The sequence below is a fragment of the Nicotiana tomentosiformis genome, chromosome 10, assembly GCF_000390325.3.
Source record: "Nicotiana tomentosiformis chromosome 10, ASM39032v3, whole genome shotgun sequence".
Lineage (NCBI taxonomy): Eukaryota > Viridiplantae > Streptophyta > Magnoliopsida > Solanales > Solanaceae > Nicotiana > Nicotiana tomentosiformis.
The window spans coordinates 46,670,547-46,742,635 of NC_090821.1; the positions used below are offsets into that span (position 1 = coordinate 46,670,547).

The following is a 72,089-nucleotide window of genomic DNA, read 5'->3' on the forward strand; positions in this document are numbered from 1 at the left end:
ATATCTCATCGGCATGGCAAAATAGGGCCAATATTCCGCAAGGTGACCCCAATGTCATTCACCTACACAAGGAGCTTCATGATCATGGGCAAGTTATCACGGAGTTAACAACCACAATGAACCAATTGGCCAAAGCTCAGCTGCAACAAATTCAAGAGCCGAAACAAGTGAATTCGATGGAGGGTGTAAATATAATGATGACCAAGAGATGACAAAAAGGTTAACAAGGGCAAAGTCATCCGGAACAATTCATGCAAGATGATAGTGGGTATAACCAAGGTGATTTGTATAATGAGCTAGAAGAAGAAGTGCAATACGTCAACAATTACCAAGGTCAAAGAAACAATGCTCAAAATCAATAACAATGGAGATCACAAGGAAATCAAGGAAATTGGAACAACCAAGGCCACCATGGAAATTGGAGTGGTGGCAACAACAATCAAAGTAATTGGAATAATCAATGAAACCAAGGCAATTGGGGTAGAAACAATCAAAGTAATTGGGGAGGTAATCAAGGAGGGTGGAACAACAACAACAACTGGGGGTCGGGTTTTCAAAGGCCCCTAATGTTCCAACAACCGAGCAATCCACCCCTATCCTTCTCAAGGCCCGAGATCGAGCTCTTCTAACAATGAGATGGGACGGATTGAAAGTATGTTCAAACAAATGATGGAGAAAAATGCTGACTCCGATACTCAATTAGCCTCCCACAACACTTCAATCCGCAATTTGTGGGTTCAACTTGGCTAAATCTCACAAGCATTGAACACTCATCCTAAGGGGTCACTACCAAGTGATATGGTGGTGAACCCAAAAGGGGGGAATAATACAGGACATGCTATGGGCGTGACTACAAGAAGTGGAATAGGTGGAGATGCAACCACCTCAAATCAAAGAAGAATTGTGGATGATGATGTTGTAGTTCAAGAAGATGAAATTCCAAGCAATGTGGTTCAAGCTAATGACGAAGTATGAATTTATATTGATGAAAATGTGGAGGTGACGTAAGAAGAGGTGAACCCGTCTAGGGAGCACATGATTGACATACCGGAACCGGTAGTGCCAAAGTCTAAGGCACCAATGCCAAGGCCTCCTCCTCCATACCCTCAAAGGCTTGAAAAGCAAAATAGTGAGAACCAATTCAAAATTTTATTGACAAGATGAAGAGTTTGTCTATAAATGTACCATTGGTTGAGGTGTTGAAACAAATGCCGAGTTATGCAAAGTTCATGAAGGACTTGGTCACCAAGAAGAGGTAGATGAATTGTGAAACTATCAAGATAACACATCAAGTGAGTGCTATTGTGCACTCGATGGCTCCGAAATTGGAAGATCCGGGTGCTTTCACAATCCCTTGCACTATTGGGAGCGCCGACTTTGCCATAGTTTTGTGTGATTTGGGGGAAAGTATCAACTTGATGCCCTACTCTATGTTTAAAACTTTGGGAATTGGGCAACCAAGACCCACATCTATGAGGTTTCAAATGGTGGATCAGACTTTGAAGAGGCCATTGGGAATTATTGATGATATGTTAGTCCGTGTTGATAAGTTCATCCTTCCAGCAGCGAACTTTGTGATCCTTGATTGTAAGGTTGACTACGAGGTGCCTATTATCTTGGGTAGACCTTTCCTTGCTACGGGGAAGGCTCTTGTTGATGTGGAAGCCGGTGAGCTCACGTTCCGGGTGGGTGACGAAAAAGTGGTTTTCCATGTGTGCAAATCGATGAGGCAACCAAATAGCAATGAAGTTTGTTCAGTCGTGGATAAAGTGGCCGAAGTAATTATTGATGATTCTAGTGCTATGATGAATGTTGAGAATACCTTGGAAGTTGTGTTGCTCAATCATGATGATGATGGGAAGGAAGGCTTTGTGGAATGTGTCAATACTTTGCAAGGAATGGGGTCATATACTTATGAACCCCGAAAATTTTCCTTAGATCTTGAGAACCGGAAGACTCCTCCAACAAAGCCCTTAATCGAGGAGCCTCCCACTTTGGAGTTAAAGTCATTGCCTTCACACCTCAGGTATGAGTTTCTTGGCCCTTATTCCACTTTACCTGTTATTCTTTCCTCTTGCTTGACTAACGTGCAAGTAGATTCTACTTTAGCGGTGCTCCAAAAGAGGAAGAAAGCTATAGGTTGGACATTGATGGATATTAGAGGTATAAGCCCCGCCTTTTACATGCACAAGATTATTTTGGAGGAGGATGCAAAACCCTCCGTTGAGCATCAAAGAAGATTGAATAAAGCAATGCAAAAGGTAGTGAAGAAGGGATCATAAAGTGGTTGGATGCTGGGGTTGTTTACCCCATTACTGATAGCTCATGGACTTCTCTGATGCAATGTGTCCCAAAAAAAGGGGGCATGACTATGATAACTAATGACAAGAATGAATTGATCCCCACAAGAACTGTCACCGGGTGGAGAGTGTGCATGGACTATAGGAAGCTCAACAAAGTCACTCGAAAATATCATTTTCCGCTTCCATTTCTTGATCAAATGTTGGATAGGTTGGCCGGACATGCTTTTTATTGCTTCCTGGATGGATACTCCGGCTGCAATCAGATTCTTATTGATCTTGAAGACCAAGAGAAGAATACTTTCACTTGTCCATATGGTACCTTTTGCATTCTCGAGGATCCCATTTAGGTTATGTAATGCACCGATGACTTTTCAGCGGTGTATGATGGCTATTTTCACCGATATGGTGGAAGATATTCTTGAGGTCTTCATGGACGATTTCTTCGTCATTGGGAAATTCTTTTGATGATTGCTTGAACAACTTGGACAAGGTATTGGCAAGATGTGAAGAAACTAACTTGGTTTTGAATTGGGAGAAATGTCACTTCATGGTCGAGAAAGGCATTGTCCTCGGTCACAAGATTTCAAAGTATGGTATTGAGGTTGATAAGGCCAAAGTTGAAGTGATCTCCAAACTCCCTCCCCCTACATCCGTGAAGGGTGTGAGGAGCTTTTTGGGTCATGCGGGGTTCTATCACCGATTCATCAAGGATTTTTCTAAGGTGGTGAACCCATTGTGTAAACTTTTGGAGAAGGATGCCAAGTTCCATTTCAATGAAGTTTGCATGAAGGCATTCGAGTTGCTTAAGTTCAACTTGACTACTACTCCTATTATTACCGCACCAGATTGGAGCTTGCCTTTTGAGCACATGTACGACGCAAGTGATGTGGCAGTTGGAGCGGTGTTGGGCAACCTATCAACAAAATCTTCCATCCGGTCTAATATGCAAGAAAGACCATGAATGATGCCCAAGTCAACTATTATGCGGCCGCACTCACTTTTGTTCGGTCCGCACTGCCTCTTCTATTTTTTCACAACTGACCTGCAACTATCATGCATATATCCATGTCCTATGTACCTGAACTCTAACTGATTCTTATTGTTATGAATTTCAGACGATGGTTAGATCACGTGGTGGAGGAGATACATCAAAAGGAAGGACAGAACCCTCCCGAGGCCGAGGACGAAGCAAGAGTATCCTACCACTAGCTATCCAGAGAGTGTTAAGTAAGAAGACTACGGCCAACAGAGTCCCTGAATCATCAGACACCGGTGAGTATCTCCCATCTAGGGAAGTTTCTGAGGGAAACTCTGACCAAGCCCCACCTAACATCTAATCTCAACAAGTCCCGGGTAGATTCCACTTTGTTGATGAATCATCTTCCGCTGCTAGTTCTTCTAAAGGTTCGGAAGAGGGTAGCCATGATTCTGAGCCCTCTTCCTCACATGCCCCAGCTACACCAATCAATGTTGATGATGATGATGACGTACCAGATGATGGTAGAAGGGGAGACACTCAAGTGGGTGGTCTTGAGAGGACAAAGAAAATGGAGATGTGGGAAGACAGATTTGTCAGCTTGACTGCCTTCAACAGATTTAGAGAGTGGTGGCCCCAGAGATCGCTCACTCTTCAGTGACAATTCTTGATGAAGGATTTAGACAAGTACAACCCAAATGTCCTCAGACAGTTACAGGAGAGAAAATGATGGAAATGGTTCACCCAAAGTGCTCTCAATGCAAATGAGCACTTGGTTAAAGCATTTTATGCCAATGTGGCTCAGAGTAAGAAGGGTACCAAGGTGACAAAAGTGCGAAATCTGAAAATCCGATTCGACTCATGTGCTTTGAACTCTTATGTGGTATTTGAAGAAGTGGAGGGACCCCAATACTTGGAAAATCTAGCTATGGGTGATGAAGCTCGCCCGTGGCTAGCTGAGATTTTGGCTATTCGAGGATGAACACCTCTGTGGCTCACGGCAGGGGTTCCCATAGTCTGGGCCACTCTAAACTTTGAAGCTAAAGGGTGGCAGACTTTTGTGTGTAGCCGCATTGACCCGTGCTTTAATAAGAACAACCTCAAACTTCCTCGAGCAGTCTTGGTGGCTTCGATTATGGCTGGGTACCCGATCAATGTGAGTGCTATAATGTCAACCAATATCACTTTGGGTGTCTAGAAGGATGAGAGATCCTACCCTTACCCGAACTTCCTCACAGAGTACTTCAATGATCAAAAGATGGAGCTGAGGCAATATGATACTAAGGTAAAGGCCAAGAAGCCTTTCTCATGGTACCACCTACAGGGTTCTAACAACCTGAAGTTCAAGGGTAAGGCAACTACCTCCGCTGGCCAGTCTGAGGAGCCAACGGTAGTAATTACTGATTCAACTGCTGAGCCTTCCACAGATGCTATGCCTTCCACAGCAGCTGGACCTTCCATCGGGACAACAGACATGCCACCACCTTCTTCTTCCAGACCATCAGCTCCATTATTAGTGCCAACTTCATCTATTTATCCATTGACTGTGCTGCGAGTCTCCCAGACATTGGCGAGTCTCAACAACTGGATGCAGACAGCTACTTCAAAGCTGTCTGACATATCCAGTGCTGTTGCAGCACAATCATCTGCCCAGGCTGCACCACAGGTACCTCCGTTAGTGGAGGAAATATTGAAGAAGATTCTAGACAACCAGAAGACCATTATGAAGATTCTGGTGGCACATGGGGATGTCATTGAGGAGTTGGGCAAGCAGGTAAAGAAAATGTGGAAGTCTCAAGCTTTGAAGAAATCGGAGGATAAGTTGACAACAGTAGTTACCAAGCTTGCATCTGCCGGAGATCTACCACTGGACCTACTTATGGAGGGAGCACCTTCAGCACTAGCAGTACCAGAGGCATCACATATAGCAGCCGGCCAGTCTGAGGAGTCGGTTACGACTGCCCACACCGCTAAAGAGATGATCCAGATGCTCAACAACCCTGTTGTCCCTCAGCTGAGTGATGATAAGATATAGCTAGAGGAGACCGAGGGTGCCGAGAAAAAGAAAATGACTCAAAGAGTCAAAAAGGTATGAGCCGAAAAGAGAAAATAGAGTGCTTAATATGAAACCATTCTATTTCAACAAGTCCTACCTTGGTCCGAAAGCCTTCATTACATCCCGCAAAAGCCCTACATAATTTCAGGTTGAGTGAGCTTATTAATGGTGATTTACATGAGGAGAAAGCTTACGGTACTTAGATCCGGACTTGTGACATTCTTTTGAGAGAGATGAGCACACTTTTCGCAATCCTTGATTCGAGTGTTACATTCTAAAGTGATATTTGCTAATGAATAGTAGAGGAGGAGGAGTTTGGAATCCAAAATAACCTACGTGAAAGAGCGAGCATCCTTGATGAATAGAGTCAACTCTTGATGCTCTAGTGTCGCATTAGAACTATGGTACTCAAAAAGTCAAATCATTGCGTTGTTGATAATTCATATGTGTTATGAGTAATTGTTGGTCCCAATTGATGTGTGATTGATTCACCTTAGGCCAGCTGAAATATCCCCTTTTCTAGTGGAGGTGGAAATTGCCTTAATTGCTTGAGGACAAACAAGAGCTTAAGTTTAGGGGAGTTGATAAGTAGGGATTTCGAATGCTTATTTGCTCTCTTTTACTTGCGTTTTAGCTCAAAAATGCTTAAAGGTATTCCCGAAAACTAATAAAATATGCTTTTGTACAGGAACATTGGGAAACGAGCCAAAGGAGTCAAAATAAAGTCATAAAGGAGTCAAAAGTACACAAGGACCAAAACAAGGCAAAAGGCCCACAGTACGGACCGCACAATACTGTGTGCGGCCTCAAAACAAAGGAAGTGCCGTGTCAATTCTTCTTCAGAGTATGCGTACCGCACAAATATTATGTGGCCGTAGAAGAGGAGATTCAGAGAGCTGGTTTTGGGCAAGCTAAAGGAGAGCAGACCGCACCATAATTGTGTGGCCGCACTTAATATTATACGGTCCGCAAAAGACAAAGATCAGAGAGAAGGGATTTCAAGTTCAAGAAGAAATGCTGACCGCACCATTTTTGTGCGGCCGCATAATCAAGAGTGCGACCGCACTCATTTTTATGCGGTCCACATAAGTATCACACAGCCAGAGCCTAAGATCACGGAGTGTGGACCGCACTATAATTGTGTGGCAGCAGAAGCAAGAGTGCAGCCGCACTCACAAATGCGCGGTCCGCTGTAGTTGAAGGAGTGTGGCCGCAATCCAGAATTGTGCGGCCTCAGAACTGGAACCTGTCAAGCCAAGTCTCGTTGTGCGGACCACACAAATAATTATGCGGCCGCACAACCTCCGCAGGGGTATTTTTGTTAGATATTTTCAGCTTAGTATAAATAGATCTTTTTGTCATTTTTAGGTCAAGTTTTGTTTTGGGAGAGCACCTGAGCCGTTTTCCTTTACTGTTTTGGGTAATATTGTACTAGATTAGCTTCTAAGCATTATATTTTCTTTTCCTAATCAATTATTATGCATTCTATCTTAATTTCTTCTTGTATTTCTTCATTTTTCATGAGTAACTAAATTTCTAGCTTGGGTTGTTGCCCAATCCTAGTGTGGGTACTTAATGGGTGTTTGATTTAGGACTTGTTTGTGATTGGGTTAGTGATATTTAGCCTAGTTCTTGCTTGAATCAAGAATTAATGGTTGCAAACAATGATTCATGCCTAATTGACTTAGTCTCTATTTGAGAAAGAGAGACTAAGTCTAGGAAAACTTGGTTAACAAGAAATTGGGGTGAACTCAAGAAATTGATAGCTCCAATTAAAGGGTTGAATATAGAGATACTAAGACCCGACTTGAGCAGTTATCACTTGTTTTGTGCAATACCCATTTGGACTTGAGAAAGCCAAATTGGGCAAAATCACTCAAACTACCGAGAAGTATAGAGTGGGTAATTGCATGTGATTGCTATATTACAACCGATCAATTAGGCTTTTCCTAGAGTTTTCTACCCACTAGGTAACCACCTAGGTGGAAGTCACGACCCTAGATCTTTTATCATTTGAAAAATAACCAAAACCCAAAATATCGTCTTCTAGTTTTATAATTGCAATCAATAGTTTAAAGTAGAAGTAAAAACAAAAAACAGGAATGTGAAAATGTAATCTAAGGCATATTGTACAATTACACTAAATATATACCTAATCCCAATTCTAACTCCCTAAGGATTCGACCCCGACTTGCGTTGGGTTTTATTATTGCTTCGGCCGCCTCACTACCTATATTTGTGATGTGAGTTTGGGCGACATCGGTGATGGAATCTAGTCTCTAAGACTAGGTAAGCCTAACAAGCATGTGGAATAATTTAAATAATAATCTAAAAGCTCAAAACACCAGCAACTGTACAAAGTAAAAACTGCAACTCAAAGTATATACAACTCCCAAAACCTGATAGATATAAGTCGCAAGCTCTATATACAATGTTGCAAATATCCTAAACATCATTCTCCATCAAAACATAACGAAACAAGGAAAAGATGGGATAGAAGGGGACTTCGAGGCCTGCAAACCCGGGCAGGTGTACCTTGAAGTCTCCAAGCAGCATTACAACACTCTAATATCGAGGCTGATAGGATGTACCTGGATATGGACAAAAACATGTGCAGAAGCGAGTATGAGTATACCACAACGGTACCCAGTAAGTGCCAAGCCTAACCTCGGTAGAGTAGTGACAAGGTCAGGGCCCTACTGGGAACAATAAGAAACAAGGCAGAAGATATGATGATATAATAAAATGACAGGCAAGTGTAACAATAAGAATTTACGAAAGATAACAACACAGAATCAAAGAAGACAAATACAACACATAAGGAGCAAGAATCTTACAAGTTAAGGAACAACAACAACAAACAATACAACAAATAGAGGAAATCAACAGGGGCACTCCCGAGGTACCTCCTCGTAGTACCAAAGGTTAATATCTCACAATCTTTCCTTATACCACCCATGCATACATTGTTCATACTAACAACCCTTTCTTTTGAGTGATGTGTTGATTCCCACACGTATAGATAGACTCGATGACGTCCCTCCCAGTAAGGTGTTGTTCCAGTTGACTGGTTGTATCTCTCTATTCTTTCAAAGTAGCGGTTCAAAAATCAATAGGTACTGAAGCAAATATTCTAAACATTTTGGGTACAGTGGGGCCCTGTCCCGACCAAGTTGTGTATATGTTTAACTCCTTTGCATTCTCTTAGGGGCTTGCAGACTAGAGTCGGTTGTATGTAAAAAGGTGGAAGTATGACTTTGTTATAGTCGTAAATATGTATGGAAAGTAAATGCTTCTTTTTCTAATTAGTTTTATACATTATAGTTATGGTATTGTTACTTGGAGGCCTCAATGGCCCGATTTATTGAATAAAAAATGTAAGAACAAACATCGGTTCGCACAGGCCTTCGTGCATCATGTGACAAACTTGGTATCATAGCAGGCCTTGTCCTAGAAAGTCTGCAATCCGTATATAGTAGAGTCTTGTTTATGGGTATGTGGCGCACCATACTTATAATCAAGAGGCTACACTATATTTAGGATGAATAATCTTCTTTCTGATCTAGATCGCACGGTAGAGCCGAGTCGTATGTATTTGCTTATATTCCCCATCTTGTTCATATTTATAGTAATGCCTACCACAAGACTTCAAGCACTTGCTCAAGGATTAAACGAAAAAGGAGGAGAAGGTACCAGCCAGGTGCCGCCTACCCCGATGGGTCAACATGGACTACATGATGAGGTTGGGACATAGGTTTCGGGGACACCATCACCATCTCTGGGACAACATATAGAAGTTAATGTACCTCATGTTTCTCCCCCCAGTTGAGCCTGGATAGGATCTAGATATGCGAAGTGCAGTGCAATTATTAACTCGGTTGGTGGCCTCTCAGGCCCAACGTCAGACCCCTACCACTTAAAATAGAGCAGTCAGTACAAGAGTTCAAGACTTCATAAATTTGGACCCCCGGTATTCACAGGAGCAGATCCAAATGAAGATCCTTAGAAATTTTTAGATAAAATGCAATGGACTTTACGAGTAATGCATGTCACTGGTACAGAGTCCGTAGATCTTGCCTCTTATAGGTTGAAGGATAGAGGTGTTGAGTGGTATAAGACTTGGTACTAGTCTAGGGGACCTCTTGCCTTAGTAGCTGGATTGAGGGAATTTTCTAAAGCATTCTTGTAACAGTATATGCCCGTTGAACTCTGCCAAGCTAGACAAGATAGATTCTTATGGTTGGAGCAAGGTAATATGAGTGTACGGGTGTACAACATGCAATTTAACTCCTTGGCTATGTATGCTCCATCGGTGGTGGCCGAGATGAGTGACCGGGTATATCGATTTGTTTTCGGTTTGGGGCCGCATCTGATAAATAAATGGACCATAGCATCCCTGAATACAATTATGGATGTTGCTCACATTCAGGCTTATGCACAGAACTTGGAGGATCGCAAGAAGCTGTAGCAAGCTGCTCGAGAACACGACCAGGGTCAATCTAAAAGAGCCCGGTCCACGGGAGATAAGGGAGAGCCTCAAGGAGAGTCTAGATACCTATTTCCTTGGCAGTCACCAAGTTCATTGGCCAGTGTGCCATCCCAGACCCAAGGCTGACATCGAGAACAGACCATTTATTCCAGTCGGGGCCAGAATTTCTGATGGCAAAGTTCTCAGAACAATGGGGACCCTAGCAGGGCGAGACCCCCGATAATATATTGTGCCTGATGTGGTAGGAATAATTTTGGGCAATGCCGCCAAGGTTCAAATATGTGTTATTCTTATGGGCAGCCCGGTTACATCATATGCTTTTGCCAAGAGAGAAATGTGGGTGGCGTGATACTGCCAATGGGATCAGCAACAGCTTTCTCATTGATGACATGCCCTCGTGAACTAAGTAAACAACCGCTGATGGGAGAGGTAGAGGTGGAATGTCTGGCCTGGGTGGGCTACATCAGAATTGTATCTATGCATTGTCGAGTCGCCAGAATTTGGAGTCTTCACCAGACGTGGATACAAGTATATTACTCGTATTCTCCCTTAATATGTATGCTCTGATAGATGACGAGCGCAAAGCACACCATGAAATTTATACTCGCTAGCCAAAGATAGTATAGTTTAAATATCGTCTCCACAGGGATTCAATTTAAACAATGTTCAAGTAATTTCTAGCTTAGCGCTATTAGGGATTATTAAAACTTTAGTTGGGATGATTAATAACTAAAATTAGCTATGAAAACTAAAACATTTAGCAATTGATCACAGAAAGACAAGAGTTGAGCAACACCGAATAATCAATGGGAGAAATAAGGGTCGTGACAGGATAGGTGCAAGATAGCTATTCGGGATCTAACTCTAGTTCAATTCACTCTCATGTTCTAATGATTATCATGAATTCACTCGATAATTAGTTCAAACATGTACCTAAGACTCCTTTCTCGATCAAGTTTTAACTCTACAAGGATAACTAATATAAAGCACTGTGAAAATATGCAAGAACACATTAATAGATTAGTCTTTAGAAAAATATCTCTCGAATATTCTGCTAATTTGATTTAATCAACAATTCAACATGCTCTTTCGATTACCTAAAAGAATAACTGAATTAAACGAAACAAAATAAGGCGAAGATAATCACCAAATATTTCTCTTTCAATAAAATAAACTAGTGAATAAAGTTGCAATCAATTCAAAGCTCCATAAACGAATTCATGCAAAGACCTAGAGTTAAAATCCACAAATATCAATCAAAACACCATATCCATCAAACTCTAAGGTAAACTACTCCATAATCATGGAGAAAGTCATCACAAATAAAGCTGAAGAATAAGAAAACATGAATTCAATTCAAACTCGAGTGTTGAGTTGAGGAAAAAATGATGAATCCGTGTGCTTTGAGTCTCCAATATTCTTCCAATCTTCTGTAGGTAAAACGCCCTCTCAAAATTGTGTTTTTGATGTATTTATACTATGTAAGAACGTGTCCGGATGGAACTACCCTTTCCAAGCCGAAACAGGAAAGTACTATGGCAAAAATACACATGCGTGACGCAGGGCGCAGTGTCCTATGCGCCGCGCTAGTGGAGAACTTCAGAGGGATGATTTTTACACTCTGCAGAAAAATTGCATTACCACCTTGCGCCCCGCGGTGCGATACTGCATTTTTCTCACAGTAATCCTTTTTTCTCATTTTTTGACATCCAGACTTGGTCCTCGACCCCCGAACGTGATCCTGGCTTAATTTCTTGGGCTTTTACTCAAACTTCAAAGCTCCAACTTGTTCATTTTAACTCCAAATTATCTTAATAGCTCAGAATCATTTCCTGCAAGGCATAAAACACGTAATAAGAGCAAATCACCATTATTTAAGCTCAACCATAAGTAAAATGCAGTAATTAGAGTGCAAACTATGACTAAAACACGAGTTTCTAGCCTACCAGCAACACCCCATACTTAAACCATTGCTCATCCTCGAGCAGTCAAACTACACTTCATATAAAGATAACCTTTTTATCATACAACTTCCCTAACGCATCACGCTAGCCTCAAAACTTGACTCATAAGCACCACACATTTTCTTCAAAAACCTGCTCACTTACTCTAACACAGAGGCCAAAGACATTACCTTTCATTCACAAGTCATGTGCCCTCACATAAATAATAAAGGGTAGTTTCACCCACAATAAAATTCAAAAACAACTAGGAACTCAAGATAGAAAGAATTCACTCAGTCTCAGAATTAAGATTCATGTGCCACAGAAGATGTACCATAGGCTTTCCCGTAGTGTAATACTGTACTAATCAAGCTCATTCGGTCTAGGATCAAGTAGGACTTAATTTGGTTGTACTGTAGGCTGCGGGACGACTATGATACATTTTGGATAATAGTTACTACGCCTCCCAGAGCACTTTAATACATACAATTTCACCAATTCAAACCCCTCACTTATGTCGAACCAAATCCCAACCTTCACATCACATCAAGGAATAATTTTATTTTTCTATAATATATACAAACGCCAACTTTTTTTTCTTTCTAAGTTCTGATTTTTTCCTTTTTTTCAATTCCCTACAAGTGGCTCTCACAATTCTTTCAAATAGTGCACCTTTCTCCCTGTGTTTTCAGTTCCACTTAAAACCCAACCATACCTCCACTTAGCTTTTAACAAGCTCATAACAATTTAAGTGCCCAAGAGAGGTGCAAGGTTCAAACAGATAGTCAATTCAAACAAAAGAGTCAGGCTTGTAGTGTGGTTGCCAACGAAATAGGATTACAACGGGGCTAACTAAGATACACAATAATTAGGTGGGTAAAAGCATATATCTGGCTCAATAAAGAAATGCCTATATCACTTCTTAGACTGAATAAGACTTCTATTTCTCTTTGCAAATACACAAGGCAAGTTCTAGCCATCAACTGACATGCACAGAATATCAACAAAATCCTCACACACATATTGGCACATAACTCACTTAGGACCGGATCTATCCCGACTCTCTAGTCAAAGTGGTTAAGCGACATCAAAATCAAACAATTTCAGGCACTTATCCAAGAGTCAAGAATTGAGCCTAGGCATCACGACTAATGCACTCACTACTCTTAAGGCACAACAAAGTTAAGAACAATTATTTCCATTTAACACCACAACACAAGACTTCCGTATTCCTAACAAAAGAAAAATTAACTGCACACGGTTCAATCAAAATCATTGGAAAATAAAACAAAGATGAAAGACATTTTTTATTCTTCGACATTGACCCCTCAAGAAGACAGTCGAGGAAATCCATCCTCGGGAAAAGTCAATTTATTTTTTCAAATAGAAAAACAAACACACATATACATATTTACATCCCCACCCCACATTTTAAGTTATGGAATGTCCCCATGACAGACAAATAAAAAGCAAGAGGTAAAAAAAACTTCCCTAAATCATCTAGTCTGGGTCTAAATCGAAGTCGTGATCCACTTTGTATGCTCGACCCAGTGCACACATCCATGATGAAAGTTTCTTTCTGCCTTCTTTGGGTATACCCCACACTTGTTATGCTTACTCTGTCCAACTTGCTCTTTTAGGACATCTACCTTGGAATCAGAGTATGCCATCAACTTATCTCTCGATGCCCCCATTGCTTCCTCCATCTTGAAAACCAATCTTTCTTCCCCCACTCTGAGCATGAGCTGCCTTTCCTGAATGTCCAAAAGAGATTTGCCAGTAGCCAAGAAGGATCTCCCTAAAATCGGAGGGACCTCCCAATTCTCTTCCATATTCACCACAATGAAGTCCACAGAGAACACAAATTTATCTACCTGAACTAGCACATCTTCCACTATTCCTTCAGGTATGATTGTGGTTTGGTCCGCAGCTGTATAGACATATGTATAGATCTAATTTTTCCAATATCTCTCTCCAATTTCTTGAAAATAGAGAGAGGCATAAGATTAATAGAAGCACCTGACTCACACAAATATTTTTCAAACTTAGTACTTCCTAAAGAGCAAGGTATAGTATAACTCCTTGGATCTCTATACTTTTGAGGGAGCTTATTTCGTAAAATGGCACTACAATGCTCTGAGAGCTTGACAACCGATGTATCTTCCAATTTTCGATTGTTAGGCAATATCTCCTTCAGGAACTTAGCATATGCTGGAATTTGAGAGAGTACCTCTGTGAATGGTAAATTAACATGCACCTGCTTGAGCACTTCTAGAAAATGCCCAAATTATTTATTTTGCTTCTCTCTTCTTTTCTTCTGGGGTAAAGGTAGAGCAGACATGTATTTGCTCTCATCAGTCTCCTCATTCATTAAATTCCCATCCTTCTTCTTCTTCTGAGCTCTAGTCTCCCCCTTCTTCTTCAGACCATCATCTACCATCTCTTAGCATCTTCAGATAGCTCATGAAACATTGCAACAATCTCCTCAAGAGTCTTCTTCATTAAAGGACATCCAACTGTGGTACTCATAGTTCATCGTGATGAAGGTGTAAGTCCATCCAAAAACTCCTGGAGTTACATCCACAATTCGATTCTATTATGTTGACAATTTCAAACTATCTCCTTGAGTCTTTCCCAAGCTTCGAAGATCGTTTGAGTGTACTTCTAGTAGAAGTTGTGGATTTCCCTTCTGAATTTCACTTATTTTGCAGCTGAGAAGTACTTGTCAAGGAACGTTTTAGTCATATCTTCCCATGTCCTGATCGACCCAGTTAGTAAGCTTTAAAGTCAGGGCTTTGTGTCATCCTTTAGTGAAAAGGGGAATGCCCTTAAGTATACTACATCTTTTGACACTCCATTTTACTCGAATGTGTTCATGATTTCCTCAAAGTCCATCAGGTGAGTGTTAGGATATTCATTTGCCTTCCTATCTAAAGACACAGTTGTTCTAGATGGTTTGAAGCAAGCCTTGCTTCAACTCAAAATTATTCGCTGCAACGGGTGGAGGTCTGACACTTCACAGTCCCTCATTGTAGACTGGTCTGGCATAATCACCTAATGCTTTCCCAGGCCTGGGAGAAATATTTTCAAGTTGATCTTCAACCAGGGGTCGATTTAGATTGAATCTTTTACCCCTATCATCTTCGATAGTCTCATGAACAACTCTAAGGGTTGCTTCAGCTGCTATGCATGCAACTTGTTCTCTCTGTTGTGTCGCCTCTCTTGCAGCTAAGTCTACCCCATCATTATCATTTTTAGCCATGTGTTGTTGGGTTGAAGGTTTCCCCAAGAATTTTTCGGTGAGTTCTTTCTCTTTCCTCAACTGTCGCAGACACTTTTCCACCTCTGGATTGTATGTAATCAATTCTTTTGAAGAACATCGAGTCATACACCAGAGAAGTTAACCTATTTCCTGCATACAGAAGAGAAAAATCGTGAAAAAAAAAATGAAATTGGTTCCTGAATTAGTACCAAAAACCAATTTGAACACTATTGATTTCCAATCCCCGGCAATGGCGCCAATATTTGACGAGCGCAAAACACAATACGAAATTGATGCTCGCTAGACAAAGATAGTATAGTTTAATTATCATTTCTATAGGGATTGGATTTAAACAATGTTCGAGTAATTTCTAACTTAATGCTATTCAGGATGATTAACACTTTGGTTGGGATGATTAATAACTAAAATTAACTATGAAAACTAAAACAATTAACAATTGATCATAGAAAGACAGGAGTTGAGCAGCACCAAAATATCAATGGGAGAAATAAGGGTCGTGACAAGATAGGTTCATGATAGCTATTGGGGATCTAACTCTAGTTCAATTCATTCTCATGTTCTAATGATTCTCACGAATTCACTCGATGATTAGTTCAAATGTGTCTCCAAGACTTCTCTCTTGATTAAGTTTTAACTCTACGAGGTGAACTAATATAAAGCACTGTAAAAATATGTAAGAACGGATTAATGGATTAGTCTTTAGGAAAATGTCTCTCGAATATTCTCCTAACTTGATTTAATCAACAATTCAACAAGCTCTTTCGATTACTTAAAAGAATCATTGAATTAAACAAAATAATATAATATAAAGATAATAACCAAATATTCCTCTTTAGATTAAATAAACGGGTGAATAAAGTTACAATCAATTCAAAGCTCCATAAACTAATTCATGCAAAGAACTAGAGTTAAAATCCATAATATCAACAAACACCATATTCGTCAAACCCTAAAGTAAACCACTCCATAATCATGGAGAAAGTCATTATAAATAAAGCAGAAGAATAAGAAAATATAAGTTCAATCCAAACTCGTGTGTTGAGTTGAGGAAAGAATGATGAATCCTTGTGCTTTGAGTCTCCAATGTTCTTCCAATCTTCCGTAGGTAAAAAGCCCTCTCAAAAGTGTGTTAAATGTATTTATACTATGTAAGGATGGGTCCGGATGGATATACCCTTTCCAAGCCGAAACGGGAAAGTACTCTAACAAAAATACACATGTGCAATGTAGGGCGCGGTTCCCCATGCGCCGCGCCGGTGGAAAACTTCAGAGCGTTGTTTTTTACACTTTGCAGAAAAATTGCACTATCACCTTGCTCCCCGCGGCGTGGTAGTGCACTTTTCTCAGAGTAATCATTTTTTATTATTTTTTGATATCTAGACTTGGTCCTCCACCCCTGAACGTGATCTCGGCTTAATTTCTGGGCTTTTACTCAGACTTCAAAGCTCCAACTTGTTCAATTTAGCTCCAAATGATCTTAATAGCTCGGAATCATTACCTGCAAGGCATAAAACACGTAATAAGCGCAAATAACCATTATTTAAAATCAACCACAAGTAAAATATATTAATTAGAGTGCAAACTATGACTATAATATAGGTTTCTAGCCTACCATCAATAGATCCCGATTCCACATTGTCGTACATTTCCCCATTCGTTGCTAGTAAATATGGTAAGAAATTTGAATTGTTATGTCAACCATTCGAAGTGTCCACACCCGTGGCCAAACCTCTGGTAGTTAGGTGGGTGTATCAAGGTTGTGATGTGATGATTCTTGATTGCCATACTTTGGATTATTTGAATGAGTTAGAAATGATAGAATTTGAAGTTATTATGGGCAAGAATTTGCTAGCCTCTTGTTATGTTACGGTGGATTGCAAAAAGAAGGTTGTTTGTTTCAACTTTCTAGGAGAGCCCGTTCTTGAATGGAAGGGTGATGTTACAGCGCCAAAGTTGAAGTGTATTTCTTACATTAAGGCCCGAACGATGATCTGAAAGGATGTTTCTATCATCTTCTGTTGGGGCAAGATGTGGAAGCAAAGCCTCCTACCCTTCAGTCGGTACTGGTCGTTAGCGAATTTCTCGATGTGTTCTCTGATGAGCTTCCGGGCATCCCACCTGAGAGGGAGATTGAATTTAATATCGATGTGACACCTGACATGTAACCGATATATATTCCTCCATAGAGGATGGCTCCTACAGAGTTGAAGGAATTAAAGGACCAGTTGAAGGATCTTCTTGATAAGGGCTTTATACGACCCAATACTTCCCCGTGGAGAGCCCTAGTATTGTTTGTTCGCAAGAATGATGGATCATTAAGGATGTGTATTGATTATAGACAGTTGAATAAAGTAACCATTAAGAACAAATATCCGCTTCCAAGGATTGATGATTTGGTCGATCAATTACAAGGTACTAAGTATTTTTCGAAGATCGACCTCAGATATGGGTATCACCAGCTGAGGATCAAGGAAGAGGATATTCCAAAGACAGACTTTAAGACTAGATATGGCCATTATGAGTTCCTTGTTATGTCCTTTGGCCTAACGAATGCACCAGCGACCTTCATGGTTCTGATGAATCGAGTATTCAGGCCATTCTTGGATATCTTTGTGATCGTGTTCATTGACGATATTTTGGTGTACTATTGATCGGAAGAAGAGCATGCAACGCACTTGGAGAAAGTCTTACACACGCTCCAGGATTACAAGTTATACACTAAGTTTTTCAAATGCGAGTTCTGGTTGGACTCATTGGCCTTCCTTGGGCACATAGTATCCAGTGGAAGTATCAAAGTTGATGGTCAAAAGGTTGAGGCAGTCACGAATTGGCCAAGGCCCACAACTCCTACTGAGGTACACGGCTTCTTGGGATCGGTCGGTTAATATCAAAGGTTTGTGGAGAATTTCTCATCCATAGATGCCCCATTGACGAAGTTGACGCATAAGGCAGCGAAATTCCGGTGGACTGATGTTTATGAGAAGAGTTTCCAAGAGATAAAGGACAGGTTAACCACGGTACCAGTGTTGACTCTTCCTGAAGAACCCGAGGGGTACGTAATATATTGTGATGCCTCTAGAGTGGGCTTAGGAAGCGTACTAATGCATCATAGGAATGTGATTGCCTATGCTTCAAGGCAGCTGAGAAAACATGAGCAAAATTATCCGACCCATGATCTGGCGCTAGCCACTGTCATTTTTCCACTAAAGATATGGCATCATTATTTGTATGAAGTTCATGTTGACATATTCACCAATCACAAGAGCTTGCAGTACATATTTAAGAAAAAAGAGTTGAATTTGAGGCAACGGAGGTGGCTCGAATTCATAAAGGACTATGATATGGATATTTTATACCACCCCGGGAAGGCAAACATGGTGGCTGATGCGTTCGGAGGAGCAGAAGTTAGAGATGACTAAAGACTTGTACTGGTTAGCAAACCTAAATGTGTGATTGCTTGACACTAGCGACAGTGGAGCTACAGTTTGGACTACTGTCGAGTCCTCAATAGTAGTTGAAGTAAGGCATTATAATCCGGCCTTGGTGAATATAAGAGGAAGCATCCCCTTTAAAAAGAAGCGAGTGTTCGAGCTATCCGAGGACGGGGTCCTTAGATGCAAGGACCGGTTATGTGTACCTGATGTCGAGGGACTCCGAGAGCAGATCATGGCAGAGATTCATTGGTCCCGATATTTCGTTCATCTGGGGTCAACCAAGATGTACCACGACCTTCGACAACTATACTGGTGGAATGGCATGAAGAAGGACATAGCTGGATACGTCGCTCAATGTCCAAATTGCCAACAAGTTAAAGTTCAACATTAGAAATCGAGAGGGTTGTTGCAAAACATGGAAATTCCGACCTGAAAATGGGAAGTGATCAACATGGATTTCGTTACCGTATTACCTCGATCACGTCGAGGGTTTGTTTCCATATGGTTTATCATGTATCGACTCACCAAGTCAGCTCATTTTCTACCAGTAAAAACTATTTTCTCGACTGAAGACTATGCTAAGTTGTATATTAAGGAAATAGTTCGACTCCATGGGATTCTGGTCTCCATCATATCACACTGAGGTGCTCAGTTTACGGCTAACTTTTGAAGCTCATTCCAAAAAGGATTGGGAATGAGGATCAACATAGCACGACCTTTCATCCCAAACAAATGGTCAGGCCGAGCGCACTATCCAAATGCTCGAAGACATATTACGAGCTTGTGTTTTGGACTTCAAGGGAAATTGGAAAGATCATCTATCACTCATCAAGTTTGCTTACAACAATAGCTACCATGCCAGTATTCAAATGGAACTATATATGGCCATATATGGACGAAAGTACAGATCTCCTATCGGCTGGTTCGAAGTGGGTGAAACAAAGTTATTGGAGCCGGAGTTAGTGCAACAGGCTGTAAAAAAGGTGCAGCTAATTTGAAGCCGATTGTTGGCCTCCTAAAGTACGGAGAAATCCTACTCGGATAACCTGCGTCGAGAATTGGAGTTCGTTGTAGGAGACTGGTTGTTCTTAAAGATGTCACCTATGAAAGGCGTGATGAGATTTGGTAAAAGAGGCAAACTCAATCCCCGGTATATAGGGCCGTACCGGATTATTCAGAAAGTCGGTCACGTAGCTTATAAGCTCGAGTTGCTCCCGGAACAGGAAGCAATGCATATGGTATTCCACGTGTCTATGCTCCGAAAGTGCTTGAGCAATCTGTCCTGTATCGCCCATGTTGAAGATATTCAAGTCACAGAAGGTCTATCCTACGAAGAAGTCCTGGTGTCTATCCTAGATCGACAAATCTGTAAGTTACGAACTAAAGAAGTGGCTTCAGTTAAAGTACTTTGAAGGAACAAAAATAAGGAAGAAGTGACGTGGAAAGCTGAAGAAGATATGAAATCTAGGTACCCCCTTTTATTCCATACTACGGGAGACAACAATGATGAGACCATCACGATGGGCCACGATTCAACATTCGAGAACGAATGTTATGAAGAGTAGGATGATATTACACCCCAAACCTAAATAAATCTTAGTAAGTGTGACTATTTGCACGGCCAATCAGATGGCGACGTGTTGCCGGGCAGAGGAGGTAATTACATGCGACCCGATTTCACCAACTGTCTCACCGGGCACGACAGCCAAAGCGGGGTGACCCATTTTGTATGTGGAACCGTTGGGGTTCCCTATGCTTGGTACCTGTATATAAGGGCATTAAATCTCAATCTCTTTCACTTTTGAGAAAGACTACTCACCACAATTCACCAAACGCTCTCACACCTCATTTGAAGTTCTAAAATAGTATGAGGAGACGGTTCTTTTAGGATTTAGCTTGAAGAAACATTGAAATCGCTGCTGTAACATCTACCATCTGTTGGTATTGATTCTGAAGATTTGATTCAGGCAAAGTTACCCACCATAAAAGTGTAATTAGATCTTCAACAAGGTATGTAGGGCGACTTTCTTTTCTTAGCATGAGTTAGCATAAGTTCCTCATTCTTTCTAAATGATTCATGTGTTGTAAGGTTTGGTAGTTCTGAACATCTCTCGATAATGTTATCCCATTCTTGTACATTCATGCTGGTAGCATTTATTTCAAAGTCTATGACGTTCCCAGTTGGTGTCCTAGGGTTTGAGAGTATGATTCGTTCTGAACTCAAATTTGTTATCCCTTGAAACTGCTACTGCATTGCACTTGAAGTACTTCTCTAAAAAAAAATAAAAAAAAATAAAAATATATATATATATATATATAAAAATTATTTTTTTACTTTACCGAGCCGCGCTATAGTCGGCCGGGTACAACACCTATTGCGCAACCACTAATCAGTTGGGTACGAGGTGAAATGGTACAGAGCCCTTACGTGATCGGGTACGAGCGAGCCCTGGTGTGGCCGGGTACGACAGAGCTCTGGTGTGGCCGGGTATGACCAAGATCTCTATGAGGCCGGGTACGAGATAATGTAAGTAAGACACTACCGAGCCCTCGCGAGGCCAGTTACGATTGAGACCTCCTGAGGCCGAGTACGATGTGATGAGATAAAGAAACTTACTGAGCCCTCTGCGATGCTGTGTACGAGCTAGATGATGTTATATTGAATTCAGTTTACAATCTCCATGAGTGGCCTAACCCTTTATAAAGCTTGTATATTTTTAAGTCCATGGCTCAACGGTACTCAGGTTGAAGGCATGCTCTCATATCTCTTATGTTATATCCCTGATTTACATGTTTATTCTTTACATACTTAGTACATTTTTCGTACTGACTCCCTTTAATTTTGGGCGTTGTGTTCATGCCCACAGGTACAGATAGACCCGCTGACGTCTCTCCCTAGTAGGGTATTGTTCCGGCTGACTGGTTGTAGCTCTCCACTCCTTCAGAGTAGCGGTTCAGAAGTCAATAGGTAAGAACAGACGTCGGTTCGCACGGGCCTTTGGGCATCGTGTGCCGGTCGCACCTCCCAAGGTTGGGGTGTGACACTTTCTAATTCGTTACTTATAATCTCGTCGAACTACTCTTAGAGGATCATGAGTTCTTTATCTATCACAATTATCTCTCTATTAGAGGTGATAATTTACTAGAAATATTCTCTCGAATTAATCTAGCTTGCACTTCGAACACTCATTACGACCATGTCAAAGCTTTGTTATTACAAAACTTGCTTTTAAATCCAAGTAATTGATCTCCTCAAATAATTAGGAGTGACGTTGTTCAACAACAGCATAATCTAATGTTCTTTCTCAAGAAACACTAGATAAATAGGTACAGTTAATCACGGGCCCTTTAACTAACTACAATCAAAATATAGTTGAACAAATAGAGATTAACGCCTCAATTATAATCAAACACAATCAAGAATTCATCCAACAATCAGTTCCATCAAACTCTAGAGTAAAAATTTAGCTCCTCATAGTAGTATGTAAAAATTATAACCAAGAAGCTAAGAGAAATAAGTTGAAGAATGAAAACTCGTTGGCGTATCCGTTCGTCATCGCTCTTTGCAAGTTCTTACCTTCAAACATATTGTCACTCCCAAAAAACATCATTCTAGAATGTATTTATATGATTTAGGGTTTGCATGAGTTGCCTTTGACCAATTCAACCTCAGACAGGAGAACTGAAAGCTCATTCGCAATCGTCGCGTCATGAGAGGAGGCAGACGAGCTGCCTCAGGTCTTTCCCAACAGTCCTCGTGATGGGAGCTCGCATTCATTGCCTTCACTGCCTCTACCGGAGGCTGAGAATTCTTTTAGCCCATGCCTGCTTGTGATGCGAGCAGGGCATATGACCTGGCCCTTTAGCTTCTTTGTGTTTTTCACTCAACTTTTGCTCCAGATCGATCTCTTTCAGTCTTCTTTCGTTACAAATAAAAAGCATGTAACAAGCTCAAAACACATCAAAAGCCATACGAACTACAAGATATGAGGTGATTTCACACTATATGTGTACACTTCTAGCTGAATATCGCTGACATCTTCGTCAATTTTGCAATTTACATGGAAGACGAAATAACTTAAAGCATTAGTACCATTATTTGGTTAGTCACAGAGAGGCTATAACTCAGAAAAGGGAGTGATGGCACTAATTCCACTAAAAACCCTCTATCCACCAAGGATTGTGGTAAGATGGATGAGATCTATCCATCCTTAACCAGAGGTTTCGGGTTCCTATGTGACACGAATCAGAATTAGGTCGGGACCTCTATATGGTTAATAAACACGGTGAGAAACCGAGAAATAGAACTACATTCCGATTCCAAAAGTTGTGCTAGATGGATCTTTTTTAAATTATTGTTTATATTTTGACCCCATTAATTTCTTATTTTTTTAATTGTGGAAAAGTAGCCCCGTGTCTGAATTTTAAAACACGCTCGCCAGTATTGTGAAGCACCCGCCAAAGTATTGAAGCACCAAAATTTTTGACGATCACCAGAATTTTTAGCGCCAGAATTTTAAAGCACCAGAATTGTGACGATCACCAGAATTTTCAGCCATAATGTTGAAATTTTTTGACGATCAATCAGGATTTGTGGCAAAATCTTGACGATCGCCATAACTTTCGCTTACTTTAAATTATGCAATAAGAAAAATCCCGGCGAGCAAACTTAAAATTCTGGAGGGGCTTTTTTCCCAAACTTCTGTTATAGGGTCAAAAAATTAATAATTGCACCAAAATATCCTATTTCTGTCATTCTCCCTTCGGACTCTACCCTCAAAATACTTAAAGGAATAAACAACCTATGGAAAGAATGATTCTTCTATTTTTCTTTTTCTTTTTGCACAATAGGTCACATTCTTTTAGTTAGCCTTGTTTTTGCGTGTACAATTCTGGTACACATCTTGTCCTAAAATACTTGAGGAAAAAAAAAAGCAACTTAAAGTATCTAGATCTACGGCCCTAAATAAAAAATTGACAGCAATAGTCCCAGTATGACCAAAGTTTGGGGTCTTTTCTTTATTTTGTTAATTTCTTGATCATCCTGTTAGAACACTCATGAAATTTTTTCTATTTAGAACCATAAACAAAATGGCTGCTGCCTAAATTTATGATACCTTTATCACAATAATTTTTGAGAGTTAGCTTATTAATTGTTTTATTACTCCAATTATTTTAAAATTAAGCTTACACATCTAGAAAGTATACAAATTACTTAACCACCATTATTCAAATGAAAACAAGTAAACATAATTTAAAAGTCTTGGTCAACAGAGATTTGCGCTAGCTTTTCAAAACAGAATTGTGATTTGCATTCCGAGTTGTTTAACGAAAAATTTGTAAATATGATAAATCACATGCAATATTTTTTTCATATATTCAAATTTATTACATGAAAAAAAATCTGCAATGCTACTTTCAGGGATCGTCATTTTAAAAAAGTTAGGGGGTTAAAAAAGTGAAAATGATGTTGGTTCAAGAATTTTCTTATTATCAATGATTCCTTAGCCATGAATATCAATGAATGGACCATCTAAGTGTCAATGAAAAGGATAGAAAATGTTTCCTCAATGGCATTTCTTCTTGAGTATTTGGAAACCTTAATGCTGATATATAAAGGAACACTTCAAGGGAAAAGAAAAAAGAAAAAAGAAAAAAAAAGAGTCAATAATAATGATGCTTTTACATTTGGCATCTTTATTTAGGACCACTCCAGATTATTTTCATAGGATAATACCTTTTCACACAATTCTCTTACTTTTTCTTATTTGTTTTATTTAAAGTGTTGATAGCCACTTAAACCCCACATTTCTTTTTAGAATATGAGATAGTAGTTCTAGCAGCAAACAATAGTGTCCCCTTTAATTTGGCGCACACCTCAACTATTCCATTAGATATCCGATATCCAATCAAGAATAAGACAGCCTTCTAATAATTGTATGTAATTAAACTGGTGCCCTAACCACGGGCTGAACTGGGGCGACCGAGTGTACTGGTATGACCTCTGGGACCTGGTCAACCTGGACCCGCTACTTTAGGGTACGGGTGGCGGGAGTCTGTGATCCTCCCCCGACCTGAGATGTGGCAGGAGCAAGTGGGATCAACCCTACCTGAGCTAAAGTGCCGAACATGCTCAGAAACAGGGCGAGAGTCTCCACGAGTGCTTGTGCAGTAACAGGCATCTCAGGTGTCTGCTCTACAACTGGAGCTACTGGTGGCTCCTCTATAGCAGCTCGTGTATGTGGACTTCCTCGGCCTCTACCTCGGCCCCGGCCTCTCACAGCTCTAGCAGGGGGCATGGGTGTCTGGTCATCTAATCCAGTTGTGCGTGTCCTCACCATTTGTGAGAGAATAGAAAGATAGAAGTTTAGATTCCCGAAGTCAACAATTTCTCACGATAAGGAATCAAAGAAGTGAAGTTTTTCCTAACAGTTCCATAGCCTCCCGAAGATAAGTACATACGTCTCCGTACCAATCCGCGAGACTATACTAAACATGCTTGTGACTCATAACACCTATGAACCTAGAGCTATGATACCAACTTGTCACGGTCCCAATTTTTCTCTGTAGGATGTTGTGACGGCACCCAGTCTCTAAGACTAGGTAAGCCTAACAATATCCAGAAACATTAAATAAAAGCTTAGAATTTCAAAACTCCAACAATTTCATAAATAAAATCTATAAACTCAATACATTCACCTCCCAAAACCTGGTGAGATATAAGTCACAAGCTCTAAGTACAGTGCTGAACAATCCTATACATCACTGCCTATAAAAGTGAAATAAAATAAGGAAGACCATGATAGAAGGGGACTGCGGGCAGGTGTCCCTTGAAGTCTGCAAAAAATAGGCTCAGCGCGCTAGTACCGGGACTAATTAGATGTACCTAGATCTGCACGAAACATGTGCAGAAGCGTAGTATGAGTACACCATAATGGTACCCAGTAAGTGCCAAGCCTAACCTCGATAGAGTAGTGATGAGGTCAGGTCAAGGCCCTACTGGAGATAATAAGAAAACAAGACAAGAGACATAACAATATAATGATAATGACAAAGGAAGTGAAATAATAAAGAATCTATGAAAAATTAACACCATTGAATCAAGGCAATTAATACAACACGAAAGGAAAACAAGGATTTTACATGTTAAGGAAACAACAACATAACCAAATACAGCAAATAGAGAAAGATCAACGGGGGGACCTACCGAGGTACCGCCTCGTAGTCTCAAATCATAAAAGTAACTCACAATCTTTCCTTATATCACCGCGGGAGCCTTTACATTTAGTTTTGAAAATTATTTTCTCGAAATAGCACCCCACGTTTTAGCCCACCTTATCACACCGCATAACTTCTAATTGTTTCCCTACTAGCCACGCGTATCAAGGCCACCTTATCTCACCATATGCATTTTAACACCCAGACCTTATACCACCGCATGCGTATCAATAGTAACAATGATACGGTAGAAAACTCATGCAAAGATTAACAACGGCACTACAAAAACCTCGTGCAAACAACCAAACAATCTTCTAAACAATAACACAAATGCCAAAACATAACAACTCAATAAAATAATATTTCACAACTTACACTTTTCCTCAATAGAAACCACGGCCTTTGCAACTCAACACCAAACTCAACATCAAGATATTTCAAGGATACCAAATTTCAAGTAAAGAATCCCATTAAATAATCAATACAAAATTTAGAAAGCAAGTAATTCAACTAAACATGTAGTACAAGTTGCAAATAAGAGATAAGACAAGTAGACATGTGAAATTAGACTAAACATGGTGGTTGTAACATGCTAAAGTAACTCAATTAAAGCATGAAAAAGAAACTACGTAGCTAAAACCGAAATCTCAATATTTAGCCTGTGTACGCACTTGTCATCTTACGTGCACGGCCTCCACTAAGGGTGGCAAGTGGGTCGGGTCCTAAATGGACCGGTCTCATAGGCCGCAGTCCCGGGACAGCCCGGTCCTTAAATAAACGGGTTAAACGGTCCCGGGCTATTCTTGCTTTTGGTAGGAACCGGCTCGGGATCGGACTCTAAACGTCCCGAATCTAGCCAAAATAAATTTCATACTATAAATATAACCATATAAAATGGATTTAAATAATGAAATTACGATCTTAGCAAAGAATTAAAAAATCGCTCCAAAAAGTCACCCCGGGTCCGCGCCTTGGAACCCGACCAAAATTACAAAAACCAAACATGCATTCGATATCGTGTCCAACCATACAAGAATTATTCAAATCCGACCTCATTTTGCCTTTCAAAACTCAAATATTTAGCCTAAGAAGTTTTATTACTTTTCCCCAATTTTTCCAACCCAAATCCCTAATTACATGATAAAATCAATGATAGATTAGTGGAATTTAATTTTAAAATGAGTTAAGAACTCTTACCCCAACAATCCCTCTGAAAATCCTTTGAAATATCGCCTCAAACCGAGCTCTCTAAGTCCAAATTGTGAAATGTGAAATAAACCCTCGATTTCAAACTTAAGTTCTGTTGCCCAGTTAATTACACATCGCAATCGCGGAATATCCTTCGCGATCGCGAAGAAGAAAACAAGGTTTCCCCCAAAATGGCCTTCGCAAACGCGATTGACTCCACGCGAATGCGGATAACTGATACACAGACCTATGCGGTCGCGGTCGCGGTCGCGGACATGCCCACGCGATCGTGAAGCACAACTTCATGTGACCCTGCTGCCTTACTTCCTTGTACGTGAACGCAATCATCTCTACGCATTCGTGAAGCACAAGCTTCACCACTGCCGCGATCGCGACCCTCTCTCTGCGAATGTGAAGAGTAAAAACCAACAGTCCACAAAATCCCTTCGCGATCGCGGACCAAACCTCACGATCGCATTGAAGGAAACCAGACCTGAGAAAACCACCAGCTTTAGCTATTCCTAAATGATCCGAAATGCGTCGAACATGGTCTGAATTACACCCAAGGCCCCGGGGACCTCAATAAAATATACCAACAAGTCCTAATTATCATACGAACATGCTCGAAGCATCAAATCACATCAAACAACACTAGAATACGAATCGCGCATCGATTCAGGCGTAAGAACTTATGCACTTCCTAATTTCAAAACCAACGCCCATTCATACCAAAACAACTCTGATTGACATCAAATTTTGCACACAAGTCATAAATGATATTATAGACCTACTCCAAGTTCCGGAACCGGAATTCGACCCCGATATCAAAAAGTCCACTCCCGGTCAAACTTTCCAAATTTCCAACTTTCGCCAATTAACGTCGAAATGACCTACGGACCTCCAAATCAACATACGGACACACTCCTAAGTCCAAACTCACCCTACAGAGCTATTGGAACCGTCAAAAATCCATTCCGGAGTCATCTTCGCACAAGTCAAACTACGATCAACTCCTACGACTTAAACTTCCAACTTAGGGACTATGTATTCCATATCACTCTGAAACTCTCCCGAACTCGAAACCAAGCACCCAGGAAAGTCACGTAATCATAATATAACATAGAGGGAGTATAAATTAGGGTATCGAGGCTAAAATACTCAAAACAACCGGCGTGGGTCGTTACAGAGTGTAACTCAACACACAAGACGAAGAACTCCCTTCTGACATTGTAACTCCCTATTCGTAAATATTATACACCATATAAGAAATAAAATAGAGATGATAACAAAAAATAGAGAAAAATCGCTTAAGATAGGGAAAACCCTAGCTTTGGAGAGAAAATAAAAGGTTACATCCTTTTACGGGGAATGGGGGCTATCGGGATCGGTGATGAACGGGCAAGGGTTCCAAATGGGTAGATGGTTTAAGATTATGCCGCGTGTCTTACTAAAAGGTCCTTTAGTGATGGGGAAAAATATTAAAATAGATAACGGTAGGGATGGAAAATATAACGGAGGGTACTGATAACTAATTGTCGATAGTAGCTAGAGGAACACATCTGGACCTTTTCCGAAGAATTTTTCCAATTTGTCCAAAACTATACAAAAATGAGGAAACAAATTTGGATCTTGACATGTCGATTTTTAACCATAAACAATGTGTTAAGAGATAGGTGGATTTATCATGATTTGCTAAGAGTTTGATTATGAAATACCCGAAGTTTCCCGTTTGGCCATAAAATTTGGAAGCTTTTTTCAAATTTTATTTTCAAATATCTGTTTGTTTATAGACTTTAACCATTTTTTGAAAACAAAATCTTCAAAGCCCAAAAATAGCTCTAGCATAGTTTTTGAATTTTTCTACTCACAAAACTTCAAATTTTCTTCAAGTAAACTGCATGTCCAAATACAATTTCAACTTTCAAAATCTATTTTCATCTCATCTTCAAGAACATATTTTTTAAAATTCCAATCAAATCTATGTGCAAACGCTAGCTTAGTCATATATACCATTTGTTCTAACCAATCACCTCTCACATGTCGGAACATCAACTGAATATTAAAAGTTACAATGCGTTTGGGGAATGAAAGAGCATCATTTTTATCACTATAAATTGTGACATATGACTCTTCTTCAACTGTGGCAGTGACTGAGGGGGACTTCACTCATGACCGTCATCTGCTCGGGAATACCATTCAGTTAAATTTTTGTTCTTTTATTCTTAAATATGAGTCCTAACGAGATCTCCTATTGAATTGACTTAGGAATCGATTGAGTGGGATTGTCTATCCTTTATTCATATCCCATTTTTTTATATAATTAATGTAGCACGTGTGTTGTTTGCGACATGAAAAAACAACGACTTGAAGTTATTCTTACTTCCCTCCGAGTTTCCACTGCTAGAATTATGAGTATGTCCACGCACTAAATTTCCTCTCTAGAGAGAGAGAAGGAATACTTGGTTAAAGTATTACTTGTTCAAGTTGGGAGTTCCAACAAGGCAGCAAATAGGTTAAAACAAACTACTCCAGTACTTATATTTATATTTTTATTTATCCTTGTATTTTGTATTAAGTTACGCCACATATCCTCGGAACTGCGTATAAATTCAACTCTATCCATTTTTCGGGTAAACAGTTTGGCGCCCACCGTGGGGCCGAGGATAACAGTGGTCATTTGATATAAATCTGAAAAAATACGCCATTGTGCTTTGCACTTATTTCCGGAAACATCTTGAATTTCGGATCAGCTACGAATAACCACCAATCAAATGGCTTCACCGATCGATTATGAAGACGGCCTTCAAGATGAAACCAACAACTTGGCACCCGAGGCTCGAATCGAAGTACCTGAAATTTGAGCCGAAATACCATTGGATGTCAATTCACAAATAGCTTTGGAGGCAAACCAGCGTTCCGAACCGGAAAGAAGCATTCAGGGCGGTACTCGATCTGTAGCCCGAGACACCCAAAACGCGGGGGAAATCGGGGTCAGCTTACGTATGATCTTCGAGATGCTACAAGCCCAACAAGTAGCGATAGCTCAGCTACAGAGCCAAAATCACGCACAAAGCAGGACGGATTCCAATCCACTTCGAGAAGTCGCCCCCAGAACAGAGCCCGCCATAGTGAAATCTAACGAGCAAGAATTGGGGACTACTCCCGGAATTACTAAATTGCTCGAGAAACTCACAAAATGAGTCGAAGCCAATGACAAGAGGGTGGAAACGTACAATGCCAGGGTCGATCAAATCTCGGGGGCTCCACCAATGATAAAGGGGCTTGATTCAAAAAAAATCATACAAAAGCCTTTTCCGTCGAGTGCGGCACCGAAGCCAATCCCCAAAAAATTCTGTATGCCCGAAATTTCCAAATATAAAGGTACGACCGATCCTAACAAACATGTCACCTCTTACACATGTGCCATAAAAGGCAACGATTTGGAGGATGATGAGATCGAATCCGTGTTGTTGAAAAAGTTCTGGGAGACCCTCTCGAAGGGAGTGATGATCTGGTACCATAATTTACCACCGAATTCCATCGATTCTTTTGCAATGTTAGCAGATTCGTTTGTAAAGGCACATACTGGTGCCATAAAGGTTGCAACGAGGAAATCAGACCTCTTCAAAGTAAAGCAAAGGCAGGATGAAATGCTGAGGGAATTCGTATCCCGATTTCAATGGAACGCATCGAATTACCCTCGGTCATAGACGATTGGGCCGTACAAGCTTTCACCCAAGAGTTGAACGAGCTAAGTTCGAAAGCATCACATTGGCTGAAACAAAATTTGGTTGAGTATCCAGCGATAACTTGGGCAGATGTACACAACCGATACCAATCGAAAATTAGGGTCGAGGATGATCAGTTGGGAGCTCCGTACGGACTCGTTCATCAGAACAGGACAGTTATTAAAAACCAAAAGGAGATCGATGGAGAACAAAGGTCGATCAGAGACCGATATTGACCGTACATCGCAGATCGGGTGAATAACGGTTCAGCACGCAACGCAGTTCGCAACAATTGGAGGATTGATCGAGGACAAAATTCTCGGGGGCTTATGAGTAAGAGCGGCTTCGATAAATATACCGATCTTATAGAAGCAACTCGATTATCAGAATATAACTTAAGCGTTGGTGCATCCGCTCTCGTGTCAGCCATCGGATGCATCAAAGACACTAAATGGCCTCGACCAATGCAGACCAATCCTGCTCAAAGAAATCCCAATCAAACGTTCGAATATCATGGTACCCATGGCCACAGAACGGAAGATTGCAAGCAACTAAGAGAGGAAATAGCTCGCATATTTAACAAAGGGCACCTTCGGGAATTTCTAAGTGATAGGGCAAAGAACCATATTAAAAGCAGGGATTTCAGCAAGCAAAACTAGCAAGAAGAACCGCAGCACATCATCCACATGATTATCGGCGGCATCGATACCCCTCAGGGACCAATGCTTAAACGCACTAAAACATCGATGGTGAGGGAAAAGTGATCTTGGACTCAAGATTACGCACCCATGGGGACTCTGTCCTTTGATGATGAAGATGCAGAGGGGGTCATCCAACCTCATAACGACGCACTGATAATATTCGTACTTATGAATAAAACTAAAATTAACCGTGTGTTAATCGATCCAGGTAGCTCGGCCAACATCATCCGATTGAAGGTAGTAGAGCAGCTCGGCCTACAGTATCAGATCGTACCCGTAACTCTGGTCCTAAACGGGTTCAATATGGCATGTGAAACCACCAAAGGTGAGATAGTCCTACCAATAAATGTGGCCGGAACCATCCAAGAAACAAAGTTTCACATGATCGAAGGCGATATGAGATATAACACCATTTTCGGAAGGCTATGGATCCACAACATGAGAGATGTGCCTTCGACCCTACACCAGGCCCTCAAATTCCCAACGTCGGAAGGTGTCAAAATGGTGTACGGAGAACAACCAGCCGCAAAGGAAATGTTCGCCGTTGACGAAGCTAAACCAATGTCCTCACCTTCGCTGATAAAAGGATCAGGCCCGGAAGGAGAACGGGACACCAAATAGCAATCACAGACATCGACTTCAACCCAGCCAGACAACCAGGGTCCCTCAATCTTTCCTGATTCCCGATGACTCTGACGCCACCAAATCAATAATCGAGGAGCTGGAGCAAGTCATATTAATCGAGCACTGGCCCGAGCGAAAGGTATACTTGGGAACGGGGTTGAGCCCCGAACTCAGGAAGAAACTCGTTCAATTTCTTATCGATAACATCGATTGTTTTGCCTGGTCCCATTTAGATATAACAGGGATCCCGCCGGACATAACGACGCATCGGCTAAGTTTGGACCCCAGGTTCAGACCGGGGAAGCAAAAGAGAAAACCTCAGTCCGAGAGAAAGCACGCATTCATAAAGGATGAGGTAACCAAGCTTCTCAAAGTAGGGTCTATTCGGGAGGTGAAATATCCCGAATGGCTAGCCAACGTAGTTGTAGTCCCTAAAAAAGGGAACAAACTTAGAATGTGTATGGATTATAAGGATTTGAACAAAGCATGCCCCAAAGATTCCTTTCCGCTACCCAATATCGATCGCATGATCGATGCCACGGCCGGCCACGAGATCCTCACTTTTCTCGATGCCTATTCCGGGTATAATCAAATTCAGATGAACCCGGAGGACCAGGAAAAGACTTCATTTATCACCAAATATGGAACGTATTGTTATAATGTGATGCCCTTCAGGCTGAAACACGCAGGGGCTACTTACCAACGCCTAGTAAATAAAATGTTCGAAGAACAAATAGGAAAATCAATGGAAGTTTATATTGACGACATGTTAGTTAAGTCCCTGCGCGCAGAGGACCATTTGACTCATTTGCAGGAAACGTTCGAGATTTTAAAAAAATATAACATGAAGCTCAACCCCGAAAAAAATGTGCTTTCGGGGTCGGTTCGGGAAAGTTCCTCGGCTTCATGGTGTCACATCGGGGAATAGAGATTAACCCCGATAAAATCAAGGCCATCGAAGACATCGTCATTATGGACAACGTGAAGGCCGTACAAAGGCTAACGGGTCGGGTTGCAGCCTTAAGCCGATTCATCTCAAGATCATCTGACCGAAGTCACAAATTTTTTTCTCTCCTCAAAAAGAAGAAGGATTTTGCTTGGACACCGGAGTGCCAACAAGAATTAGAGGAACTCAAGCGATATCTATCAAGCCCACCACTACTTCACACTCCAAAAACAGACGAAAAACTTTGTTTGTACTTGGCAGTATCGGAAGTCGCCGTAAGCGGTGTCCTAGTTCGAGAAGAGCAAGGTACGCAGTTCCCCGTTTATTATACGAGTCGAACTTTAGGAGAAGCAGAAACTAGATATTCACTCTTAGAAATATTAGCGCTTGCGCTGATAAGCGCCTCAAGAAAGTTAAGGTCGTACTTTCAATGTCATCCCATATGTGTGTTAACCACTTACCCGCTTCGTAATATTTTGCACAAACCCGAGTTATCAGGCCGACTGGCCAAATGGGCCGTCGAACTCAGTGGGTACAATATCGAATATCAACCCTACACGGCCATCAAGTCTCAAATTTTAGCAGACTTCGTGGCCGATTTCATGCTAACCCTCGTACCCGAAGTCGAAAAAGAATTGTTGAAATCAGGTACATCACCGAGGGTATGGATCCTTTTTACAGACGGGGCTTCGAACGTAAAAGGGTCCGGGCTGGGCATAGTTTTGAAACTACCCACGGGTAGCACTATTAGGCAATCAATTAAAACTATCAGGTTGACTAACAATGAGGCCGAGTATGAAGCCATGATTGCAGGTCTCGAGCTAGCTAGAAACTCGGGAGCAGAAGTCATTGAAGCCAATTGCGACTCCTTGCTGGTGGTGAGTCAAGTAAACAAAACCTTCGAAGTTCGAGAAGGTAGAATGCAAAGGTATTTAGATAAATTGCTTGTTACTTTGCACCATTTCAAACAATGGACTTTACGACATGTACCACGGGAACAGAATAATGAGGTCGATGCGCTTGCGAATTTGGGGTCGTCGGTTGAAGTAGATGATATGGGCTCGGGGAATGTTGTTCAACTTTCAAGATCGGTAATCGAAGAAGGTCACGCCGAGATAAATTCTACAAGCTTAACCTGGGATTGGTTAAACAAGTATATTGAATACTTGAAAAGTGGAAAACTCCCATCGGACCCTAAAGATTCCAGAACCCTACGGACTAAAGCTGCTCGATTCACGTTGGCTTCGGACGGAACATTGTACCGAAGAACGTTTGATGGACCGTTGGCAGTATGCTTGGGTCCGGGGGATACCGATTATGTCCTACGGGAAGTGCACAAGGGTACTTGCGGGAATCACTCTAGAGCCGATACACTAGTCCGAAAAATAATCAGAGCAGGGTATTACTGGATCGATATGGTCAAAGATGCGAAGGAATTTGTTCGTAAATGTGACAAATGTCAAGGGTTCGCGCCGATGATCCACCAGCCCAGAGAGCAACTCCACTCAGTCCTATCCCCGTGGCCATTCATGAAATGGGGAATGGATATCGTCGGCCCTCTGCCATCGACCTCAGGTAAAGCCAAATTCATTTTATTTATGACTGACTATTTTTCTAAATGGGTTGAATCGCAGGCGTTCGAGAAAATAAGAGAGAAAGAAGTTATAGACTTTATTTGGGATCATATCATATGCCGATTCGGGATACCCGCTAAAATTGTGTGTGACAATGGAAAATAATTTGTTGGCAGCAAAGTAACAAGATTCCTCGAAGACCACAAGATAAGAAGGATACTATTGACGCCATACCACCCCAGTGGGAACGGACAGGCCGAATCAATGAACAAAACTGTCATTCAGAACTAAAAGAAGAGGTTGAACGCTAAAGGGAAATGGAGAGAAATCCTGCCTGAAGTCCTTTGGGCATATCGGACGACGTCAAAATCCAGTACGGGGGCGACTCAATTCTCCTTAGTATATGGGTCTGAAGCATTGATACGAGTCGAAGTTGGTGAACCCAGTGCCAGATTTTGATTCGCGATGGAAGAATCAAACAACGAGGCTATGAATGCCAGCCTCGAACTATCGGACGAAAGACGAGAAGCTGCTCTCGTCCAACTGGCCGCCCAAAAGCAGCGAATCGAAAGATATTATAATCGAAGAACCAAGCTCAACCATTTCAAGCCTGGGGACTTAGTGCTGAGAAAAATTACCATCAATACCCGAAATCCGAATGAAGGGAAACTAGGACCGAATTGGGAAGGACCATATTAGGTGCTCGAGAACATCGAAAAGGGATCGTACAGGCTCGGCATTATAAACGGCAAATAACTATCAAGCAACTGGAATGTATCACATCTAAAACGGTACTACTACTAAGGTACAACCTTTCCATATTTGTTTATATCTCAAAACTGACCCCTACAGAAGTCCGAACAAGGGCTAAGACGGATCTCTCGCTTGAAAGCACGCGTTGCACTCTTTTTCCCTTATACCGGTTTTATCCCAAATGGGTTTTTCGACAAGGTTTTTAATGAGGCAACCATTGATTGTGCAGCATTTACAACAATATCCGAGGGCTCACAAGAAAGTTATTTCACAATAACAGGGTCCCAATAGGAAAAATTATAAGAGCCAAATGATCGAAGCGAACCATGCTCATATAGATTGGCCCAAACCTAGGCATGTAATAACGTGCGAAGAAAGTTCTCTTCTTTATCGGCATCTTATATCCAATAAAAATTCCTCTATTTTGGGATTTATTATGCAATCAAAATTAAGATAAACTCGACGACTAAGCCTACGGGCTATTTTTATTTCGAGTTCGAGCTAACACTCACTCGACCATTACGCCTACGGGCTACATTACTTCGAGTTCAAATCATTCACTCGACTAAGCCTACGGGCTATTTTTATTTAGAGTTCGAGCAAGCACTCACTCGACCATTACGCCTATGGGCTATATTACTTCGAGTTCGAGCTAACACTTACTCGACAATTACGCCTACGGGCTACATTACTTCGAGTTCGAGCTAACACTCACTCGACCATTACGCCTACGGGCTACATTACTTCGAGTTCGAGCAAACACTCACTCGACCATTACACCTACGGGCTACATTACTTTGAGTTCGAGCTAACACTCACTCGACCATTATGCCTATGGGCTACGTTACTTCGAGTTCGAATCATTCACTCGACTAAGCCTACGGGCTACTTTTATTTCGAGTTCGAGCAAACACTCACTCGACCATTATGCCTACGGGCTACATTACTTCGAGTTCGTATCCTTCACTCGACTAAGCCTACGGGCTACTTTTATTTCGAGTTCGAGCTAACACTCACTATTTTTATTTCGAGTTCGAGCTAACACTCACTATTTTTATTTCGAGTTCGAGCAAACACTCACTATTTTTATTTCGAGTTCGAGCAAACACTCACTATTTTTATTTCGAGTTCGAGCAAACATTCACTCAACCATTACGCCTACGGGCTATATTTCTTCAAGATCGAATCATTGACAACTAATAAGCCTAAAGGGCTACATTGCCCCAAGTTTGAGTAAGCGCTCGCTCGGTTACAGAGGCTACGAGGTCCAAATTTGATTAAGTTGTTTAAATCATTGTGAAAACATTCATAAGGCATGAATAAAGTCCTCGCAAGACAGAAAACAAAAACAGAAGCAAGCCGGCAAAAAGGGAGATATGTTTATATACAAATTTATCTGCATGGGTGATTACAATGTAAAACTAAGAACTAAACTTCTCGACCAGGAGTGGTCTCTTCTTTATCAGGTACCCCCCCTCCCCCCTCCATTTTTGGATCCGCTCTTGCTCCCATTATCGTCGTCATCGCCATCAGAAACCAGAGCTTCAGATGGAGAGTACGAAGAAGAACTTGGGAATTTGGAAGATAGAAGATGTAAAAATGGTAAAAGATAAAAGAAAGGATTATTTACAATTCCAAGCGATGGCGGTTCAATATCAACAGTGGTCGACCAACGCCTGACATGCGTTAAATCCCTTGAAAGACTAAACCGACGGGACAGCTACCAGATGCATCATGGTAGAACCCGATGGAAACGACAGGATATAATCCGATCGATCTGCTAAAAAAAGAATCATATCATTTCTCGCCACATTCTTTCTGAGAAACGAGGGGAATATCTGTATACGGTCGAAATAGGTTTCGGCCTTAGCACGTCCGATCGAGTTCAAACAATGATTTATCAAAGTAAGATCCCCGAAGGTGGAGCAAACTATCCTCGAACTTGGGGAGGCCGATCCGTGTCAAGTTCGATATCATTACTGAGCTCGAATCAAAATCTACCAAGCTGACAATCCAGAGACCAACCAACATTGACCTCGAATCAATTCGAGGTCTCGAGCCAGGATCGGGCTCGAACCAAGATCATGAGTCCGAGCCGAAATCAAGCTCAAATCGAAATCAAATCGAGCTCACAGACAAAAGCCATTGCAATCCCACTAGAGAGAATCTTGGCAGAAATTATGGAAAAGCTGACTTATCATGGGTTTCCCACTGAATGTTTATTTTATTATGCTTAGAGCCAAATCCCTCCTCTATAAAAGGTGATGTTTGGCATATTTCGATATGTGTTGATGTTACTTTACCCATGTTTTAACCACTTCTTGATGTTATTTGATCTTTAAAATTCCCAACATGGTTTAATTATTGGTTTTATGACTAATTAAGTTATGTGTGACGATTTAAGGTGTTTGGAGTGCAAAATATGAAGAAAAGGTGGTCTAGCCAGAGGAAGAAGGGTTGGATGCGTCGCATCCAACCTAGAAAAACTACATCTTTCGTGCACCCTTAGCAGTGAAGTCGGCCCATAGCGTCCGCCATAGCATCCGAGACTGGGAAGTAGAAGAGAAGGGTGGATGTGTCGCGTCCACCCTCACATGCAAAGTTAAGAAATGGAGGAACAAAGGGTGGATGCGAAGCATCCACCCTAGCATGCGAAGCTGAGAAGTGGAGGACGAGGTGGATGCGACGCATCCACCCTAGCATCAATCCCTGAAGCTGATTTGGATTAGAAATAGGAGAACTTTGGCCCACGACTTTGGTACACAATATATAAGCCAAAAACGCCTCTTTTAGGTCATCTAACATATTGGGAAGGGGGAAAAAGCCACGACAAAGCTGTGGAGGCCGGAATTCATCAAGTTCCATCTTTCTCCCACCAAACTTAGTAATTTTTATGTTTCTTTATATGATTTGTTGTTTGGCTACCATGTCTATATGGAGCTAAACTTCACGTTCTAGGGTTGTGGTTCTTTCATGACTATTGTTATTCGGATATTGATTTTGACTTCTTGATTTATCATATTAGTTTATTTATTCAATCTTGCGCTTAATTATTTAATTGCTTGATCACCAATTGAATACTATCTACGAATCTAGAATTGAACTCGAAAGTGGGAATTCTATATTGCATATAGGATTGAGTAGGGCAAGTTCTTGAACTCGGGCATCGGGGAACGGATTCGTAGTTAGGATAGACATATACCTAATTGCCTTGCTTGGTTGATTTACAGGAATTATAAATGCGTTCTTGTTGATTCTAACTCCATAGACATATAGGCGTTAGGTTAGCTTGAATAGGCGAGTAAGAACTCGACAGATTCTTATGAGCATTAACCCTGTCAACCAATAAGCTAGATAAATTAGTCGGTCAATTCAATTGAAGAATACAATAGGATTGTTAGATAGCCCATAACCCTAGATCGTTTTCATTACATTGATATCATTAAAATCTGCTCTTTCTCTGTTCAAAGTTTATTATTTATATTTTTCTTATTTAATTAGTTTAGAATAAAATATTTTTAGATTTAATTCTTGTTTAGATAATTGGGATAGTCTAATTTAGTTAATAGTTAATCATAAGTCCTCGTGGGTTCGACATCCGACTTTTAGTCACTTTATTACTTGACGACCGCGTATACTTGCGTGAGTGTGTTTGGTCGCAACAAGTTTTTGGCGCCGTTGCCGGGGACTTAGAAATTAACTATTTTTCTACAGTAGGCTTTTACTTTTATCTTTACAAGTTTTTTTTCTTTTCTTTTTGTAAATATTTTATTTTTATAACTATTTGATTTTTCTCTTAGTGTGTTTCTATTTCTTTCACCATGACATCTGGGGATGAAATATATGGAGGTAAGGTTATTGATGAAGACTCTTGGTTGACGGAAGACATATGGCCCGTCATTTTGGGCTTGTCATGACCTGAACTCTTGGAAAGCTAAATTTGAATATGGGAGTAAGGGTTGGTATTGGGACGAATATTCTCGATTAAGGAAATATGCGGAACGACGTTGTCTTTTGACAATGTTGGTGAATGATTGGTCTAAGGAGAGAGATGATCTTGCACATAAAATTGATAATTTTGGCTTGGCTGTGCATAACTTGGATGAAAATTTGAATGAAAAGGTTGATGCGTGTAATGGCCAACAATTTAATGATGAGTTGTGTGAAGCTGAAAAAAATCTTCTAGACCAAATTGAGGAGCTAAAACGAGAATATCAATCATTAGACCATATTTTTCTTGAGGATGCCAATGTTGAGAAGAATGCTCTAGAGTCATATGAGGGAATAGATAACATTACTTTGGGAGACTTGAGTGTGTGTATATATGGGGATGTAAATAGTAATACAATTCTAGAGTTAGGGCGTATTGGTCCTCATTCCAATCATTTTTCCACATTGTGTTTAGATAGTAAGATAGTAATCAAGACATCTGAGCCTATGGGGGAGTCAAAGAGTGAGGATGAGAGTGCTTGTATTCTTGAATTTGTCATGCCAAAAAGCAAAAAATACATTCCTCATCTAAAGGCCGAGAAGTGTAAGAGTGAAAAATTTATTACTTGGCCTGGTTATCTTTGTAGCCCCACCACTGGAGCATAGCCGCAAACTGGATGCCATGTTAGGGGCTCAATTCATAAGTTCGAGGTGGAGGCAAAAAGTGGTTCACGTCGTGCCGCTACGTTAAATCAGGCGCTTGTTGGGAGGCAACCCAGCGTTACTGCTTTCTTTTATTTTTGTTTACTTTTTATTTTATTTTATTTTTATTATTTTGTAGTATTTATTTTTGTTTTGTAGGATTATGAGCATAGGAAGCAAAGCCATTAGAAGAGTGCAAAAGCGAGCTAGATGGTGAGGACTAAGTGTGGGGTGCCCACACAAAGGACGATGCCTGGGGGAAGTCTGAGTACCTCGTGAGCCGCTATTGCTTCGGCCTTTGGCCTACCAGGGAGTCTCGTTTACCCTCTTATTATTTATAATGTGCATTGAGGACATTGCAAAATTTTAAGTGTGGGGTGAGGAGATCGTTTGAAAGAGTTTCTGTGCTATTTTAGCTTAGTTATAGTACTCATTCTTAAGTGTAGTAGCTTTTGTGAAAAAAAAAAAGAAATTAAAAAAAAAAACGAAAAAGTAGAAAAATTGGACTTTTCCCGACGATTGATCTCCTAGACAGTTTTCTTGAGGGATTAAAGTCTAAACAAAAAATCCAAAATATATCTTTTAGCTTTCTTTAGGTAGTAATAATCCCCTGTGGTTTTTCTTTGTGCCTCGGTTCTTTTCCATGGGATGTAGTTTGAACCGGGTAGTTTTTTTCTTTCCGAGTAGATTAGGAATTTAGGGAATAAAAGGAGCAAGAATGATGAACCTAGGCGCCCTTGACTTGTTTGATAGTAACATATTTATACTTTCGCATGTGTAGTATCTTCTGTATGATTTGAATTTATTGATGATGCCTTGTTAAATTGGATAGCATGTTTTGTGGCGCCTATGTCTCGTTTACATGACTTATGTTCACCTTGTGTTTAATACTTAATATCTCGTGGCTCCGTGAATACTTGCATTGCTTGAGAGTCGGAATGTGATCGTCCTTAGTGAGTCATGTGCCATGTGTGGTGAGGTTTTTGTGTTGTCCATGTATTGTACTTGTGTTTAGAACTTGCCCGGTATGTGAGTTGAAGCGAAATTTTAGGTGATGCTCGGTTTGAAAAATAATTTTAGGCTTTCTTTGATCTTTTTGAGCTTATTGCTTATCACAAATAAAATCTATCCCTAGTTAACCCTTTTGAGCCTGTAGACCTTTTATTTGGTACCCACATTACAAGCCTATACCCTTTTTATTCTTAATTGACATTGTTTTGATCCTTTTACCTCTTAAAGCACTTTAATTGTTAGATGAGCGCTAAAAGAAGTAAGAAGGGACTAAGTGTGGGGTGACTTTTGAGTGGAACCAATGAAAGAAAGAAGGGTGCACTTATTTTGTAAAATAATACACCACTAGCGAAAATTGAAAGAAAAAAAAAGAGAAAAATCTGGAAAAAAAGAAAGAAAAATATAAATAAATAAATTGTTATCTTGTTCTTGCTAGTGGGTATGAACTAAAGTAGTGCTTAAAGAAAAAGGGACTGTTTTGGGGGTGATATTGTTTGTGAAATTGAAGTGGGGTTGAAGAAAAAAAATGCTTAAAGTAATTTTGTGATGTATTAAAGTGCTTAGGAGGGTGAGTCACTATTCCTTAAATATATCCTACCCGTCCCTTAGCCCACATTACAACCATGAAAAAGTCCTAATTGATTTTAGATCGAGCGAGCTTACATTAGTAGAGATTTACATTAAGGGCAAGCCTATGGTACTAATTTCATGCATGTGACTTCTTTGTGAGAGTGAGCGATTTTCTTTGATATATGTGAGTCATTAAAATATATTTGATCATGAGATTCGAATGTGTGGATTGAACTCGCTCTCTTGTTCTTGTTGTGAGGGCACATGGTTTCACGAGGGATAGGTAACGTTATTAGACTTCTCTATGATGTTGGGTGTTCAAGCCATGAGTGCATAGTGACATTGAGTCGGTTTTTGAGGTTAGGATTGTTGTGAGCATGTTGTCTTTGTTCGAATATTTTTAAAGAATGGCATAAGTAAAGGGAAGGGTATGTGATGCATAGCCTAGAGCCTAATTGTTGCAAATAACCACGGTCATAGGTGCAGTGTGCTTTGAATGATAAGAGCTTAATTTTGTTTCGTCTACTATAGGATGGTTTGTTCGAGGACGAACAAAGGTTTAAGTGTGGGGTAGTGATGTTTGGCATATTTCGATATGTGTTGATGTTACTTTACCCATGTTTTAACCACTTCTTGATGTTATTTGATCTTTAAAATTCCCAACATGGTTTAATTATTGGTTTTATGACTAATTAAGTTATGTGTGACGATTTAAGGTGTTTGGAGTGCAAAATATGAAGAAAAGGTGGTCTAGTCAGAGGAAGAAGGGTTGGATGCGTCGCATCCAACCTAGAAAAACTACATCTTTCGTGCACCCTTAGCAGTGAAGTCGGCCCATAGCGTCCGCCATAGCATCCGAGACTGGGAAGTAGAAGAGAAGGGTGGATGCGTCGCGTCCACCCTCACATGCAAAGTTAAGAAATGGAGGAACAAAGGGTGGATGCGAAGCATCCACCCTAGCATGCGAAGCTGAGAAGTGGAGGACGAGGTGGATGCGACGCATCCACCCTAGCATCAATCCCTGAAGCTGATTTGGATTAGAAATAGGAGAACTTTGGCCCACGACTTTGGTACACAATATATAAGCCAAAAACGCCTCTTTTAAGTCATCTAACATATTGGGAAGGGGGAAAAAAGCCACGACAAAGCTGTGGAGGCCGGAATTCATCAAGTTCCATCTTTCTCCCACCAAACTTAGTAATTTTTATGTTTCTTTATATGATTTGTTGTTTGGCTACCATGTCTATATGGAGCTAAACTTCACGTTCTAGGGTTGTGGTTCTTTCATGACTATTGTTATTCGGATATTGATTTTGACTTCTTGATTTATCATATTAGTTTATTTATTCAATCTTGCGCTTAATTATTTAATTGCTTGATCACCAATTGAATACTATCTACGAATCTAGAATTGAACTCGAAAGTGGGAATTCTATATTGCATATAGGATTGAGTAGGGCAAGTTCTTGAACTCGGGCATCGGGGAACGGATTCGTAGTTAGGATAGACATATACCTAATTGCCTTGCTTGGTTGATTTACAGGAATTATAAATGCGTTCTTGTTGATTCTAACTCCATAGACATATAGGCGTTAGGTTAGCTTGAATAGGCGAGTAAGAACTCGACAGATTCTTATGAGCATTAACCCTGTCAACCAATAAGCTAGATAAATTAGTCGGTCAATTCAATTGAAGAATACAATAGGATTGTTAGATAGCCCATAACCCTAGATCGTTTTCATTACATTGATATCATTAAAATCTGCTCTTTCTCTGTTCAAAGTTTATTATTTATATTTTTCTTATTTAATTAGTTTAGAATAAAATATTTTTAGATTTAATTCTTGTTTAGATAATTGGGATAGTCTAATTTAGTTAATAGTTAATCATAAGTCCTCGTGGGTTCGACATCCGACTTTTAGTCACTTTATTACTTGACGACCGCGTATACTTGCGTGAGTGTGTTTGGTCGCAACAAGTTTTTGGCGCCGTTGCCGGGGACTTAGAAATTAGCTACGTGACTAAGTTAAGCTTTTATTAGATATTTGTTTTCAAGTTTTAATTTTCAGTTTGCCTGGTTTGTGTCAACGCAGGGTCTTCTCTCGAATGCAGAGGAGTAGAAGTGCAAACAACCTCATTCCTCTTGATCCAGAAATCGAACGAACACTACATAGAGTGAGAAGGGAACACGAAGCTAGAACGAGAATAGAAAGAGATTTGGACATCGCAGTCCAACCACAGCCAATAGATATGGCAGGCAATGAAGAGCGTCCGGTAATTGAAGCCGCAAGGCCCAATCTTGCGAATATGACTCTCTTGTATTTTCTGGAAGTGGGTCCAGTTCCTAATCCTATCTATTCAAAAAGACAAAATGAGAGGTCCAAATCAGAAAAAATTGGACCATTTGTGATAGGGCCCAATCTGAGACAATCCTCCACGTGTGGAGGACTATTGATGAGGATATTTTAAGTTTACGTAAACAACCACATTTACTATTGACTTTAGTGATGTCAACTTCTTCCACAAAATCCATTTTCATTTGAGGAAAAATTTAGGTACAGCTTTATGTCTGCAATCAAAATTTAGGTACATGATCTAAAGTCTTTGTCATCGTGTATCATGAGTAGAGTGGCCTTAGTTTGATGAAGACACTGCTTGGGCCCAATCTCCTAATAAAAACAGTAATAGCCATGATAATAACTAAGGATAACGAATGGACGAATCGACGCAAATTTAGGTGAGTTATAATGTTTCGAGTATAAAAGGATCCATAAAAATGACTTTCCAAAATTTGTTTGGATCGAAATGAATTATGCCAAGACTAGTTGAGGAATGGTCATAATCTAACCACTCAACTCTATGAACTCTAGTTAAACAATTAAGTTGATAAAATGATTTGTTAAAAATAACTTAAAATTATATCCTACATTCAAAATCATTTATTTAACTTCATAAAAATCTGTTCATGGTTTGAGTTGGACTAACATTCTAGCCCAAATTGATCTTACCTTTTTACATAGGTTGATTATTTGGATTGCAACCATTTTAACCCTTAAATTAAGGGCTTTTTTCACCTTTTAGCCCGTGCCAAAAAACTATCTATATTTCGCAGCCGAAAAAATATATAAAATTTATATAATTTTGTATATAATATACATAATATATTTATATACAAAAATATATATTATATATATATATATATATATATATATATATATATATATATATATATATATATATATATATATATATATATATATCGGCTATTATTTTGAAAACGACTATACAGTGTCACTTTTCCTTAAATATTAATGCATTATTCACCTAATCTGTCTAATCCCAAGTTTGAGCACTGGGGAGTTTGGAATTCGTGTCTGCATAGCTGATTGCTTGCTTGAAATTACGTACAAAGGAGTAAGCTTAATAAATTATGAAATACATGAGTAAAAGATCTATTGGTCAAAAGTAACATATATATCAAACAAGACTTTATTCGAGCATAGAACAATAAGATTCAATATTAACCGAGTTTGTATGTTACGATACTTAAATTTCCTCAGTGTGATGACGATAATTCTACAACTATTCTGATTCTGGGAATATTTAATATCGACTATAAAGTTTTTGCTACTATAAGTCTCAATTGTTTTCAAAATAAATAAATGGTTACTTATAATTTTAATTCAACCTTATGACTTTTATAGTGCAATTAGTTGCTTTCGGTGAAATACTTTATCCTAAGTATTCACCTAATCCTCTTTTAAAAGGACAGAGAATTCCAAACAAGAAAACGATTACAAGAATGCAATGACAAAACAAATCTACTAAAATAGGGAGGAAATAAAGAGAAGAAAAGTTGGGCGATCAATAATGTTTTTAGACAGCTTAGTTAAGAGACAAAACTATTCACCTATTTTGGCGTATTTAGTTGGGATATAATCACCTTTAATTTGCTGTTAATGTTTTACCTAACTAAATATGTATAGTTTAGTATATGCAAATGTAGTTCCTAATTCTTAACTTGTTTAGGCGGCTACTAAACAATTTAATTATCACAAGTCCTTATTTATTTAGATAAAGAGTCAAACCTATCAAAATACCTAATGAAAACGTGTGATGTGTAATGTTGTGTTATGCATATATGTTTGTGTTATGCGAACACGTTTTTATATAATAATATAACACGCAAATAACATTTATCTAAAGCATCTAGAACAAGTCATGATTCACGAGATATATTTATATCTAAATACCAAATTAGTCGGATCACTATATAAAACATCACTATTCATTTCGTTTTATCTGGACGGGTTCCTCCTAGGGGCGAAACTACATGTATTAAAAGATCACCAGTCTTCACTGAAAAATTATATTATGCATATAGGTAAAATATTAGTTTTTAAAGGTGTATAACATATATTAAATACTCTTTATTGGAGAATATTTTTCACTTCTTTCAAGTTTGAATACCCTTGAGGAAATTCTTGGCTTCGTCATTGTTCCCACTACTTTAATAACTTGAGGTATTCTAGTAGTAGATGTTTTCCACATTTTTTAATTGACCTACAAATACTCTCAATATACTTAGATGACCAAACTCTGAATAACATGTAAGTCAATTGAATTACCGGCTAATTTGCTGCGAAAGAACTACGTGCTATTTTACATTTCGTTTGTAAAATAAGTGAAGAAGAATTTCTAGACAATTTTGTTGGCCGGTACGAACCAACTTCCGTGTGGAACTTTTAATTTTAAGTAGAAGAGAGTAGAGAAAGTAGGTATACAATCCAAAATTGGAAGAAATGTTTCGTTCTAATATTTTTGGAACATGTATAATAGTATGTTTGGCCAAGTTTCTCTAAGCTGAAAAGTACTTGTTAGAAGTGCTTGGTCAAACTTTTAGAAGGAAAAAAAAATACTTTTGAGTATAAGCAGAAACAGTTTTGGAGAATAAAAAAAAAGTAGTTTCTTCCCAAAAGTACTTTTTGAGAAGCATTTGTGAGAAAAATATACTTAGAAGGAATTTTTAAAAGCTTGGTCAAACACTACTTGCTGCTTAGAAGTGCTTTTCAAATTAATTAGTCAAACACAAACTATTTTTCACCAAAAATACTTTTGAAAAATAATCACTTCTTAAAATAAGTTAATTTTTCCAGCCTGGCCAAACAGGCTATAAATCAAGAAGAAGGTATCTGCTAGTAGCGTTATATGATCATGAAACCCAAAAAAAGCATCATTTGACAAAAGTTTTGAAATTACTTGTACATAATATATGTATCCTTTAATTTAATGGAGAAATTGACAGTTCTCACTCAAAGAAAGTTTCATGTATTTTCAATGTTGTTGATAGAGAACTACTCATTTTCTAATACTTATCCATAAAAGCTGCCCTCCCCGTCAACTTAATTCAAAAATACAATTGACATATTGCGTACCTGCTTTAGTCCGGCCCACGGTTTTAAAAGGCTTTTTTTTTTTTTGGGACTCACCTCTGGGTGGGGCACAATCAAAACGTCTTGAGACTTATGCGTGGGGTTCAGTTCCGTGAGGCTTATGCCTTAAGTGCCCGACTGTACGTCTTAAACACGTCTAACGTCCAACGCTCGGGGCTTGCCCAATAGTTTTTACCCAAATCATGTGTCAATTTTCCTAATTAGCATTGTTGACCCTCAAAATTCTTTAACAAATGAAGGATTAAAGGTTTATTCATCAGTATGAATATGAAGATTAAAAGTAACTCAAATAACGAGTCATAATATTACATATTTACTCATTGAGAAAACCTTGAGGGCTAAATAGATAGCCAAAATTTATATTTTCACATGCTATTGGCATTCGAGTCTTAGTTCTATGTCTCTCAAAATTATTACATTTTTTTTATTTTGCTATTTGAAAGCAATTTTGTATTTACTCATGAAGGATAATATTACTGATAAAGTTTATTAATTATTATCTTTTACGAAGGCAAAATATTTAGTTAGTAATATTTATTAAGAAATTATGATTTTCTTATTATTTGAAAGTTAAGACGCTATAGTTGATTTGTATTTCGAAGTAACATTAACATTATTGATTGTTTATGTTGTTAAGAATATGCTGGATATTTTATTTTCTATGAGTAATTATTTGTAATTTTCTTAAACTTTTAATGTATTTTTATATTTTTATGTTATTATGCTATTTTATTAATTTATAAATTAAAAAATTTAAAGATCCATGGGGCTTACGCCCCATGCCTCGGAGCTTACGCCTCGCCTCATAATAGGTAAAACGCCCCGTCTCATGCCCCCGCCTTTTAAAACACTGGTCCAGCCAAAGATTTAAAAAATTTAAGCTAAATATTTCACTACTTTCTTTTCATATTTTATGACATCATTTAAGTGAGTACATGAGCGCCTAAAATATCAGTTTGAACTTCATCGTCAATCTCAGCTTGTCCCCAAATTGCATCGCTCTTAAGTTGGTTTTTTTATTGACTAAGTAATACTCCATCCGTTTCAATTTATGTGAATCTATTTTCTTTTTAGTCTGTGCCAAAAAGAATGGATTCTTTCCTTATTTGGAAATAATTTACCTTTATGCAATGATTTTGATTACCCTTAAAATTGGATAACAATCGAACTTATAATGTGGTTATAAGGACACGTAATTTCACTCAATACTAATTGATAAATATGAAGGTTAATAACAGAAATGAACTATAAAGTAAAGCGAACCAGTGTTGAAACGGGATTCAACCCTCGAGCTAGGGTCCCCTCGAACTGATTGATACCAAAACAGTTAAAAATAAAGAAAGCTGATGAACAAGAAAGTATAAGCTAAAGAGAGAGCACTATATTGATTTTTTTATGCGAGAACAATGTGTCCTTACAAATGGTAAATACTCCTCTTTATATAGTAGAGGAATTCTACTTATGGTATAACTCTAATTACAGAAGGAAATCCCATGATTAGCTAATTAACCGTTCCTAATTTGATCTGTTCCGAGATTTTCGCCATGATCTTCGATCAGTCACGGATATTTCGCCTTTCCGTTATTATGTTATTTTCGATCTTGCTCGATGCGTGTCTTATTCGGTCTCGATCGCTGCTGGCCTCGATCTCGACAGGTACCTCGAATCCCGAACTTGGTACTTTATCGTTGTACCTTGGTCTGATCCACTACGGGGCCGACCTTCGATGCAGCTCCCTGGTCCCGGTCAGATAGAAAAATTGGGTGGTCTCGATTTTAACTGAATACAGATAGTCCCCTCATTTTTTGAAGTGTAATGACTAGAAACGAATTGAGCCTTCAATTTTTACCTTGACCTACCATGACGTCACTGTCGTGACGTAAGCGACAGAAGTGACCGAAACGTCTCGTCGGTGGAACCCTGTCTTGAGGAATGCATTCCTGGGGGTACGCGGTAAACTCCGATTTCAAGATCGATAAAGCCTCGTCGATTCCTGGTCGATGCAAGCCAGTGTCGAGGTATATATGCTCGATAACTGAGGGATACCTTAAGCAGGTAAAGAAAGACTGCAACTGGGAGGGCAAAGAGGTGGTGATCCCGACCCCGGAAGAAAACATCACCACCCATGCGGAAGGGTTTCTAAGTGTTTACACTTATCCTTTCACACTGGGCCCCCTCGACCCCATCATCGTTGATTTTTGCCATCAATATCGAATAGTCCTATGCCAAATCCATCCTTCCTTTTGGCGAATTGTTATTCTGCTCCAATTCTTCGTGAGCAAAATCGAGGGGCTCCCTTTCACCCTCGATCACCTTATCATATTGTATAGCCCCCGCCTCTATCGAGGCGGGTTAATAAAACTCCAACGCCGGGCTACCAATTTGATATTCTCGAGCACAGACGAGGACAAGGAATGAGGCTGGATGGGCCAGTTCGTTCGAGTGAGGACTTCCGACCTAATCCCAGCCGAGAAGATTTCATTTCCTGAGAAATGGAAAATGAATCGTAAGTACTGTCTCACTGTTAGCTTCCATGTATTATTTGTTCCTTTGTCTTTTCTCATCGATGTCTTTTTCCATGATGTAGCGATCGCTTGGATGCCCCATGCGATTCCCAACCTCGAGAGCTGGGTTTGGAACCTGGCCTCGACCTCTACATATGTCGAGTGCTCATGGCGCGATTTATCAAAGGGCCAATGGGAGGCCAAGACTCATGGTAATCCCACTTTTTGTATATTTGATGATTCGATTAAGATGCCCTTCTTCTATTTAATCAATTTTCTTGTGTACAGGCCTAGGCAAGGATGCGGTCATGAGGCCCCTATCTGGTGAGGAGGAGACTTCGATCCTGACACTGAAACCGGCGAAGGACAAAAAGAGGAAAAAGATCTCAACCTCCGAGGATCCAGAACCTAAGAAGAAGGCGTCTCGTAAGCCAAAGAAGAACACCATCCTTCTGACCGAAGACTCTATTCGGCGTCTAAGGGAGGAAGACGAAGAAGACGACTCCAGGCAGGTAGCCCGAGTGGTAATGAGCACCGAGGCCCCAAAGGCCACTGAATCGGTGAAGGCTACAGAGACTCCATCTCGAGATGAGAGGGTCTCGGGAAAAGACTTGGGCGAAGTCCCCGAGTCATCGAGGATTGAAGATGCCTCCCACCATAATGAGCCAATGGTGGGTACGACTGTAGGGGCTGGTCTCGAGGCCCCTCGAGATGGAGAGAACGCCCCAAGTGATATAATTGGGGAAATACAAATTGGAGGCTCCCCGCTGCTCCCCTCATGTTCTGAGGAGATGATTCAAGATGCTCGGGCCTTGAAGACCCCCTCCATCGAAGGAGCCCACGGAAGGGAGGACCCCTTCCGTGATTACTTTATTGGGGTCGAAGATGCTCTCGGCCTAAGCGACTTGGAGGTCTCGAGGAAGGACTCGGGCGAGGCATTGAGCCTTTTAACGAAGCGCAGCAAGCTCTGAATCGGGTAAGCCTTAACTCCCTTTGTTGGTATTACCCTTGTGTTCATTTTTCTCTTCATGTCTTAACTTCTTTTCTTCTTTCTGTGTAGGCCTCAGCGCTTCATCGGGAACCATTTTCTCGGTCTCGAGCTGAGCTGAGTTGGTACGAGGCTGACATTCAAAGGCTTACCGAGGAGAGGAATCCCCTCAACCTTCTCGGTAGGCAAAAAGTAGAAAAGATCAAGGACCTCCGAGCCGAGTTGGCCACGACTCACAAAGATCAGACCAACCTGATCGAGCAGGTAATGAAAATCTTAAAAGCTCATGGGCTCGATTCGAGAACGGTGGCTAACATTTCAATCTCATAACTACAGTAGAAGGTCGAGAGGATCGAGCAATTCTGCGAGGAGGTCGACATGATGAAGGCAGAGACCTTGGGGTGGAAAGAAAGTATGGACCGCTTTGCTGCTAAAAAAGTGGTTGCTCGAGCCCAATTGTCATCGGTCAAAAATCAGCTCCGAGACATGAAGGAGAAGAGCTCAGCTCAGGCAAAGAAAATAGAGGAGCTCGAGGCTCGGTTGGCTTTTGAACTTTCAAAGGCCAAATCTGAAGCTGAAAAGGCAAAGGCCGAGGCAGAGGCGATCGTGGCCGTATACCGGGCCGATGCTAAAACCTCTCAAGTCCAAGCAAGAGAGGCTTCCGAGACTACTCAAACTCAAGCACGTTGGATTATTTAACTCGCCAAATGCCAATCTCTGAGGGAAACCCTCGAGGAGATCCACGCTCGAGGTTTTGATCTTACCAACGAGATAATAAAGGCTAGAGAGCATGAAGCCGATGCTGGAGCGCTGGCCTCTTCCGATGATGATAATGATGATGGTAGCAAGAGCGGGTCCGAGAATGGGGAGGACCTCGATGGAGAAGAAGTTGCCCCTGAGGAAAATTAGGAATCTAGGGCTTTTTCTTTTTTGATTTTTTGTGCGGGACCTTGATCGATCCTTATAAATATCTTCGTATATATATAAAAGATCTTTTTTCTTTTTGACTTGTCTTTATTCTATTTCCTGCCCCGTGAAAATTCTATTTCATTCATGCCTTCATGCCTTATGGAGATTTTGCTCATAAGTTTGAGACTTTAGGCAACTAGACCGAAGTCGGACTAGTGTAGTCTTAATCGAGTGAGTACTTTCTCGAACTCGGAGTAGGGTGGCCCTTTAGGCTCTTGAATTAGGCCGATACGGCCATAGTAAAAAAAATGGCTTTTTCCCCTTTTTGGCTTGAAAAGTTTATTGTTTAATAATATAAAATTTGTTGTACCTTAGCATGAAATGAGAGTTTGAATGATTCTGGACCCATTTAGGGCTTTCAAGGGCCGATATTATCGTGACCTTTTGTTTCGTAATGCCTTAGCATAAAATAAAGAAGTTGTTCGAGAGTTCGAATGATTTTGTACCCATTAGGGTTTTTGAGGGTCGATATTATCGAGACCTTAGTAATTTAGCCGAGGATAGCCTTTTTAACCAGTTTATGAAAATATTCGAAGGCCTGTTTTATAACGAAAATCGGACGTCTCCGAACCGTGTTAATTTGGCCGTAGCCTTTAGCTTGGGATTCGCCTTTTGGGATTGTTCCCCTATTATACTTCGAACTTGTTCGGAGTATCAGTCCCCTAGTGGGGTGACTGTGGCCTATAAAATCGAGGGTTGCCTTTTTAAGGTCTTACGATCTCGAGGTTTTAGTAATTTGATCATGTCAATTTTTTGGATGGCAGTCCCCGAGTGCGGGGTCAATTGTTCGAACTTTAGTTGTGATCGGCCCTTAAGCCAGTTTCCACAATAGATCACAAGCATGACATTGTAAAGTAAAAATTTCTCTAAGGCATGAAATATCTGGCAAGGAAAAAATATATTTTTCAATAGATTAACATGCGTACATGTTTGCCATTAGGGCTCGAGTAATCTACATGGGCATGGTTCGTTCGACCATTTGACCCTTACAAAATTTACCTATTGAGACCCTGTCGGCACGAAGTATTTTCCTTGTAACTATCCGAGGGTGATGCCCCTGAGTATTCGAGGTTGATTGTAAAGGAGCCTCGGATACTGTTGAATTGCTCTAAGTTTAACACGAACAATGGTTGCCTCGTTAAAAACCTAGCCGGAAAAACCCATTTGGGACAAAAACCGGTCTAAGGGAAAAAGAGTGTAATGCGTGCTTTCAGACCTATGGACTTTGTGTTTGAAGAATCCTTTGATGTCTTCGATTAAACACCTACAAATGGTTAGTATAAAATATAAACGAAAGTGGAGAAGGTCGTAACTTAGCAGTAATATCATTTGAGGAGTGACATGTTTCAATTATTTGGTAATTGTTCGCTGTTCATTGTTCCAAGTTTGTAGGATCCCTTTCCGATGATATCGAGGACCTGATACGGTCCCTCCCAATTCGGGCCAAATTTTCCTTCGTTTGGGTCTCGAGTATTGAGGGTGACCTTCCTCAAAACCAAGTCCCCGATTTTAAAGTGTCGAAGATTGGCTCTTCGATTGTAGTACCTTTCAATCCGCTATTTCTGTGCGGCCATTCGAACGAGGGCGACTTCCCATTTTTCATCTAGCAATTCGAGGCTTGTATTCATAGCCTCGTAATTTGACTCTTCCATTGTATATCAAAACCTGGCGTTGGGTTCCCCGACTTCAACAAGGATCAGAGCTTCGGCGCCATATACTAAAGAGAATGGTGTTGCCCCCGTACTGGATTTTGGTGTTGTTCGATATGCCCAAAGGACTTCGGGAAATATTTCTCTCCATTTTCCCTTAGCGTCGTTCAATCTTTTCTTTAGATTTTGAATGATGGTCTTGTTTATCAATTTGGCCTGTCCGTTCCCACTAGGATGATATGGTGTTGACAGGATCCTTTTTATTTTGTGATCTTCGAGAAACTTTGTTACTTTGCTACCGATGAATTACTTTCCATTGTCGCATACAATCTCGGTAGGAATCCCAAATCGACATATAATGTTGTCCCAGATAAAGTCTATGACTTCTTTCTCTCTAATTTTCTCGAAAGCTTGTGCTTCAACCCACTTAGAGAAATAGTCAGTCATAAACAAAATAAATTTAGCTTTACCTGGGGCCGATGGTAGAGGGTCGACGATATCCATTTCTCATTTCATGAATGGCCATGGGGATAGGATTGAGTGGAGTTGCTCTCCAGGTTGGTGAATCATAGGCATATACCTTTGACATTTGTTGCACTTTCGAACAAACTCTTTTGTATCCTTTTCCATATCGGCCCAATAGTATCCTGCTCTGATGACCTTGTGAACCAATAATTCGGCACCAGAATGATTTTCGCAGGTGCCCTCGTGGATTTCTCGTTGGACGTAGTCGGTATCTCCTGGTCAAAAACAAATTGCCAATGGTCCATCGAACATCCTTCTATATAGTGTTCCATCTTAGGCCAATGTGAATCGTGCGGCCTTCGTACGTAGAGTCCTCGATTCCTTAGGATCCGATGGAAGCTTCCCGTTCTTTAGGTACTCTATATATTAATTCCTCAATCCCAGGTCAGACTTGTGGAGTTGATTTCGGCGTGGCCTTCTTCGATTACTGACCTTGAAAGTTGTACGACAGTCCCCGAGCTAATTTCGTCGTCTTCGACTAATGATCCCAAATTTGCAAGGGCATCCGCCTCGTTGTTTTATTCTTGAGGCACATGTTGTAGGGTCCATTCTTTAAATCGATGTAGAGTCACCTGTAATTTGTCCAAGTACCTCTGCATTCGATCTTCTCGAACCTCGAAGGTTCTGTTAACTTGGTTTACCACAATCACGTAGTCACATTTGGCCTCGATGACTCTGCTCCCAAACCTTTAACTATCTCGATACCTACAATCATGGCCTCATACTCGGCCTCATTGTTAGTTAACTTGGAAGTTTGATAGCTTGTCTAATTGTATTACCTGTGGGCGGCTTCAAAACGATGCCTAGTCCGGACCCCTTCACGTTTGAAGCACTGTCTGTGAAGAGGGTCCACACCCCCGATAATGTACCCGACTTTAATGATAGTTCCTTTTCAACCTCGAGTACGAGGGCTGGCATAAAGTCAGCCACGAAGTCCGCTAAGATTTGAGACTTGATGGCCGTTCGGGGTCCATACTCGATATCATACCCACTAATCTCGATGGCCCATTTGGCCAATCGGCCCGAAAGTTCGGGCTTATGTAAAATATTGCGAAGGGAATAAGTAGTCACCACATAGATTGGGTGATACTGAAAATATGGTTTTAATTCCTCTAGGCGCTTCTTAGGGCAAGCGTTAATTTTTCTAAGTGTGGGTACCGGGTCTCGGCCTCACTTACAGTTCGACTAACATAATAAGCAGGAAATTGCATACCTTGCTCTTCTCGAACTAGGACCCCACTTACCGTGATTTTCGAGACTGCTAAGTACAAGTAGAGTTGCTCATCCTTTTTCGAAGTATGAAGCAGTGGCGGGCTCGAGAGGTACCTCTTTAATTATTCCAATGCTTATTCTCATTCCGGGGTCCATGCAAAATTGTTCTTCTCTTTGAGCAGTGAGAAGAACCTGTGACTATCTGAAGACCTCGAGATGAATCGTCCTTGGGCGGCTATGCGCCCTGTTAATCTTTGTACGGCCTTAACATTGTCCATGACTGTGATGTCTTCGATTGCCTTGATCTTATCGGGGTTGATTTCGATCCCCTGATTTGATACTATAAAACTTAGGAACTTGCCCGAGACGACCCCGAATGCATATTTCTCCGGGTTGAGTTTCATGTAGTGTTTCCTTAGTATATCGAAGGTCTTCTGCAAATGTGTCAAATAGTCCTCTGCTCGGAGGGACTTAACTAGCATATTGTCAATATAGACCTCTATTGATTTACCTATTTGTTCTTCGAACATTTGATTTACTAAGTGTTGATAAGTGGCACCAGTATTTTTTAGTCCAAACAACATTACATTATAATAATAGGTGCCGTACTTAGTGATGAACGAAGTCTTTTCCTGATCCTCCGGGTTCATTTGTATATGATTGTACCCGGAGTAGGCATCAAGAAAACTAAGGATCTCGTGGCCGGCCGTGGCATCGATCATACGATCGATATTCGGCAGAGGAAAAGAGTTTTTAGGACATGCTTTGTTTAAATCTTTACAGTCTATGCACATTCTAAGTTTATTTTCCTTTTTAGGGACTATGACTATGTTTGCTAACCATTCAGGATATTTTACTTCCCGAATGGATCCTATTTTGAGAAGTTTGATTACCGCGTCCTTGATGAATGCATGTTTTACCTCGGACTGGGGCCTTCTTTTTTGTTTTATCGAGCGAAACTTCGGGTCCAAGCTCAGTCGATGTGTAGTGATATCTGGAGGGATCCATGTCATATCTAGGTGGGACCAAGCAAAACAATCCATATTATTGATAAGAAATTTAATGATTTTTCCCTGAGCTCGGGGGTTAACCCCGTACCCAGGTATACCTTTCGATCGGGTAGATGCTCGATCAGTATTACTTGCTCCAGCTCTTCGACTGTCGATTTGGTGGCGTTAGAATCCTCGGGGATTATGAAGGATTGAGGGATCCAGTAGTCACCGTCCTCGTCCGTTCCCTGCTTCTCCGACTGAGTCGAGGCTGGTGGCTGTGGTTGCTAATTAGCTTCCTGGTTTCCTTTGGACTCAGATCCCTTTGTTGACGAAAGTGCCGATACCGGTATTACTTCATCGACCGCGAACATCTCTTTGGCAGCATGTTGTTCCCCATACACCATTTTTACTCCATCCTGTGTTGGGAACTTCAGTATTTGGTGAAAGGTTGAGGGGACCGCCCTCATGTTATGAATCCATGGTCTTCCGAGCAGTGCGTTGTATTTCATATCTCCCTCGATCACATGTAACTTTGTTTCTTGAATAGTTCCGTCTACGCTTACTGGTAGGATGATTTGGCCTTTAGTTGTTTCACTCGCCATGCTGAAGCCATTGAGAATCCGGGCTGCGGGTATGATTTGATCTTATAGGCCGAGCTGCTCCACGACCCTTGATCGAATAATATTGGCCGAGCTTCCTGGATCAATTAATACACGTTTAACCTGAATTCTATTCATAAGGATAGAGATTACCAAAGCATTATTGTGGGGTTATGAGAACCATTCTGCTTTCTCATCATTGAATGATAAAGTGCCTTCTGGCACATAGTCTCGAGTTCATTTTTCCCTGGTGATTGATACTTTAGTGCGTTTGAACACGGGCCCTTGTGGAATATCGACCCCACCAATGATCATGTGAATCACATGATGTGGTTCTTCCTGCACATTTTTCCTGTTTGCATCCTTGTCTTTGAAATGGTTCTTAGCTCGGTCACTCAAGAATTCTCGAAGGTGACCCTCGTTGAATAGACGGGCCACCTTCTCCTTTAGTTGTCTGCAGTCTTCGGTTCTATGACCATGTATACCATGGTATTTGCATATTTGATTGGGGTTTCTTTGGGATGGATCGGTTTGTAGGGGTCTGGACCATCTAGTATCTTTGATTCTCCCAATGGGTAACACAATACTGATGCGTTGATGCTGAAGTTATACTCTAATAACCGTGGTGCTTCTATGGGATCGGCATGTTTATCGAATCCACTTTTGCTCATGAGCCCTTGAGAGCTCTGTCCTCGATCGTTCCTTCGATCATTTCTGATGGGAGTGCATCCTGGGCCGATGTTTCTACGATCTGCATTGTATGGTTGATACCGATCTTTGTTCGACTGGGGTTCTCTGTCGATATACCTTTGAGTTCTGTCGATAGGCCTGTTTGGACAAACGGAACCGGAAGAGGTCCCCAATTGATCATCCTCGACCCTGATCTTTGACTGGTACCGATTATGTATATCGGCCCAGGTTACCGCTGGATATTCAATTAAATTCTGCTTTAGCTGTCGTGATGCCACCGAAATTTGTTCGTTCAAACCCTGAGTAAAGGCTTGAACAACCCAATCGTCTGTGATTGGTGGTAGTTCCATGCGTTCCATCTAGAACCGAGATACGAATTCCCTCAACATTTCGTTGTCTTTTTGTTTCACCTTGAAGAGGTCCGACTTCCGAGTTGCAACCTTTATTGCTCCGGCATGTGCCTTTATGAAGGAGTCTGCAAGCATGGCGAAGGAATCGATAGAATTAGGCGGCAAATTGTGGTACCATATCATTGCTCCGTTCGACAAGGTTTCTCCAAATTTCTTCAGTAAAACATATTCAATCTCATCGTCTTCCAAGTCATTCCCTTTTATTGCACATGTATAAGAAGTGACATGCTTATTAGGGTCGATGGTCCTATTATACTTAGGAATTTCTGGCATTCGGAATTTTTTCAGAATGGTTTTCGGAACCGCACTTGGAGGGAAAGGCTTCTGTATGAATTTCTTTGAATCCATACCCTTTAGAATCGGCGGTGCCCCCAGTATTTGGTCAACTCGGGAGTTGTATGTATCTACTTTCTTGTTATTTGCCTCGATTTGTTTTCTCCCGATTCAATCCGTTTAGTGAGCTCTTCGAGCATTTTCATAATGGCGGGGTCAGTCCCCGATTCGTTGGCGTTCGACCTTTCTAGCACAGGCTCGATCTTGTGGACGACTTCTGGTTCGATCCAACTCGGTGTTCGGTGCTGATTTTGTTGTTGTGCTATAGCGGCTTGTTGAGCCTGTTCTCCGCCCTTCGTACCTCGACTATCTGATCGAACTTCCTTGCGTATGTTACCTTCGGGATCAACGCCCAAATTTGTATTTAGGGCGACATGTAAACCGACATCGACGGAATTTGCAATTGGTGCTCCCTTGTGGTCAGTCTGAGGCGCCTCGATCCCTGGGGCGGCTATATTGTCATTTTCCCCGTGAAATCCTAGGCCGTTGTCACCGTGTGTAGGCACTGCTTGTGAGTTTGACACATTTATCCTGAAAATAAAGATTCTTACGAGAACAAGTATAAAGCAGTGTGTGTTATCAGAATCAGTGTTAGGCAATCAATATTATCCTTAGCCCCACGGTGGGCGCCAAATTGGTTACCCTTAAAATTGGATAACAATCGAACTTATAATGTGGTTCTAAGGACACGTGATTTCACTCAATACCATTTGATAAATATAAAAGTTAATAACAGAAATGAACTATAAAGTAAAGCGAACCAGCGTTGAAACGGGATTCAACCCTCGAGCTACGGTCCCCTCGAACTGATTGATACCAAAACAGTTAAAAATAAAGCAAGCAGATGAACAAGAAAATGTAAGCTAAAGAGAGAGCATTATATTGACTTTTTTATGCGAGAACGATGTGTTCTTACGAATGGTTAATACTCTTCTTTATATAGTAGAGGAATTCTACTTATGTTATAACTCTAATTACAGAAGAAAATCCCATGATTAGTTAATTAACCGTTCCTAATTTGATCCGTTCCGTGATTTCCGTCATGATCTTCGACCATTCACGGATATTTTGCCTTTCCGTTATTATGTTATCTTTGATCTTGCTGGATGCTTGTCTTATTCGGCCTCGATCGCTGCTGGCCTTGGTCTCGACAGGTACCTCGAATACTGAACTTGGTACTTTGTCCTCGTACCTTGGTCCGATCCACTATGGGGCCGACCTTTCGATGCAGCTCCCTGGTCCCGGTCAGATAGAAAGATTGGGTGGGTTCAATTTTAACCGTATATAGATTTATAGCCACACAAAATATATGTGCCTCATTTTGCACCACAAATTCAAAAGTCTTCTCTCTTTTCTTAAATTTCGTACCTTGTCAAATGAGTTTATATAAATTGAAACAGAGGGAGTATTTCATTTTCCGGACAAATAGGAAGAGGAGGGTAGGGAAAGAGGAGGGATAGGATAAATGTCTTATGTTGTACAATAACATGAAGCATATTTCTCAACAGTTTAAAAGGTCCAAATATATGAAAAAAACTATTTTGTGTCTTATACAATAGACACGAGTTGTATGATGTCTCTTTTTTGTCTCACAATTTTGTGAATCTAAATTTTGTGGAACCAAAAGTGTAAGATTGAGGTCCACAAATTTGTGAGACAAAATGGAGCCTCACACAACTAATCAACTAATGCATAATAAAACTTGTCAAGTAGTGAGGAGTTAATATTTGTGTCATCATCATTCCAGCCGCCGTTCGACTAGCCGCCTAGTGGTTCATGGTTCTGTAGTCCAGTAGGCCACTAGACTTGCACTTAATGATGTTGAATTAAGCTTCGGTTGAATTTAGTAGTTTTAGTCCAAGTTCTGTATTTGTTTTATGAAATTTATTTTAATATGTGCAAATTATTTATTTAGAACTTAATAACTTAAAAAAACTAGAATTTCGAACCCATAAGTATCAAATCTTAGCTCCGCCTCTGCAACAATTTAAACCGATTTAGAAGTTATAATTATTTTCGAACCACACAGTATTTTAACCGAAAGAACTTCCTACGCAATTCATGCCTTCATGTTTTTATGACCAAAAATTTGTTTAATTCTTTAAAACTGAGAGTCGGCAGTAAATAGTGAGGGAGAGCAAAAGTGGGATGGTGAGATTTGGTAAATACTTACTCATATCGCATTTGATGTTTATATTCAGATAAATAAGTTTAATTTTAGTAAAAATAATATTTTATTACAATTAAGTAATAAACGTAAGTATGAAACATATATATTTATATTCATCAATTTAAACACTGTAAGCGATAAAATTTTACCATGAAATTTGTAAAAGTAATACCGAGAGAATGCTATTTATATCCGTATATAATCTGAGCAAAAGACTGTGAATATAATCTCTTATATGCTGATATCATAGATCAGCAGAGCCAAGGATACATTTGGTCATTGATGAATCATTCTTTCTTGTGAATTGTGATTATAACACTAGAACATCGGGGATAACAAATAAAAAATGAATAAGTTGTACGATTCGCAAAGATATAACGATTCGATCGGTCGTTTTGTGTAATTGCGCCCTATTTTTCCTTTTCATCGTTCACACATGTGTTTTATGCTTTTATGACTTGCGGGGTTGGTTAGTTTCGTTCTGAAAAGCTTTCGGGTTGATTTGGACCCTTGATTCTTGACTTAGAAGTATAAATTTGAAAATGTTAACCAAACTTTAACTTTTGTGAAAACAACCCCGGAACTGTATTTTTATGAATCTGATAGTTTCGTATCGTGATTTAGGACTTGGACGTATGCCTAGAATTGAATTTGGAAGTCCATAACTTGATTTGTGTTGATTTGTCAAAATTTGGCAATTTAAAGTTGAAAAGTTTGACCATAGGTTGACTTTTAGCTATCGAGTTTTGAATTTAATTTTGGGACTTGTAATAGGTCCGTTATGGTATTTAGAACTTGTCTGCAAAATTTGGTGTGGTTTGAAATTGATTTGATAGGATTCGGACGTTTAGTTGTAATTTTAGAATTTCTTTGAATTTCATGCATTTTAGAGTTCAATTCGTAGTTTTAAATGTTATTTTTGTGTTTTGATCGCGCGAGCGAGTTCGTATGATATTTTTAGACTTGTGTGGATGTTTGGTTTGGAGCCCCGAGGGCTCGGATGAGTTTCAGACATGTTTCAGAAGGTTTTTGGACTGAAAATGGAAGCTGGTGTCTGGTGCCCTCTGGTGTCGCAATTGCGAACACCAGAGTCGCATTTGCGACCATAGCAAGGAACTTCAGGTATCGCAAATGCGAAGCCTTGGTCGCATTTGCGAATGATTTCTGGGCTGGGCTAGGTTCGCATTTGCGATGTTTTTGTCACAATTGCGAGGGAAGTAGGGGTCGCAAATGCGATCACATCTTCACATTTGCGAAGAGCTTCCCAAGCCTTTAGTGCTACATTTGCGAGGTTTTCTTGGCAATTGCGAACCCATATAGCAATTGTGATATCTGCAGCTGAACATAAGGGCTGAAAGTCGGGATTTATCTCTCATTCTCTCATTTTTGAACCTTAGACTCGGTAGGAGGCGATTTGGAGAGGGGATTTTTACCTACAAACCTTGGGTAAGTGATTCTAATCTTTTTCTACTCATATTCCATCAACATATATTAGATTTTAACATCAAAATCATGTGAATCAAAGTGAAAATTGGTGAAAGTTTGTCAAGTTTTTGAAAAAAATAAGAAATTGAGTTTTGAGGGTCGATTTGGACTCGAATTTTTAAACTAATCACATATATAAACTCGTGGGGTCATAGGCAGACGAAATATACCATTGAACCAGGTTTTGACCGGGCGGGCCCCGAATTGACTTTTGTTGACTTTTTGGGAAAATTATAAAGATCTTAACTTTATATATTGCAATTAAATTCCCTAGCATTGTTTAATGATATTGAGTCGATTTTGATTAGATTTGAGCCGTGTGGAGGCGTATTTTAAAGAAAAAATTATTTTCGAGTGTTGAATTGGACTAGTTGAGGTAAGTGTCTTGCATAACTTCGTGTGGGGGAACTAATCCTTAGGATTAGTATTGTTTGACTCAATTGTGATAAGTGAAATTCGTTTACGCAAGGCGATGAGTGGGTACATAGGTTGTACGTGGTATTTGACCGGTTTAGGCTACTTAGACTATTTCCATGCTTTAATTGAAATGACATATCACGTTCTAAATTCTCATAGTCAATTTATCCTTAATTGTGGTAGACTATCCTTACATGCCTTAATTGACTTGTTTAGTGCTTGTTCTACATCCTACTTGCTAAATTGCTCACATGCTTTAGTTGAACTTATTGCCTCTTTTAATTGTTAAATTCTATCTCTTCATTGATAATTATTATTTTTTGAAGATATTGTTCGTGTTATCTCTTTCCTTATTGATTTTTGTTACTTGATGTAATTGTTCATGTTATCCCCTTGTTGATTTCCATTATTTGAGGTTCATTGTTAAATATTTTCTCTTTTATTGTGAGTTAGTCTTATCTAATATCGTGGTTATACATTATTTCTCTCATTGTTGAGTTATTTGGTGTTGAAGTTGTGAAAGTCATTAATACGTTGAGGCAATGTTGGTTATTTTTGAAACATCTATCTTATTGAACATTTTTCACTCATTGTTGTTGATATTCTTGTATATGTTGTGGTGGAGCCATGGGCTATTGTTGTGGAATATTGATATTGTTGTTGTTGGCAAGTTGTGATATATGGGCACTTGTGGTGGGAATTGTTATTGTGATATGATATTGACGCGCATGCGGTGGTATAAGTCTTGATGTTGATGTGCATGTGGTAGTATAAGGTGGGACTTATGTGCGTGTTGCTTATAGGGGATCTACGTGAAGCCACGCGGCGTTGTAAGATGGGCTAAAGTGCGTGTAGCTATTTCGAGAAAAACTGTTTTCAAAACCTATTTCAAATGTAAGGCTCACGCGGCGGTATAAGGAAAGGTTGTGATTGAAATTGAGAAATGTGAATATGAGGCGATACCTCGGTTATAATTCTTGATTATACGAGGTGGTACCTCGGTTTGATTTCATTATACACGAGGCGGTACCTCGGTTTGATTCTTATTGTTTATTTCATGTTGCAAAGTGTTTTGGTGGGCATAATTTTTGTTTCTTCATTCTTTATTGTTCTAGCAGTTGTTGTACGTTCATGATCATTGTCGCCGTTTTGTTGATTCTTTTATGCTATTTCCATTGTTGATTTCCGATACTAGTTCATGCTATTATCTTGGTTTCGTTTTAGATGTTTCTTCATTTTTCATTACATATCTGTATTACATTTTTATACTGTCTATTTTATATCCTAGTAGGTATCTTGACCTGGTCTCGTCACTACTCTACTGAGGTTAGGCTTGATACTTACTGGGTACCGTTGTGGTGTACTCATACTACGCTTCTGCACATTTTTGTACAGATCCAGGTACGTATGCTTGTGCCGGTCGTTAGAGATTACCTACTAGTTGCATTTATCGGAGACATCAAGGTATGCCTCCTCGGCATCCGTAGGCCTCGGAGTCACCTTCCTTATTTTATTTCCTGTTGTATTTCTTTCAGATAGTGATGTATTAGATATTCTAGAGTTATTCTATAGAGTTTATGACTCAGTTACACCGGTTTTGGAGTGTATATTGATGAGATTCTGTTTTCAGAAGGTATTTATCTATTATTCAGTTGTTTTCAGTAACTTGTTAATTATATTTGTTCTGTTATTATTATTTATTAAGGGTTGTGACAAGTTGGTGTTAGGGCTCTAGGTTCATAGATATTACGAGTCATAAGCAGGCTTAATAGAGTCTTACGGATCAGTACGGAGACGTTTGTACTTATATTCGAGAGACCACGGAAATGTTAGGAAAACTTCACTTTTTTGATTCCTTATCAAGCGAATTGGTTAATTTCGAAAACTAAATCTTTGACTTTTTATTCTCTCACAAATGGTGCGGGCACGCACCGCTGGATCCGACGATCAGACACCCGCGCCCCCTACTAGAACCGCAAGAGGCCGAAGCCGGGGCAGGGGCCGAGGAGGGCATGTGGTGCAGCCAGAGCATCTGCTCGAGCTGCGACAGAGGAGCCATCAGTTGCTCCAGTCGGGGGACAAGCACCCGAGGCGCCTATTTCCACCCCAGCACTTCAGGAGACCCTCGCACAGTTACTGAGCATGTTCGGTACCTTAGCTCAGGCGGGGTTGATCCAACTTGCACCATCCATATCTCAGGTTGGGGGAGGAGCACAGACTCCCGCGGCCCGTACCCCAGAGCAGCGAGTCTAGGTTGATCAGGTCCTAGAGGTTATACCGATACAGCATATTGCTCCGGTTCAGCCCGTGGTTAGGGCAACAACATATGAGGAGGAGTAGCTTAGGCTCGAGAGGTTCAAGAAGTACCATCTTCCTACTTTCAGTGGTTTGGCTTCAGAGGATGCAAAGATTTTTCTTGAGGAGTGGCACCGTATCCTCTGCACTATAGGTATTCTGGAGACGAGTGGGGTTGTTTTTACTATGTTCCAACTAAAGGGAGCGGCATATCAGTGGTGGCGAGCGTACGAGGTGGGTAGCCCAGCAGAGCCAGCTTCACCTACATAGGATCGATTTTCAAAGTTCTTCTTGAGATAGTTTGTTCCTCAGACCCTTCGGGGTGCTTGGTGGGCGGAGTTTGAGTAGCTACGCCAGGGTGCTATGACAGTGTCTGAGTATGCTGTCTGATTTAGTGATTTGTCCAGGCATGCACCTCCTTTGGTTTCTATAGTTAGAGAGAAAGTTTGCCGATTTATCGAGGGGCTCAACTATGGTATTAGATTCAGCATCGCTAGGGAGTTGGAGTCAGACACTCCGTATCAATAGGTGGTCGAGATTGCACGGAGGTTGGAGGGTATGCGAGGCCGTGTGAGGGATGATAGGGAGGGCAAGAGGCCTCATGGTACAGGAGGATTTAGTGGTGGTCACGCTACAGCTCCAGCCCTTCATGGTAGGTGGCTATGTGAGCCATCCAGTTCATTCAAAACTTCCAACTTTTAGTGGTGCTCCGGTTGTTCCAAGGTCTCACGTTGCACACTTCGCTCCGCCACTTTCTAGTGCACCTCCTGCACGGGGTGCCTTCAGTGGTCAGTCCAACCGACCAGGCCCGAGCCAATCCCAGCCGCCACACCCATCGAGAGCTTGCTTTGAGTGTGGCTATACCTGCCACATGGTTAGAAACTGCCCCAGACTCGGGATGGGTGCACCTCCCCAGGCTATTCAGGCTCCACAGATTCAGTCAGGTACACAGACTTCCCAGGCCATGGTTTCTACCCCAGTTGCCGCTCCACCTACACAACCAGCTAGGGTTGGGGGATAGGCAGGTAGAGGTCACCCTATAGGGGGAGGCCAGGCCAGATTCTATGCTTTTCCGGGTAGGATAGAGGCAGTTGCTTCAAACTCAGTCATTACAGGTATGGTTCCGGTTTGCCATAATGATGCATCAATCTTCTTTGATCCGGGATCCACTTATTTATATGTGTTATCTTACTTTTCTCTGTATTTGGGTGTATCTCGTAATTCTTTGAGTTCTCCTATTTATGTGTCCACGCCTGTGGGAGATTCTATTATTATGGACCGTGTGTATCGGTCGTGTTTAGTTGTTGGTGGTGGTTTAGAGACCAGAGTTGATCTATTGTTACTTAGTGTGGTAGAATTTGATGTTATTTTAGGCTTGGACCGGTTGTCACCCTATCATGAAATTCTAGATTTTCACGCCAAGACTGTGACGCTGGCTATGCCAGGTTTACCACAGTTAGACTGGAAGGGTGCATTAGATTATGTTCCTAGCTGGGGTGTGTCATTTCTAAAGGCTCAACGGATGGTTTAGAAGGGGTTTGATGCTTATCTAGCCTTTGTGAGGGATGTCAGTGCTGACACTCCTACCGTTGAGTCAATTCCAGTAGTGAGAGACTTTCCAGATATATTTCCAGCAGATCTTCCGAGCATGCCGCCCGATAGGGATATCGATTTTGGTATTGACTTGTTGCCGGGCAACTCAACCCATTTCTATTCCACCATATCGTATGGCCCTAGCGGAGCTGAAGGAGTTAAATGAGCAATTGCAAGAGTTTCTTGATAAGGGATTTATTCGGCCTAGTATGTCATCGTAGAGTGCTCCAGTCCTGTTTGTCAAGAAGAGGGGTGGTTCTATGTACATTTTTATTGAGTATCGTTAGTTGAACAAGGTTACAGTGAAGAACATGTATCCATTACCACGCATTGATGACCTATTTGATCAGCTACATAGTGCCAGAGTGTTCTCGAAGATTGATTTGTGTTCAGGTTATCATTAGCTGAACATTTGTGATCTGGTTATTCCGAAGACTGCCTTTAGGACTCGGTACAGTCACTACAAGTTACTTGTGATGTCATTTGGGCCGACCAACGCCCCAGTAACATTTATTCACCTGATGAATAGTGTATTCCAGTCTTATCTTGATTCATTCGTCACTATGTTTATTGACGTCATCTTGGTGTACTCCTGCAGTCAGGAAGGTCATGACCAGCACTTGAGGATCGTGCTCCAGACCTTGATAGAGAAGAAATTATATGCAAAGTTCTCAAAGTGTGAATTCTAGCTTGACTCAGTGGCGTTTTTGGGTCATGTGGTGTCGAGTGAGGGGATCAAGGTAGATTCGAAGAAGATTGAGGCGGTGCGGAGTTGGCCCAAACCGTCTTCAGCTACTGAGATCCGAAGTTTCCTTTATTTGGCTGAGTATTATCGTCGTTTTGTAGTGGTTTCTCATCTATTGCTGCACCTATGACTAGATTGACCTTGACCAGATTGACTTAGAAGGGTGCTCCTTTCAAATGGACCAAGGAGTATGAGGCAAGCTTTCAATAGCTCACGACTGCTTTGACTACAACCCTTGTGTTAATGTTGCCTACGGGCTCAGGATCCTATATTGTGTATTGTGATGCATCACGTATTGGCCTTAGTGCAGTGTTGATGCAAGACGGTCGGGTGATTGCCTACGCATCTCGGCAGTTGAAGACCCATGAGAAGAATTGCCCAGTCCACAACTTGGAGTTGACAACCATTGTTCATACATTGAAGATCTGGCGGCATTATTTGTACGGTGTTCCTTGTGAGGTCTTTACCGACCACTAGAGTCTACAACATCTGTTCAAATAGAAAGATCTTAATTTGCGGCAGTAGAGGTGGTTAGAGTTACTTAAGGACTATGATATCACCATTCTATATCATCCTGGGAAGGCCAATGTGGTGGCCGATGCCTTGAGTCGAAAGGCAGAGAGTTTGGGTTATTTAGCATATCTACCGATAGCAAGAGGCCATTAGCATTGGATGTTCAGGCCTTAGCCAACCAGTTTGTTAGATTGGGTGTTTCGGAGCCCAGTCGAATTCTTGCCTGCGTGGTTTCTCGGTCTTCGCTATATGACCGTATCAGAGAGCGTCATTTAGACAACCCCTATTTCCTTGTCCTCAAGGACACAGTTCAGCATGGCGATGACAAGGAGGTTACTATTGGGGATGACGGTGTGTTACGGATGCAGGGTTGGTTATGTGGGCCCAATGTGGATGGTTTTCATGAGTTGATTCTCCAGGAGTCCCATAGTTTGCGGTACTCCATTCATCCTGGTGCCGCTAAGATGTATCAGGACTTGAGGCAACACTATTGGTGGAGGAGGACGAAGAAGGACATAGTAGAGTATGTAGCTCGGTGCCTAAATTGTCAACAGGTGAAGTATGAGCATCAGCGACCGGTTGGTTTACTTCAGTGGCCCGAGAATACTGATTGGAAATGGGAGCATTTCACCAAGTCAGCTCATTTCATTCCGGTAGTAACTACCTATTCTTCAGAGCAGTTGGCTCAGGTTTATATCCGCGGGATTGTCCTACTTCATGGCGTACCGATATCCATCATCTCTGACCAGGGTACACAGTTTACATTGCATTTCTAGAAGGCTGTACAGGATGAGCTAGTCACACGAGTTCAGTTGAGTACAGCATTTCACCCTCAGACGGATGGACAGTCCGAGCGCATTATTCAGATATTGGAGGATATACTTCACGCCTGTGTTATGGATTTCGGGGGAGCTTGGGATCATTTCTTGCCACTTGCGAAGTTTTCCTACAACAACAGCTACCAGTCAAGTATCCAGATGGCTCCGTATGAGGCTCTCTATGGGAGGTGGTGTCGTTCTTCGTATGAGCTTCATGCATTTTAGAGTTCAATTCATAGCTTTAGATGTTATTTTTGTGTTTTGATCACGCGAGCGAGTTCGTATGATGTTTTTTTAGACTTGTGTGAATGTTTGCTTTGAAGCCCTGAGGGCTCAGATGAGAATCAGACATGTTTTGGAAGGTTTTTGGACTGAAAATGAAAGCTGGTGTCCGATGCCCTCTAGTGTCGCAATTGCAAACACCATAGTCGCATTTGCGACCATAGCAGGGAACTTCAGGTATCGCAAATGTGAAGACTTGGTCGCATTTGCGAAGGATTTCTGGCTGGGCTAGGTTCGCATTTGCGATGATTTTGTCACAATTGTGAGGGCAGCAGGGGTCGCAAATGTGATCACATCTTCGCATTTGCGAAGAGCTTTCCAAGCCTTAAGTGCCGCATTTGCGAGGCTATCTTCGCAATTGTGACGATTCGCAATTGCAAAGCCATATCGCAATTGCGATAACATAAGGGCTGAAAGTTGGGATTTATCTCTCATTCTCTCATTTTTGAACCCTAGACTTGGTAGGAGGTGAATTGGAAAGGGGATTTTCACCTACAAACCTTGGGTAAGTGATTCTAATCTGTTTCTAATCATATTCCATCAACATATCTTAGATTTTAACATCAAAATCATGTGAATCAAAGTGAAAATTAGTGAAACTTTGTCAAGTTTTTGAAAAAAATAAGAAATTGAGTTTTGAGAGTCGATTTGGACTCAGATTTTGAAACTAATCACATATATGAACTCGTGGGTTCATAGGTAGACAGAATCTACCATTGGACCTGGGTTTTGGCCGAGCGGGCCCGAGTTGACATTTGTTGACTTTTTGGCAAAAGTATAAAGATCTTAACTTTATATATCGCAATTGAATTTCCTAGCATTGTTTAATGATATTGAGTCGATTTTGATTAGATTTGAGCCGTGTGGAATCAGATTTTAAGGGAAAAGCTATTTTCGATTGTTGAATTAGCCTAGTTAAGGTAAGTATCTTGCCTAACTTTGTGTGGGAAAACTACCCCTTAGGATTGATATTGTTTGACTGAATTGTGCTAAGTGAAATCCGTGTAAATAAGGTGACGAGTGGGTACACAGGTTGTACGTGGTATTTGACCGGTTTAGGCTACTTAGACTATTTCCATGCTTTAATTGAAATACCATATCATGTTCTAAATTCTCATAGTCAATTTATCCTTAAATATGTTAGACTATCCTTACATGCCTTAATTGACTTGTTTAATACTTGTTCTACATCCTACTTGCTAAATTGCTCCCATGCTTTAGTTAAACTTGTTGCCTGTTTTATTTGTTACATCCTATCTCTTTATTGATATTTATTATTATTTGAAGATATTGTTCGTGTTATCTCTTTCCTTATTGATTTTCGTTACTTGAAGTAATTGTTCATGTTTGTCATGTCCCAAAACCAACCCGTCGTGATGTCCTCTATCATGGTACTAGGCAAGCCGACTATTCAGACATTTCCAACACTTTAAATCTTTGAAAGATACTAAAACAATTTAAATAAAGGAAAATCTCTTAAAACAGGATAGGAAATCATAACTCAATACGTATATTCTTCCCAAAACCGGGTGTCACCGAGTACGTGAGTATCTATGAAATAACAAAGTATAGTACACTGTCTAGAAGTAAAACTGAGTAAATAAACTGAAAGATAAGGGAGGAGAGTTAAGGTCTGCGAATGCGAAGTAGCTACCTCGATGATCTCCAAAGGTCTGGCCTCTGCAGATCAACAACCACCAAAACCGGAAGCACCTGGGTCTGCCAACGAGGTGCAGGGTGTAGCGTGAGTACAACCAACTCAATAAGTAACAAATCTAACCTTTGGACTAAAAATAATGACAAGTCTAATCATTATGGTCCACTTTCAACATTTAACAATACATAAAGTTACAGAAAATATAACAATGATATCTCAGATATTTATATTCTCCAAGTGAAGGTACAAGAATTTTGACATGCTTTCAACAAGAACTTAGACATGCTTTCAGATTTCACAACAAAACTTAACACAAAACAGGGCAGATCCAGCCCACATGCAAATAAAACAGGGCAAATCCAGCGCACATGCAAATAAAACAGGGCAAATCCAGCCCAAATATCATATCACTAGCATTGCGCCTACTGTGGGTGCGCAGACTCCGGAGGGGCCGATCCAGCCCAAGCGCTATAATAAGCCGAATGATGACATCGATCAATAAGGCCTGCTGCAGCGTGCAGCCCGATCCCATAAATATCACTCACAATAGCCCCTCAGCCTCACTTAGTCAATAACCTCACCAGTCTCTCGGGCTCACCAGAATCATGATAATCAGCCCACAATGATGATATGATATAACATGTAAATACAATAGAGGCTGAGGCATAATATGCAAGTTATAAATGTGACTGAATACAAATTGACAGATTAAGCAATTAGTTCTACAGCAAAGAACGACCACTATGGGTCCCAATAATACCATCATATAGCCTAAGCAGGGTTTCTAATATGACTGACAGCTCAATAGATCTAGTACATGGTGAAAATATGGGTAACAATAAGTTTTAACAACTATTCAGTTCCATGGAATCGACCAATTCACAATTCTTATGGTACATGCCTACATGCCCGTCACTTAGTATATGTGTCACCTCTACACCAATCACATAATACGAAATTTGTGGTTTCACACCCTCAGAACCAAGCTTAGAAGTGTTACTTACCTCAAATCGTGCAAATCTCTACTCCAGCATGCCCTTGCCTCGCGAATCAGCCTCCAAATGCCCCGAATCTAGCCACAAACAATTCGATACAATCAACATGGGCTAAAGGAATCAATTGCATAAGAAAATACTAAGTTATTTATCAAAAATCAAAAAGTCGATTCCAAAGCCAGCCTCCGGGCCCACATCTCGGAATCCAATAAAAGTCACAAAAACTCGGAAGCCCATTCAACCATGAGTCCAACCATACCAAATTTACCAAAATCCAACACCAAATTGGCACCTAAATCCCCAATTTAAACTCTCCAAATCCCTAGCCTCAAACCCCTAAACTACACCTCAAAACCACATAATCTAGGCGGGAAAATCAATGGGGGAACAAAATTATTGAATAAATTAGACCACAAGTAACTTACCTCAAGAAATACCCAGAACATCCTCTCAAAAATCACCAAATCCTGAGCTTGAAATGTTTAAAATGGTGAAAATCACGGAACCCTCGTTTTAAAAACACTGCCCAGGCTTCCTCGCACCTGCGACACCTTATCCATTTCTACGATGTCGCGGAAGTGCTCCATCTCCTGCTTCTGCGGTTCCCTCCACTCCTGCGGACCATAACATCACACTAGCGGACTCGCTTCTGCGAGACACACGACCGCTTTTGCGGACCCAGCCCCCATCTCCATTTCCGCTTCTGCACTCAATTCTTCACACCTGCGACTACGCAGGTGCTGTCAATCTTTTCGCACCTGTGAGCACTGCCCAGCTCCACTCTTGGCTGCTTCTGCACAACACAGCTAGCACGTGCAATCAAAGCTCCGCATGTGCGTTACACAAACAATTTCATATGTGCATTCTAATCTAACCCTTGAGTTAGGAAAGAAACCTTGATTCACATCTAATCGAACAGTTAAACCTCCTTTCAGAGAACTCGTATACTTGGCTCCTCAAAAATCTACAATTCAGTAATGACAATCGTTAATCCATGCTACTAATGGCTTCATGTTTGTTTGAACTAATGTATTTCATGATTCCTACCTTCCAAGTATTGATATACGGTATGAAGTTTCTAAGTTTAATAGTAGAGAGCAAAGAAATTACCTTGAGTGTTGCTTTCAAAAATCCTAGATCTTGGTGTTAAGTTTATAATTTTAATAATGTTCAATAATCTAAAAGAAGCCTTGACTAATGACATCTCTTTGTGTGCAGATTTGGTAAGCAACGATGTTGATAAAAGGAAAGCAGATCCTATTCAACGGCTATGTATTTTGAACTTTGCTTTACCTGAAAAATGAATCAATCTATCAAAGAACAAAGAAGGAAAGTCACTCAGTCAACCTTGTCAAAGATTCCCAAG

The 72,089-nt window shown here is 40.6% G+C and overlaps 2 protein-coding genes across 2 annotated transcripts; one reads left to right on the forward strand and one right to left on the reverse strand.

Annotated features, from left to right (window-relative positions):
• Positions 1-11,630: 11,630 nt before the first annotated feature.
• On the reverse strand, positions 11,631-14,207 carry LOC138900115 (uncharacterized). The gene is made up of 4 exons (XM_070186822.1): positions 14,117-14,207; positions 13,787-13,999; positions 13,386-13,697; positions 11,631-11,656 (listed from the first exon to the last, which is right to left on the reverse strand). Exons 1-4 carry the CDS (start codon positions 14,205-14,207, stop codon positions 11,631-11,633), a joined length of 642 nt encoding a protein of 213 aa, XP_070042923.1.
• A 3,032-nt stretch (positions 14,208-17,239) lies between these two features.
• LOC138900116 (uncharacterized) lies at positions 17,240-51,073 on the forward strand. Its single transcript, XM_070186823.1, has 4 exons — positions 17,240-17,462; positions 49,675-50,057; positions 50,447-50,638; positions 50,714-51,073. Exons 1-4 carry the CDS (start codon positions 17,240-17,242, stop codon positions 51,071-51,073), a joined length of 1,158 nt encoding a protein of 385 aa, XP_070042924.1.
• The last annotated feature ends 21,016 nt before the right edge of the window (positions 51,074-72,089 follow it).

Coding starts and splice junctions, on each gene's coding strand:
- LOC138900115 (XM_070186822.1), bottom strand. CDS start 14,207: ATGGTAGATGATGGTCTGAAGAAGAAGGGGGAGACTAGAGCTCAGAAG. Junction 14,000..14,116: donor GAATGAGGAGACTGATGAGA/GCAAATACATGT, acceptor TACCATTCACAG/AGGTACTCTCTCAAATTCCA. Junction 11,657..13,385: donor AAAAGAGCAAGTTGGACAGA/GTAAGCATAACA, acceptor TATGCCTTGCAG/GAAATGATTCTGAGCTATTA.
- LOC138900116 (XM_070186823.1), top strand. CDS start 17,240: ATGGCTCCTACAGAGTTGAAGGAATTAAAGGACCAGTTGAAGGATCTT. Junction 50,058..50,446: donor CCCACCATAATGAGCCAATG/GTGGGTACGACT, acceptor CTTTCTGTGTAG/GCCTCAGCGCTTCATCGGGA. Junction 50,639..50,713: donor AGACCAACCTGATCGAGCAG/GTAATGAAAATC, acceptor TAACTACAGTAG/AAGGTCGAGAGGATCGAGCA.